At 40.3% G+C, this 72,089-nt stretch overlaps 1 protein-coding gene across 2 annotated transcripts; it reads left to right on the top strand.

Annotated features, from left to right (window-relative positions):
- Positions 1-18,537: 18,537 nt before the first annotated feature.
- Positions 18,538-55,137, top strand: LOC104217595 (calpain-type cysteine protease DEK1). Of its 2 annotated transcripts, XR_708792.2 has the most exons (32): positions 18,538-18,842; positions 19,009-19,164; positions 20,849-21,099; positions 27,042-27,224; positions 27,456-27,591; positions 33,026-33,156; positions 33,267-33,381; positions 33,500-34,478; positions 34,605-34,715; positions 36,061-36,119; positions 36,514-36,676; positions 37,129-37,402; positions 37,554-37,704; positions 37,806-37,917; positions 38,005-38,170; positions 38,272-38,342; positions 38,899-38,990; positions 39,197-39,359; positions 39,561-39,632; positions 42,587-42,961; positions 43,042-43,157; positions 43,246-43,543; positions 46,022-46,338; positions 46,613-46,964; positions 47,254-47,574; positions 47,674-47,778; positions 47,929-48,057; positions 49,636-50,016; positions 50,098-50,235; positions 53,775-54,011; positions 54,103-54,543; positions 54,691-55,137. XR_708792.2 is itself a non-coding variant. In XM_009767882.2 (31 exons), the coding sequence occupies exons 2-31, from the start codon at positions 19,040-19,042 to the stop codon at positions 54,406-54,408; spliced, it is 6,429 nt and encodes a 2,142-aa protein (XP_009766184.1). In that variant the 5' UTR covers positions 18,538-18,842; positions 19,009-19,039; the 3' UTR covers positions 54,409-54,544. The 2 variants fall into 2 exon arrangements, 1 of the variants encoding a protein (XP_009766184.1); XM_009767882.2 differs by lacking the exon at positions 54,691-55,137 and having other exon boundaries at positions 54,103-54,544.
- Positions 55,138-72,089: the final 16,952 nt, after the last annotated feature.

Below are 72,089 nucleotides of genomic sequence, written 5' to 3'. Positions count from 1 at the left end.
CTTGAGTTTTCATGTGTCGTGTGTGGTGAGACTTATTGTGAAGTTTTTTTTGCATCATTTGTAGTATAGAACTTGCCCGGTTGGTTTTTCAATACTAATGTTAATTGTGTTTGGTTGGAGGTATGACCTTAGGCATTCTTTGTAATCTTTAAAAAAAGAAGCTTTTTTAGCCTTTCAAGCCTACCATTGCATAAATATAATCACTAGTTTCCCCCATTTGAGTCTTTAACCTTTTTTTGGCCACCTCATTACAAACCTTTACCCTTTTGTGAAATAATTTCCTCTTTTGCACCCGTCCCTCCTTGAATATTAAGAATGAGGCTAAAAGCCTAAGTTTGGGGGTGTTGGTATCAAGTCGGAAAATGGTAAGGTTGTACATTGAGCGGAGAAACATATACCTCAAAGTGTCCTTATGAAATTACTCAAGCTCCAAAAGAAAATAGCTATACAAAAAAATATGTAGATATATAAATATAGAATCTTGAGAAAATAAGAGAGGTACTTTAAAGTGGCTCTATGTTGATAACTAGATGCCAATAAGGGCTATGTGATTTTAAAAAAAAAAAGTAAAGTGCAAAAAGAAAGACAAATGTGAGTAGTGTTCAAGGAGGGTGTAGTCACTTGTATCCTAAATGCTCCAATCCTTCCCTAAACCTACATTACAAACTCAAAAAGTTCTTATGGGACCTCCAACCGAATGTTCTTAAATAGGCAGCGAACTAAAATAAGGGCAAGCCTATGGCATCACTTTTGTGCATTTGAATATCTTTGTGAGAGTGAGAGCTTATTCTTTCCACTTGATATCCCATTTATGTTTTGAATTGCAAATTATGATTGTGGGATTCTTTCTTAAGTGTGAGGGCACATGAGATTTGAGTTGTGAATTTAATCCCATTTCCAATTGAGAGGAATGAACGAGAGAAGATAATTGTGATATAGAGGCAAATTTTGAAGCTTTAGTATCACGACTTGATTTGCTACTTTGATTTGCATAGTGTTGGAGCACTTGAAATGTAATGAAGTTCATGAAAAGTGTTCGGCAATTCATATGCTTTGGATGAATTGTTGGTACCAATCGAAGTCATGTGTTTGTGCTTATAGTAGACCTTTTTGGCTTGGCATGGTATGGATGCACTATTGAGATAAATACTTGGGATGAGATTTTGTCGCTTTCATTGCTTGAGGACAAGCAATATTTTAAGTTTGGGGGTTTGATAAGTTGGTAAAATACCAACTTATCTTGTCTTTAAGCCTATATTTTTTCTATGTTTGAGTGATAAAATCATGTGTTTAATGTTATTTACTTCTATATTACAGGTTCTATGTGATTTAGAAGTGATCTTGAAGAAACCAAGTGAAACGAGTCAAAAAGAAGCTAAAAAAAGAAAATTTGGAAAGGGGCCTCAGTTGTCGCAAATGCGACACAATCCTGGGAAATGCAAAGAAAGCAGAGTTGGGAATTGCGAGTAATCCATCGCAATTGTGAATCAAGACTATTCAAGTTGTGCTTGCAAATGCAAAGAAGACTTCGCAAATGCGAAGAAGACTTCGCAAATGCGAAGTCAAACAGGCAGTCAACCTTCACAAATGTGAAGTCTTGATCGCAATTGCGATGGTCAACAGTATGGTCATAGTTCGCAATTGCGAACTTTTGTTCGCAAATGCGAAATCGTGCTTCAGTTATGGGCAATTATGTCATTGCACATTTTTTTGGCCCCAAACCCTTTAATACCCAAATCACCTCATTTGTAAAATATCTTTTGGCTTATTTTCAGTCTAAAACACTAGAGAAAACAAGGTTGGAAGCTAGGGTTTTCACACACACTTTGGTCTTGAAGATTTGGAGCTTTTAATTGAGAATTTCTTACCCATTTATGTTCATTTCTTCATTTCCTTGCTTTGTATTGAATATCTAAGCGTGTAGTATTTTATTCAACACTTGAATCTTATTTATGGAAATAATCATATTTAAAGTGTGGATTAAATACCTTGTTGTGCTTATGTATTGAATGATTTTTATCTTTTTATGAAGTGAGTTATTGTTTCTTTAATTATTCTTGTTCTTTAATGTTTCCAAAGGGATTATCTAACCCTAGGACTCGCCCATTAACTTCAAATTAATTTTGGAAAAATTATTTGGGGTTGGGAAAGATTAATTAAGAAGAACTTGAGGCTTTAACCCTCATTTTATAGATTTTACCTAGGGATAGGATTGAACTAGTTGTAGCCATATCCGGGTGTGCTTAATCTCTTAATTTATTTAGGGATAATTCAATTGGAAAGTCTTGTTAGTCTTTGGAAGAAGCTAATATAGAATTATTACCCGTGGCTAATTAATATAAACTCGCTCATATTTGTAAAATCTTGAAATACATTGGATCGTTACTTGAGCATCTTCGCTTTATAAACCACACAACTGGGATCACCACCAAAATATATCGTGCTCTTTATACATATATGCATAGACGTCACACCTTATCATTCATGAAATTAGGTCAGTTGTTCATGGTAATACCAGTGATAGCTTACATTCTTAGGTGTAGGGGTTGGGATATACCGATCTTAGCTGATCTAATCATAGATTATTTGAAACAACTTGAAATTATAGATAGTATTAAACCACCTGAGTTTATAGAGAAATTGCTTGAATGGTCAAAAAAAGAAGTGAATAATTCTGATGGTATAGAAGTAAGGGTTGAAAAAGAAGAGGTTAAAGCTGATGTTTCAGGGGTTGAAGAGGAAAAAGATAATTATGGTACACTATTTTTGGTCGTTATTTGTAATGTTTATTTGATAGGATATTTTTGTCTATGTAGGATAAAAGTACAATTTCTCCTGAATGACCTTGTGCTGCAACTTGGATTAAATCAATGTAGTTGAATTCCATGAAGAGATCAGTGTAGTCTACCATCCTTGTTTCTATAAAGCATAGAATGGAAGGATTATTCCATGTAAGCAGGAATCTAAGGTTCCAGCAAAATTCTTGATTGTGAGCTCCCCGGCAATTCCAGATCATTATCTTTATTAATTCTTTATAAGGTGGGGTGCTCCTTTCCGGTACTAGTGAGAGTTCCAAATGTATTAATAGGTGTGGAGGATTGTAAAGAGCAGCTGGTAGTAGATTTTCTTGGAGTGTTGGGATCATACGAATCACATACTTTTCTTCTAATGATAGGGGATCTAGACGTATATTCAAGGAAGTTTTCTGGGGGTTTGGGGGGATAGAAATGAGGTATTTTTTCTATATTTTCTAACATGGAGATCATCAGGAAGTCGTTCAAAATCATTGATTTTATAAAGGTCTCCGGCAGGTCGTTGCTTTCTTCTGCTTGATGTTGATTCTCCTGCAGTGGAGAAGCAGGTAGAGAGTTGGTGATATGATTGTCGATCACTTGGTGTTGCATTTGTGTTGACATTGGTGGTTGAGCAGTTGCTACTAGATGTTGATGAAGTGACCATGGCGAGGAGTTGATATGTGAGTGTGTATTCAAGAAGATGGGATGATGGAATGCCTGTGCTTGCCATTGTTGGTAATGATTGATGATCTCCTGCATTTGCCAAAGGGTATTACCTTGTTGCCGAATCAAGTTCAAGACTTGGTTTTGCTGTGCTTGGTTTGAAACTCTTTCTTGCACTGTGAAGGCCATCTCTTTTGGTGTTTCCAAAAGGAGTGTGATATGATTTTGTCGTAATTGCAGGTCTATTGGTAGAAATTGGTATAGTGGTGGTATTTGTTGTAGAGGAATAATTGGATGGTGGTGTATAAGAGGGAGTCTGGGGTGTAGTAATAGCCTCTGTTGTGCATGGTTTGGTTGGTGTTGGATGAATAAATGAGGTGGGGGAGGGGGTGAAGGAGAGTGGAGGAGGAGGTGGCGGTGGTGATTTATTTGGACGTTGTTGATGTATCTCCGGTGCTGGTATTGGTGGTGGTGATTCTTGTGGTTGTTCTTTAAACGATGCATGGTGGTTATTGGTAATGCAATGAGTATTGGGAGATGGTTCTGAATTGTGGTAGTGGCTTGGAATGTTGGGAGGTATTTGAAGAAGACTTTGGGGTTGAAGTGGGTATATTTTCAAAGATTGGTTGTGGGTAGAGGCCATTGTAATTGGTTGAGGTAATTGGCAAATTTGCATGCAAAGGTTAGCTGTGTGTTTGTGGAGTTGAGGGTGTAGGAGTACTGTTGGATGGGGTTTCTTTGGGTTGCAATAATGGTAAGGTAGATGAGTGTGAAGGTTGAGATGATGATTGAGGTATAGTTTGAGTAATTTGGGTTTTAGGTGTTGTAGTAGGTGATATGGATTTTTGTAGAGATGTAGTAGTATTTATGTTTTCTTTAGCCTTTTGTGTGTCGTGTTCATGCAAGTAGGGGTCCATATAATTGGATGTCCTAGATTATTTTTTGTTGGTAATATGTTTTGTAAGTAAGTGTTTGGACATTGCTTTACGGATTAAAGGATGAAGGGGGGGTGATCTAAAAAGATGATTTTCTTCTCTTAGATTTACTATAGGTATGGGTATAGGGAATTGGGGGGGGGGATGATGGTGATGGTTTGGACTTGTTAGGGGTAAGGTTAATTGATTGTGTTGCAGGTAGTATAGGGTTATCTTGTGTGGTATTGTTTTTTATATTGGGTGGGTCCGGTGTAGCAATAGGAATTGGTAGTTCAAATTGGTTTTGTAGTGTGGTGGTATTAGTTGGTTTTGCAGGGTCGTGTGGGGTCAGTGGGTCCATAGGTTTTTTGTTAGGAAGGTTTAGTTGTTGAGGGTGATTTTAGTTATGGAAGGTGGTTTGGGTAAATTGATTGTCTTTAGGGTTAGTAGGTTTTTTGTTCTTTGTATAGTTAACAGTTTTCCATTGGCTATTTTGGCTATCTTCACTGGGGGATGCATGTGGGTTTTTTTCTGGTTGATTATTCAAAGTGGAGAGGGTTGAAAATTTTGGACAATAGTGAAGGTTATGCCCTAAGCATCCGTATTTGGTACAAATTATGGTAGAGTCTTCATAGTAAATTGGTTGAGTGTGTGTACCAAGGAGTATTTCGGATGGGAGCATTTTACCTAGTGGAGCTAAGATACAAAGTCTGGCATAACGGCCTCTAGATGTGTTAATTGTGCATGTGTCAATTTTTATGAGTGTTCCTATAAAAGCAGCTATTTTTTGAGGATTTGAATATCGTAGTATTCAGTGGGTAGTTCCTGTAGTCGGATCCACACAGTGGCATAGTTCGTATGAGTTAGGGCTCGACTAAATTTGAGTTCCCATTGACGTACAATGAGATATTGGGATCCTATGAACCAAGGTCGATTTTGGAGTATTTTATTGAAGTTTTCGATGTTCTGTAATTTGATTAGATAGTATCCATAGCCTAAGTCTATTAATTGAAGGGTTTCATGTAATTGTCGTAGTGTATTTAGCTTGAGTTTGAGATTTGTGTAGGAAACCTTTTTTTCCTAAGAGTTTGATAATAGCTTGATGCCATGGGTTGTAAAGTCTTAGCTTTTCATTTGAGGAAATTGGGATAAAAAAAGGATGATTCTAGGCTGGCGTTGATTGGAGGAGGAGTGGGCGGGAATAGTGTGTCACGAAAGCTTATCTTGCTTTTGAGTGTGTTGAGAGGTTGAGTGTTGTTTTCTTTATCTTCGTCCTTAGCTTCCTTAGGTTTGTCGATGCTACGATTTAGCTTTCCTCGTAGAGGTGGCTTTTCAAAGTTTCATTTTGTAAGTTTCTTTATTTTCTTCTTTCAACCATTATAATTGCTACATTTCTAGTTCCAAACAAATTACAATGTGAAAAATTACTTTAGTTCCTACTTTTATTTAAATAGGTAAAATTATTTTTCTTATTTTTTTTTTCTTAACGGAGAAACCGTTGTCAGCACTAACTTCACTCTGAAGTAATTTTCTTTTGTTGATAAAATGATAGAACTTGAAATTTCAATATAATAGTAGATGTTATTTTTTAATTTCACTTACTTGAGCTAAAAATTACTAACTTTATCTGCTTTACAATTATATGTTGTTTAATTTTGTTACATCTACCTATTTTATATTTGTCACGGCCCTAAACCGACCCGGTCGTGATGGCGCCTATCGTAAACCTAGGCCAGCCGACACAACTCCCGAATTAATCATTTAATCAATAACAATCATTTTTAAGCCCTTAATTAATCATATATCTCATAATGTAAATCTAAATAAACAGTGCGGAATAAATACACAAGCCCGACATCGGGGTGTCACAAGTCACGAGCATCTACTAAGATCTGAATACAATAAAAAGTCTAAAAATATACTAAATACAGTCTAAGGAAGACAAGAGGGAGAAAAGTAGTACTACGAACGTCGGGAAGCTACCTCGCTAACTCCGATGACTCTGCCACTGAGTAATCAACACCCACTACCGGATTCAAAAATGCCTAAATCTGTACACAATGTGCAGGGAGTAATGTGAGTACGCCAACTCAGTAAGTAATAAAAGTAAATGAAAGCCGAGCAGTAAGAAAATACGTAAGCCACGTCATGACACTACAACAAATGTAGATCATTTCCAAAGCAATACACAATTCATTTATTTCGTAAATCAAGCTCAGTTTCAGTAAAATCTTTTAAAACAACCTTCAATAGTTTCAAATGAATGATAAAATAGTGAGCATAAATGATAGAAAATGTAGATAGCCCCTCGGGCAAAACATGTATCATAAACCGCCCCTCGGGCATAATATCAACAGAACCAGCCCCTCGGGCTACCTCAAAATCACTCGTAATCGACCCCTCGGGCATAATATAAATCAAGAACCGCCCTTCGAGAAAAAATGGATCAACAATAGCCCCTCAAGCAACAATAAGAATCAACCACAGCCCCTTCAGCTACATCACATCACTCACGCTGGGTACCCGCGCTCACTAGGGGGTGTACAGAATCCAGGAGGGACCCCTTACGGCCCAAGCGCAATAACAAGCCATCTCATGGCATAATCAAACCGGCTCTCGGCCTCATATCAAACCACCTCGTGGCATAACAAATCAGGCCCTCGGCCTCATAATCATAAATCAGTACCACACTGCTGTGGCGCGCAGCCCGATCCCATAATATCCTCACAACACAGGCTCTCAGCCTCACTCAGTCAGAAATCACTCATGCCACTCGGGCAATAGTAAAATATGATGCTCATCCCAAAATATCATTTAAAATATCAAAGCGGAGTAAATATGGCTGAGTTATGAAAACGGTACAATACAGCATGGCTGAGTACCAATATAAAGTCAAAATAGTGACGAATAGTAAAAAAAAATCCCCTAAGGGTCCAAAATAGTTGGCATTCAGCCCAAATATGGCATTCAGCCCCAACACATGGTAATAATTTCCAAAACACAAAGATATCAAATAGTTTTCAATCAAATACGCGACTTAACAGTCATACGGGACGGACTAAGTTACAATCCCCAACAGTGCACGACCCCACGCTCGTCATCTAGCGTGTGCGTCGCCTCACAGTAACACCACGATGTGGGATAAACATTTACAATCATTACTTACCTCTATCCGGTCCAAACTCTAATCTGCGATGCCCTTGCCTCTCACCTCGGCCTCAACTCGCGTCGAATCTATCCAAAATCAGAATCACGACGTCAAAATATGCTAAGGGGACGAAGCCCATGCAAAAATAATCAAATTACAACCCAAATCCCAAAATTGACCAAACCCGACCCCTAGTCCCAAGTCTCGGAATTTGAGATAAATCACATCAATAGAATCCTTATTCCGTCACGAGTTCATTCATACAAAAAGTACCAAAATCGGACCTCAAATGGCCCCCAAATCACCACTCAAAGCTCTCCAATTAACCAAGCCCTAACCCTCAATTCACTACTGATTTTCCCTTAAATTTTCATGCTAACAACGATAAAAATCACCATAATAACGAGCTTAGGAACCAAGGACCTTACCTCAATGAATTCCTCTGAAAATCTCCCTTGAAATTGCTCCCAAAAGCTTCTTCCCGAATGAAATATTGAGAAAAATGGCCAAAAATCGCGAAGGGTGGAATTTATAGTTTCTGACCCAGCAAAACCGCACATGCGGTTAAATGGTCGCACCTACGGACCCGCACCTTTGTACCCAAGTGCGCACCTACGAAATTCACTTAAAACTCCAAGGCCGCATCTGCGCAAAGAAATCCACACCTGCCGCAATCGCAGGTGCGACCAGGACCTCGCTTCAGTGGTCCCATCCTGCCCCTCTCTTGGCCGTTTCTGCGGCTCCAAAATCCTCTTCTGCGAGTCCGCACCTACGGTCCCCTAGCCGCAGGTGCGTTTATGACAACAACAGAATACTTCAGCTGCCCAACCCAACTCAAAATCACCCGTTAACCACCCGAAATCACCCCGAGGCCCCTAGGACGTCAACCAAAAGTATGAACAAGTCATATGCCACTATCCAAACCTATACCAACCTTCGAAACACCTAAAACATCATCGAATCAACAAAATGACATCGGATTCAAGCCTAAAATTTCAAAAAACTTCCAAATTCCGCTCTTGATCAAAAAATCTATCAAACCTCGTCCGAATGACATGAAATTTTGCACACACGTCCCAAATGACACAATGGACCTACTCAAATTTACGGAATTCCATTCCGGCCCCTATATCAAATCTCCGATATCAACCGAAAAACATAAAAATTCCAATTTCGCCAATTCAAGCCTAAATCTACTCCGGACCTCCAAAACACATTCTGATCATGCTCCTAAGTCCCAAATCACCTCCTGAAGCTATCCGAATCATAAAACCAAATTCCGAGATCGAATGCTCACAAGTCAACTTCTGGTTGACTTTCCAACTCAAAAGCTAACTTTAGAGACTAAGTATCTCAAACCTTACCAAAACCATTCCGGATTCGAACTGGCTAACCCGATACCATATAATACAACTGAACAAGACAATAAGAAGTAGAAATGGGGAAACCGGTGCTCAAACTCTCGGAACGACTGATCAGGTCGTTACATTCTCCCCCACTTAAACATACGTTCGTCCTCGAACGTGCCAAAAGTTGTTCCAAAAGCCAACAAATTGATGCATAACCTTACCATTCTCATACTCGGGGGTGATCCCGCGTCACCCTATCCCATATAAGTACGATAACACAACATAACTGAAATTTCACAATTCAACCTTGCCCATTAACCTTGGAAGGAAATTTCCACTTCCAAAATTATCCATAAGATCAGAATCTCCCATCTATACTCTGAATAAGTTCGAACAAGCTGTAATAAACCATACCTGCAACCTTAGATGCAATTTCATGATATACCATATAACTCAAACACACGTAGCGATAACTTCTAATCACAGCAGTTGCTCAACACATTTGAATTTCGATAATAAGCCTCTTATCAAATAAAGCCTCATTCCAACACTTCCGTATACTGACAGTGATAAAAGAAACACGTAGAATGTCATAACCACTCCTCAGATCAACCATTCGTGAAGCCACTTCTCTTTTGGCAAGGACCATGGCAATTTCTAAGCCGAACATCGATATTATCCTTCCAACATGCTGAAATCGAATCCGTTTGTATTCATTATAGATCCCAACGATCTCATCTAATCCAACACAACTACTCTGGTGACATGACACATCAACCAAACTAAAGCCACAACTTGTGCAATCCGCACACCAATAAGCAACAATCTGAACATACTCAAATCATGAAAATGACTCAAATGAGAGAGTTGTACCGCAAGCTCACCAGTACCACCACAACATAATGCTGGGAACCCGTCACACATCGTAGAAATAGAATACACGAATCTAACCCGATTTGTCATACCTCCACATAATTTCGCTGCAATACGCGACCCTATCCAAACACTGGTCCACATAAAACACCTCAAGTCACTATGCTCAAAATCGACAAAAGGCGCAATTTGATATCTAGAACCAAAGCAAATCATCATAAACACGGCAAAGCAATTGACATAACATTACACAAACCCAAAAGGACATAACCAATACGCCATCCACCGAGCAATACCCAATACTCTTCTCACTCGAATTACACAATAGAACCGCACCATATGTGCCTATAACCAACAAATCATACGCCTCACAAGACGGGAAAAACAACTTCTAGATCACTTCAGAACACTAATAGCTCAATAACAACTGAATCAACACATCCCTCAACAATAGCAACTCGAAGCCAACAAGGTCGTTTTAATGCAGAACACACATCCATATATGTCTACCAATGAATCCCCTCATCAGGGAGTTTCTGAAGTTTCCCCTTCGACTCTTTTAACTCTGCCGGTGCCACACGATACGGTGCCCGGCACCAAATCAATACCGAAGTCAATAACCCCGTCCGGCGGCATGCCCGGCGGCAGAAAACACATCCAGAAAAGTCCCTCACCACCGGAATCAAATCAATGGTAGGAGTCTCTATATCGACATCCCTCACGAAGGCCAAATAAGAAAGACAACCCTTCCCAACCATCCGTTGGGTCTTCAACAATGAAATCACCCTACAGGGAACATAATCCGACGAATCTCGCCACTCAATCTGTGGCATCCCCGGCATAGACAACGTCGCCATCTTAGCGCAACAGTCCAGAATAACATGACACAGAGATAACCGGTCCATACCTAGCATCACACCACAATCTAACATACTAAGCAACAAAGGACCCACTCGGGTCTCCAAACCCCGATAGTCACCACACAAGGCCGATATACGCGACCCACCACCACAACATAACCTGTTTATGAGAACTCCCAGTCTCCAGACCCACATAGCACACAAATCACCATATCTGATCCCGACTCCGTCGTGCAAATATATATAATACACTTCTATTACTCAATCATCCCATGAAGGGTACTCCTACAATTCTTCTGTGCTACCTAACAAACTTGAATATCAGCAGTCGATCCAACAAGAGAGAGACACAATACCAATGATGTATTATTAACTTAATCACATTGCCCTTTCTAAAACGTATGCCTTCATCAGGCCACACCAATTAGCAATATTATTTACCTAATCATCTGAAACTGCCCATGCTGCCTAAGAAGTTGTGACCTTCCTTTCAAAACGGAACCGTGACCTTACACATATAAATCTCAATCCTACACAACACATCCCTATACCATACCATCCTAGGATAAATATGAGAACTTCATATCCCTTCTGAGCCACAAGCAACTACGTTTTCACTAGCCAAGAACTTTCTATTGATCCCATCTAGAAGAAAATCACTACACATCCCACGCTCCTCAAGCTCGTAGAAATATACATCTCTAATCGTGGTAGAGACCATCAAAAACTCTCCAAATTCCATTTGCACAAAACTAAACCGTCAGGACTGAATCCTTCTAACTCAACCAAGCTACGCAAGCCACTAAAACCTAAGAGAATTGCCGCGAAACACCTGTAGAAACTCATTACCTCGTAAGAACCCAAAGAACTAGTCATATCCTTATTATGCCGATCCGGCCTGCTACCCAGCTATCCCATCTATCCAAGTTCCTTCTGATTTACCTTCAACTTGATACTTCTTCTTGTTATAACACCACAATTCCTCAACCGAGACTCACCACACGAGACCCAAGCATAAAATCACACTGTCTAAGGCTCATAAGCCGTCGTATACTCTCTTAAATAATCCCAAATACACTACATTCAAAATACTAACCCTGAAGTGACTCTCTGCGAACCCCAAAGTCATTACCTTTACCTCCTTGATGCTGATATATAGAATCTCATAATAATATAGAAATACCACGAGTCTTGACTCCCTTCAATGCAAACATTAGTTTCTAGCCAATTATACAACTTGAAAATCTCCAATTATTACATGTAAAATCTTGAACCCATTAGAACCATTCTCGAGAGTCATCCACTTTACTCAGACCGCAATTAGACCGATCAAATGGATCGGACGACCTGTGCTCCAATAGCACTCTAACACCGCAGAGTGTAACCTCACCTTAATGCAACCAAGCAACTTCTTATTCTATACACCGTACATCCTTTACCAATAACAACTCAAGTCATTCCGTGATTCTCATACACCCATAAAGCATAGCACAACCTTTATTGAAATTTCCTTTACTCGAGCCATCCTCGGTCTCAACATCTGTAAGCCATAACTGATTCACCTGTATGCTACAAACTAGAACCAACATAGCACATAACCGTGCAATCAACTAATCAATAGCAGACTCCCCCACTTGAATCAAAGCCATAGATCTAAACACACAATAACTCATAATGCATATACTCTATTACTGCCATAATACCATAGTGAGATTAAACTCAATCCTTCATAAGCTCGTGAAACACAGACCATCAAGAACTTTAAATCCTCTGCAAATCTCGCATTCACCCTCGTAACAGTCAAGCACACTCTCTTAGGTAACCCAAATTCAAATTGCAAAGCATATATTTCACTAGTAACAGAGATCTTCCCATAACGACATAAAGGATCACACAAACTTCAGAACACTCCGCAGGAGATAACCTACCCGCTTCGCCTCAAACTAACATCTTTTTATACCCTTCCACCGTCATAAACATTACGCAGTCACTTAATCTTCATAAGTCTGAAGGCATATCACAATATGAAATCTACTTCACTTCCCAACTAGGAAACATGAAAAGGTCCTTCAACACGCCCACAACTCGGGCTATATATCAAATCACAATGGGAATCAAGCACTGGATAGTTCTTACTACCCTCAAGCAAACCCTTCTTATCTCGTTCGAATCATATGCACACATCTCGCAGTCACATCATACTCATCACATAGCCATCCAGTCATCACTCCCACTAATAGGGACACTATCAGAAATACAAATCCAAAAGCACATGCTCACACAATCAATGCCTCAGTGCTCAAGCTATAGGAAAAACCCGGCCTCAAGTCCTCCAGACTGGCCCAACATTAACACACAGAGACCATACCTTGGCCCTCGATCAGCGAATCACATGCCATCGATGCATATCTGATACTAAGCGCTCATGTGCGCATACGAATGGGTGGAAGGAATTCAAAGAGTTATATTTCAAGCTGAATCAAGGAAGCACGATAAGAATTCAAGAATGTGAAATTTTTCCTAAAGGTTTTGCAGCCTCCCGAGGATAAGTATAGACGTCTCTGTACCGATCCGTAAGACTACTAAACCTATTCATGACTCGTGAAACCTATGTAACCTAGGCTCTGATACCAACTTGTCACGACCCTAAACTGATCCGGTCGTGATTGCGCCTATAGTGAAACTAGGCCAGCTGACACAACTCCCAAATTAACCATTTGATGAATAACAATCATTTTAAGCCTTTAATTAATTAGATATCTCATAATATAAGTCTAAATGAACAGTGTGGAATAAATACACAAGCCCGACATCAGGGTGTCACAAGTCACGAGCATCTACTAAAGTCTGAATAGTCTAAAAATGTATTAAATACAGTCTAAGGAAGACATGAGGGAGAAAAGTACTATTGTGAACGTCGGGCAGCTACCTCGCCAACTCCAATGACTCTGCCACTAAGCAATCAACACCCACTATCGGGTTCAGAAATACCTAAATCTGCACACAAAGTGAAGAGAGTAATGTGAGTACGCCAACTCGGTAAGTAATAAAAGTAAATGAAAGCTGAGCAGTAAGAAAACACGTAAGCCACGTCCGGACACTACAACAAATGTAGATCATTTCCAAAGCAGTACACAATTCATTTACTTCGTAAATTAAGCTCAGTTTCAGTAAAAATCTTTTAAAACAACCTTCAATAGTTTTAAACGAGTGATAAAACAGTGAGCATAAATGATAGAAAATGTAAACAACCCCTCGGGCAAAACATGTATCATAAACAGCCCCTCGGGCATAATATCAACAGAACCAGCCCCTCGGGCTACCTCACAATCACTCGTAATCGGCCCTTCGGGCATAACATGAATCAAGAACCGCCCCTCGGGCAAACATGGATCAACAATAGCCCCTCAGGCAACAATAAGAATCAACCACAGCCCTTCCAGCTACATCACATCACTCACATTGGGTACCCGCACTCACTGAGGGGTGTATAGACTCTAGGAGGGGCCCCTTACGGCCCAAGCGCAATAACAAGTCATCTCGTAGAATAATCAAACAGGCTCTCAGCCTCATATCAAGCCACCTCGTGGTGTAACAAATCAGGCCCTCAGCCTCATAATCATAAATCAGTACCACACTGCTGCTGCGCGCAGCCCGATCCCATAATATCCTCACAATATAGGCCCTCATCCTCACTTAGTCAGAAATCTCTCATGCCACTCGAATAATAGTAAAATATGATGCTCAGCCCAAAATATCACTTAAAATATCAAAACGGAGTAAATATGATTGAGTTATAAAAATAGTACAATACAGCATGGCTGAGTACCAATATGAAGTCAAAACAGTAAGGAATAGTAGTAAAAATCCCCTAAGGGTCCAAATAGTCGGCACGAAGCCCAAATATGGCATTCAGCCCCAAAACAAGGTAATAATTTCCAAAACACAAGGATATCAAACAGTTTTCAATAAAATACGTGACTTAACAGTTATACGGGACAGACTAAGTCATAATCCCCAATGGTACACGACCCCACACTCGTCATCTAGCGTGTGCGTCGCCTCAAGTAGCACCACGATGTGAAATCCTGGGTTTCATACCTTAGGACAAACATTTAAAATCATTACCTACCTATATCCGGTCCAAACTCTAGCATGCAATGCCCTTGCCTCTTGCCTCAGACTCAACTCGCGTCGAATCTATCCAAAATCAAAATCATGACGTCAAAATATGCTAAGGGGACGAAGCCCATGCAAAAATAATCAAATTACAACCCAAATCCCGGAATTGACCAAACTCGACCCCCGGTACCACGTCTCGAAATCCGATAAAAATCACATCAATAGAATCCTTATTCCGCCACGAGTTCATTCATATAAAAAGTACCAAAATAGGACCTCAAATGGCTCCTCAAATCACCACTCAAAGCTCTCCATTTGACCAAGCCCTAACCCTCAATTCACCACTGATTTTCCCTTAAATCTTCATACTAACAATGATAAAAATTACCATAATAACGAGCTTAGGAACCAAGGCCCTTACCTCAATGAATCCCTCTGAAAATCTCCCTTGAAATTGCTCCCAAAAGCTTCTTCCCAAATGAAATATTGAGAAAAATGACCAAAAATCGTGAAGGGTGGAATTTATAGTTTTTGACCCAGCAAAACTGCACTTGTGTTTAAATGGTCACACCTGCGGTTCCAGGTGCGCACCTACGAAATTCATTTAAAACTCCAAGGTCGCATCTGCGCAAAGAAATTCGCACCTACGCAATCGTAAGTGCGACCAGGACCTCGCTTCTGCGGTCCCAGCCTGCCCCTCTCTTAGCCGCTTCTGCGACTCCAAATTCCTCTTCTGCGAGTCCGCACCTGTGGTTCCCTAGCCACAGGTGCGGTTATGACACCAACAGAAAACTTCAGCTGCCCAACCCAACTCAAAATCACCCGTTAACCACCCAAAATCACCCCGAGGCTCCCGAGACCTCAACCAAAAGTACGAACAAGTCATATACCACTATCCAAACCTATACCAACCTTCGAAGCACCTAAAACATCATCGAATCAACAAAATGACATCGGATTCAAGCCTAAGATTTCAAAAAGCTTCCAAATTTCGCTCTTGATAAAAAAGTCTATCAAACCTCATCTGAATGACCTGAAATTTTACACACACATCCCAAATGACACAACAGACCTACTCCAATTTACGAAATTCCATTCCGAACCCTATATCAAAATCTCCGGTATCAACCGGAAAACACCAAAATTCCAATTTCGCCAATTCAAGCCTAAATCTACTCCGGACCTCCAAAACACATTCCGATCACGCTCCTAAGTCCCAAATCACCTCCCGAAGTTATTCAAATCATAAAACCAAATTCCGAGATCGAATGCTCACAAGTCAACCTCTGGTTGACTTTCCAACTTGAAGGCTAACTTTAGAGACTAAGTGTCTCAAACCTTACCAAAACTATTCCGGATTATAACCGGCTAACTCGATACCATATAATACAACTCAACAAGACAATAAGAAGCAAAAATGGGAAAATCGGGGCTCAAACTTTCGGAACGACCGATCAGGTTGTTACAATATCACAAATTAAATTTTTACCAATTATGTAGTTGAGAGAGACAGAGGAAATAATATAGTTAATAGTGATATTGATTGGTGTTATCTTTTATTCAATTCATTATATGTGTGATTGACATATTTCTATACTATTATTTGACAGAGTACAACTTAAATTTTACATACGACAAAAATTGATCATGTTTTTTTTCCTTTAAAAAATCGGACTAGTATTTTTCTTAGATTTGACGCAACTGCATACAATAACATAAATCATTATCATCCTCAAGAAATATTTGATTTGCAAAGAAGATTGAATTAAATCAAAAAAAATGTATTGAAGAATGTGTTATCTCAATAATATGGAGGAAAAATTAGGGGTGTTCAAAATCGAATCGAAACCCAAAACCAAACCGAAACCGAAGCTCAATGGCTTACTGGTATCGGGCTAACGATTTAACGAACGGGGAATGGATTGAAATTTTTTTTATTAACGGCTTATCGGTTGGCAGATTATTCAATTTTCTTAACGGATAATCCGTTAACCCGTTAAGAGAATATATATATATAAGGGGGTTGGCTAATAGGTAAAGTCTTAAAAATGGTAGTCTCTGTCTTTAATAGGGTTAAAATCTTCTTCTTAGATAGTATAGATGATATGATTGATGGTATGATAATATTAACAATATCAGATGCAGTTGTTTTCTATATATATCTGAACAGATACTACTATTGTGTTGCAGGTATAGAAAATGTACGGCCAAATCTACTATCGAATAAAATTCGATTTCTATGTCTAACATAAATTCTTCTAAACTTTGGGTAAGGCTCCCTGCAAAGCTTTCTGGATGGGTATAATTATTATGATTATTAGACATTAACAATAAAATTATTTTTTGCGATTAAACTCTTATGTTGTGAAAGTCTTACTCGGTACTCTCTCTTTATCTACCATTAAGGAGGTCACTTCCAGAGGCAGATCTAGGATTTTTAATACATGAGTGCATTACTAAAAAAAGAGGAAAAAGTATATCTAGTGGGATTTGATCCATATACCTCTTCAACCAAGTGCACCATTTCAACCTTTTAGGAGCATGAGTGCCAATAGTTAATATTATACAAATTTTAGAAAATATGTGCATAAAATATTTAATTTTACAGAGAGACCATGGGTTCACATGCCCCATGATTAAGCCTATAAATCCGCCCCGAGTCACTTGGTTGGAAAATAAGTTATCACGGGATTAGTTATTTCAATTGTTATCCCACTCTTCTGTAGAGATAAAAATAACACTATAATTATATCGTATTTTTATCCCAACTAAACGAAAATAAACTCATTTTAAATTTTAATCCCAAAATTACTTATCCCTTATTCCTTATACCAAACCACCCTAACTCTTAGGGGTCGTTTGGTAGGGTGCATAAGAATAATGCTGAATAGGGTGTATTAGTAATGTTGGTGTTAGTTATGCTTGTGTTAGTTATGCTGACATATTTCTTATCCATTGTTTGGTTTGACGTATTGAAGCATTGCACAATTTCTAAAAGAATTGTTTGTTTACAAAAATGCCCTCAAAACCAATCCATCACTCTAACTTTTTAAAAGAAAGATATGTTGAGAAATATTTTTATATGAAAAAGTTTTAAAAAAATTATTTGATTTGTCTACCTATATTGTAATATAGAACCAAATATTTATTTATAAAAAAGGAAATATGCTAAGTATTTATTTATTTACTAGAGATATAATTTTATTTCTCACTATTTGGATTATTTTATACTTGCATTAATATATTAACTAGCATATTTTAATCAAACATAAATTTTGAAGGTCAATTTTGTCTTTAACTAAGCTAATGCATGCATTAAAACCCATTGCATTGCTAATACCATTGTTTTCTATGCATTAATTATGCATATGATAATACCAAATAGGACGTATAACTAATGCCCGCATAACTAATGCATAAGTTCAAAATATCTACTAAATAAAGTATTATTAATACACAAATCTAATGCTTGCATTATTTTATCTAATGTATTCTGCCAAACGAGCCCTTAATAATATGATTAACATCTATACTAATTCTTACTAACAAAGCATGTCATTTTATCGTGAAACAAGTTAGAGAATAATCCTACACTCCTGTCTGAAAAATCATTTCTCTCCTACTCTCGAAACAAACTAAGTGACTCCACGCGCACCAAAATTCTTGGAGAAGAAAATGAAGACTCGAATTCTGATTGGTAGTGGATATCACGCTCCATTAGAAGCGGTCAGGAAATATTCTTGTAAGACAAAAACCGAGCTGTTATTTTATTATTTACAACCACTGACGTTTCAGAATTTTATATCCACACTCACTTGTAACTTTACTCTCTCTCTCTCTCCCTCTCTCTCTCTCTACAAAACTCCTTAGGGTTTTGATTTTTCTTCAACAATTTTCACAGGTCTTGACCAAATAACAAGATAGATTGGTGGGGTTTTTTGATTGTACCACTGTTGGGAGTCTAATTTTTGAGCACAGGGAAGAAATGGAATAAAAATCCTAGCTTTCCCCTGACTATGGTTTGGCAAATTGCTGCAAAAACCCTAGTTCTTGGAAGATGAGTTCTGAGTGGGAATGCCACAGTTTCCTCCTTCTTAGTTTGAGAGGCTTCTGCTGAGGTCCGTAAAGCCTTCAACTTTGTTTCTTGATTTTAGCTGAATAGAGAATGCATGAACTGGCTTATTTGACATTTGTTGGTGCTCTTTTTTTTGTGTGGAAAACATCAGATTTTTTAGTGGATTATTTGATTTTTTACTTGTTTTATTGTGAATTTGTTGGATGCAGTTGACAGAGCAAGGGCGGGTAAAGGAGGAAAATGGAAGGAAATGAGCATGAATTGATACTGGCATGTGTGATTTCAGGGACCCTTTTCTCTGTGCTGGGTTCTGCTTCTTTTGCTATACTTTGGGCAGTTAATTGGCGGCCATGGCGGATTTATAGGTAACTTATTTTCCAAAATTTGCAATTGTCATATTTTTTTCTTGTTTCTTTTTTCATATGTTATATAGTAAGCATCAATTATCTTGATGCTGTATCCTGGTGCTCGTGGAATTTTTCTTCTTGCTTGTTTTAAATGTGGCTCAAATGTGAATAATGAAGGTCACCGGGGAAATTTATCCATACGGGCCCTTTTTTGAGAATTTATCCATATGGTTCTTAGTGCCGCAGAAAATTATATTTCTAATTTTAATGGGTGCTTTACAGCTGAAATTGCAGCACCTGGAGAGGACCTGTGAGGAGGAATAATAATGCTTACAACCTAAAAGAACAGGGAAAAATAATTAGAGCACACATACAATATTTTTGTGAACAGACGAAAGTAGGTAACAAAAGAGTGTGTACTTGGAAAGGGAGTGATCTTGCTAAGTGGAAGATGCATTTTATAGTTTCTTGTTTCTAGATGTCAGATAAAGAATATTTATTTTATAACTGTTGTTTCTGGAGTAGCTTGCAAGCATCTTGATTAATTCACGGGGCAGTCCATCTTGTCCATAATACAGGTTATTAAGGCAATTCTGCACATCTAGGATAGAATTTGGAACCTGAAGTCTCCAAGTTTTTACTCCCGTTTCTCAGGCATTAGGCAATCCCTCTGGGATAATAATATAGTGATTTGAGATGAATAAATGACTTGTATCTGCTGCCTTTTGAACCTTGGCATTTGTTCAACATGCCGCCCTACAATTTTTTCGATGTAGTAGACACTTTCTATATCTCCCTTTTTGTTTTGTTTCTAAATCTATCTCTTGTCAGTCTTAAAGTCCCTAATATGCATCCATTTGTGCACTGGAAAAGTTGAAGTTCAGGCTACTTCAACTTTATATTATACTCTACATTAGCAGTGTACTATCAAAATAGGCTTCCCATGCTGTCCCCTAATTATTTTGAGAAATGCCAAACCACAAGATCGTTTCATCTCATGCGACACTTGTTGGGTTTGCAACCTCATAGGTTAGTATGAGTTATGTATGCTGAGTGATTTAGGTTAATTAGTGATCATTGCAAAATAACTTTGTTGTAAGGTAGCAGTCCGTTGTCTGAATGTAAGTGTCAAATGTATTGCTAGAAAAACTCTAAAAGACGTTCCACATAGGTAGATAATCCATTCAATTCAGAGTAAAATCCTTCTAATTTATGGTCTTATATTTTAACTGGTTAACGAAATTAGCCTGGGGTCTTACCCGTCAAAAGGAATATATGTATACATTTGCTGTATGTATAGTTCTGTAGGACGTCTGTGGCCATTAACTTTTTTGGTTTAGTATCTCTGTCATTTTTATACTCTGGTTTACATGGGATGTGACCTCCAATGATGCTGTCTAATAACAGTACTACATATTAAAGGCTTCAAAAGAGAGATATGCTGGTTTAACTGCAGCAATTGGCGTTTTTTTTATTGGTCTTTGGTACCTTATCTATGAGTAATGATAATGTGTATTCACCCCATTATGCTGTCCAACCGTATTTGTTTATTTATTGTTTGATTTGATATATCTTTCTAGCTACATGTTTACCATACAATATAGTTTATGTATTTATTCAGATATATCAATGTTTTGCTTTTTGTGGATGGAAAAGTGTTCTCCTTTGTGGTTAATCTCTTCTTGTTTTTTGCCTTTTTCAGCTGGATCTTTGCCCGAAAATGGCCGGGATTCTTACAAGGACCCCAGCTTGGAATCTTATGCAGTTTCTTATCGCTGTCTGCATGGATAATTGTGATCTCTCCGGTTGTGGTGCTTGTTACATGGGGATGCTGGTTAATGTTGATATTGGGGCGAGATATAGTTGGTCTAGCTGTAATAATGGCTGGAACTTCTCTGCTTCTGGCATTCTACTCAATAATGCTTTGGTGGAGAACACAATGGCAAAGTTCAAGTATGTATTACTTCTTCTCCTATACATGCGTGGAGAATAACCTATTTGTCTGTGAGGAGGAAATATGAATGCACTCAATCGTGTTGGTTAAATGCACACACTTTCATACGCACACTCTGACACACATACATTTACATAATATTTTAGTATTATTATCATCCTATGTTTAAGCTGAAGAAATGTTGATGTTCATTGGCTGTGAGAAATAAATGCATGGGTAATATTGTTGAGATGCGTTATTACAACTGCCTTACAGTGAGTGCTATTTATACCTATACTTAACACAATATATAAAATGCATTTGCCAATGTGGGATACTGAGTAGCTATATACATGAACTAACACTCCCCTCAATCCTATGCATATAAGTCAAATGTGCGAGCTTGTTACAATATAACTAATATGAGGACCAGTGAGGGAGTTGATGAAAATATTTGCAAGTTAATCATTTGACTTCACAAAATTTGTAACAATATTTCTTGAGTGTTTTTTTCCTCTGACGAAGTGATAGTTAATCTCAATATGTTTAGTCCTCTTATGAAACACCAGAATCCAAATTTGATTCAATGTGAAGGGCCACTTCATTATCGCGCACAAGTTCCATCGGACTAATTTGTCCTATTTTTTCCCAACTGTTAGTTAAATTTTTTACCTTATAAAAAAGTTCCATTCAACTAATTTGTCCAAATTTCAATTCTCGGAGCAATTGTTTGATCCAAATTGGCTCACAAGTTGCTATGGCCATTGCTCAATATTCTGCTTCTATAGTAGATCGAGCAACCATGCTCTATTTCTTGCTCTTCCAAGATGCTAGATTACCTCCTACTAAAACGTAATATCCAGAGGTAGAACACGTCTTTTTATGTCTTTCAGGAAGGTGATCCTGCCAAATAAATATTCTTGCCCAATAAATATTGGTGTATCCAACAATTTGCTCATGGCTTATATCCTCGAGCTGTAGTCCTTTACTTTTGGCAAACTTTATATATCAAAGAATGCATACAAATACATCCCAATGACTATCATAGGGGTGTCCACAAACAGACTTAGATAGGATATAAAATTGTCTTCAAGATTGCTAAGAGGCTCCCTTTGTCATGGCAAATGTTTAGCATTCGGATCCATACAAGTGTCAATGGGTCTGCAAACCGTCATTCCTGTCTCTTCAAGAATGTCTAAGGCATACTTTTGTTGTGAAATAATAATACTTGATCTAGACTAGGCGATCTCGATACTTAGAAAATACTTCTATCTTCCTAGATCCTTAGATTGGAAGTGTTGAAAAACATGTTGCTTCAAATTAGTGATACAATTGCGATCATTACCTGTGATGGTGATATCGTCCACTTAAATCACCAAATAAATAGATTTGAAGTAGAATGTCGATAAAATACAGAGTAATCAACTACACTATGATGCATTCCAAACTCCTGCGTATTGTGTGAACTTAACAAATCACGTTCCAGGAGATCAACGAAACAAGAGAAACAATAAAAAAATGATCTAGATGCAATGCACATGACTTGAAACATGGTGTTCTGAATTTCCTGGAAAAAGGATGGGTAGGTTGAAATCACAAGACGAGCCACAAGAACTAAGAATTTGCTTTGGAAGTCGCCAGAACTTTCTTCACGTGCGCGGGGTGTGGGCTTACGCGCCATCTGAGGTCTGATTGGTACCGACGTGTGGGAGCGCATGGGAGATCACTTGCTGGAGGGGTTTACTATGTTTTGCTCGACGAGGGTGGGGGACACCTATGGTGGTGTTGGTTTACGCGTGACACTAAGGGATACATAGTGATGCAAAATAGAAAGTTGTCAGATTGAGTTTACTTTCCCGTATGTTCTCATGAATGTTGTAATACCATGTGAGAGATAAAGGTACGGGAAAAAATATTATTGAGATGCATTGCTACTGTTATCTTACATTGTTGAAGATAGTTATTTTTGTTTTTAGCTATTTAGTGAGAAGTTAACATAAATTAGTTAACATTGGGGAATATGCAACTGATTTTAGTCTGTAGGTCAATTTCATTGTCTGCGATCTTGTACACTTAAATATACTCAAATTTGAGCAGATCAGTGATATCAAGATTCATCCGCACATTACCAAGACTTATTGAGGTTTGGTTGCTACATAATGAAATAATTGAAATTGGTACAATATCGTCTTGGTGGAAAGAGCATTCTATTGATAAGTTGACATTGGGCGTTAGTCGGAAGAACATTCTCTATAGATTCTCTACTTTTTGATATAATATACTACTTGTGTAGGGGAATTTCCAGTCATAATAAAACTTACCTTATAAAAGACTATGATATTGGACCTTCGACCCAATTTAATTAGAGGTTGAGCCATGATTTGAAGCTTATATGTTCGGGATTCTAGGCCTTTAAATAAGTGGGGTACTAAATTGACAATTTGTACATAGTCAATTGATTTTTTAAGACTAATACATAGTTTGAAACAAAGTTACGGGGTTCAGCTGAACTTGTAACTCAAAGGCTAGCTCCGCTCCTGAATTTAATTTAAGCTGATAACTTGATGTATAGAGTTTTTTTAATAAATCATACTGCACGTGCCAGCCATCATTGAGGTCGTTTAGTTTTGACCGCTATGGTTGATAATATTATGTACAATTTGATCACCAAGGGTGTGGCGTAGTGGTTGATAGTTGATGATGTTGGAACGAACACCATGAAAGATCAGGATTCGAATCCAAATTATTATTTTTAAAGGCAAAAAGCGCAAAAAAGCTCTAAAGTCTATTGGAGCCTTAAGTGCAAAGCGTAAAAAAACGTGGGCTTTTATATGAAAAGGCGCTAATAGAGAAAAACTACAAATATATATATGTGTAGTCCAAGATTAACATCTATAAGCATGAATACCAAATATATGGATAAAGAAATTAAAGAAAATTTACGATAAAGTGAAATATCATTGTTTAGTGTCACCTCTTCAAGATTACGCTCAATGGCAAGGAAAAGTATGCCGTAGAGTCTTGATGACAATACTGAAGCGCCGGCTAAGCGAGGAGAAGTGCACGACATGTTTTGAGCCTCGTTTCAGGGTTTAAGCGCGCCTTTGATAACACTGATCAAAATATAGGCAAAAAGATAGGTCAGACTCTTAGGCCTATCTAAGCCTTGGTGGACAGAGTTATTGGATAGCTACATTGGTGAGAGAAGGACGCATGTAACAATGGAAAGTCAAGGAGTGCACAAACTCGGACACCATCATTATAAAAAGAAAGATTAGTGCAATTTGAATTTATGAGACAATCTAAATTATGTATGGGAAATGTTGTATTAGTTAAAAAGTCTTTTTAGCTGCAGTCTTTTTAGCTGCTATCTGGTAGCTACGTCAGTTCTCTCCACCCAAAAATGTATTTCAAACTCCAGATCCCTCCAATCAATTGCTACAAATGTTGGAATCATCTTCGAAGGACCTTTAACTCGTGTTCGACCCATCTAAGGTGGTTTCTCAGTTTGGTTTCTTCCTCAGTCTCCGACCAGTCCCCACACATATTGTCAATTTTAAAGATTTTTTCAGACCAGAGGTGTAAAGTGACACCCGAAACACTTTATCGAGTATGCCCACCTATTACTTGTCCCTGTTGCAAGCTCCTATGAGCATCACAGAAAAACTGGAGTGGCTTCAAAGGAATTTTCTTTGGGATGTAGCGGATGGAACTAGAAAGTATCATCTAGTGAATTGGCAGACAGTCACTTCCCCAAAGAAGGGGGGTGGACTTGGAGTAAAAGATCTTAGGGTATTTAACAGAGCTTTGTTGGGGAAATGGTTGTGGAGATTCGGAGTAGAAGGGCATGCTCTATGGAGGGAGGTCATAGTAGAAAAGTACGATTCCACGGGAGGGGGTTGGAGGACCAAGGCAATCACAACACCTTTTGGGTGTGGCATGTGGAGGAGCATCATGAAGAATTGGGAATCCTTCAGTGGCAGCATCTCTTCTTACAGGGTGGGAGATGGAAGGAGAATCAGCTTTTGGAATCATAGGTGGTGTGAAGAGGATACTCTGAAGGTCTCCTTCCCTCACGTCTTCAGAGTTTCAAACCAGAAGGAATTGATGGTCCAACAGATTCGTAAGGAACATGTAGGGGGAGGGGTAGTATGAGACCTCTCATTTAGAAGGAACATGAAAGATTGAGAGATTGCGGAGCTCCAAGATTTATTGACACTGCTATATGGGCAAGACAGGCCTCAACCATCTTGTGATTCTTGGAGATGGGGTTTGCGTGGCGATGATCTGTTCACCGTAAAGTCCTTTTACCAGAGTATGTTGGTTAGAGAGGAGGCCTCTTTTCCATACTCCTCGATCTGGATTCCTAAGGCGCCCACGGAGGTGTGCTTTTTTGCATGGCTAGCGGCGAGGGGAGTGATTTTGACTGCTGAGAATCTGCGAAAGAGGGGAATTACACTTGTTAGTTGGTGCTATATGTGTAAAAGCTCAGGGGAAGAAGTTGATCATCTTTTGTTGCATTGCCCTGTGTCCTTGGCTTTGTGGAGGGCGATGCTGAACCTTTTTGGTGCTCAATGGGTGATGCCAAGCATTGTAAAGGAAATGCTATATAGCTGGGCCGGCTTTCGTAGAAGAAGAAAGCAAAAGGCGTGGAAGTTCGCCTCGTTAGCTCTCATGTGGATAGTTTGGAGGGAGAGAAATAGGAGAGCTTTTGAGGGGATTGAGTCTCCTTTTTCACATCTTAAGAATAGTCTTTTATCTTTGATCGCTTTTTGGTGCACTCATATAGCCCCTATTTGTATAGAAGATTGGGCGTCTTTTGTAGAGAATCATGTTCTGATGTAAATTCTCTACTTTTTGGTATACTTCTTGTATACGGGAGTTCTCCCCCTTTTGATTAATACAATTTACCTTATTAAAAAAAAGCCTGATCCGAATTCACTTGGGGACAATATACTCTGCTGATGGAGTCCCCCATTCTAGCCTGATATTCAGACTTCTCTATCTCTACGTTCTTATTGGATCCTTAGACCTTCTGATTTTGATGATTGTTCGAATTTAAATTGTAAACCACTCATTTCATAGACTTTTGAACCCCGCCTGTAACTTTCCAATGGTTTTGTACCCATCTTCTCAAATTAGGGCATGCAATATCTCACTAAAGCCCCTTCAAATCTGCCAGCCAAACAATTCTGGGCATGGTCTCCCTTTCTCTTCTGATATTGCTATCCACGTCCACCTTTCTAGCCCCCGTAGTTAAAACATCTAGAGAAACTTCATCATCCCACGGTTCCAATCTCTTTATCCTGACTGCATCTAAATAGCTCTCCTGATTAAAACCATTTGAACCTGTGCCTTTTAAGCAAATCTTCATATTCTCTTAGCAATGTCTTCCCATACCGCGTCATATTTGAACTCAGGAACAATTACACTGCTGTCTGGTCCCCTTGTTTCAGAGAGATGGCAGCAAACCTTCCATGGATGTTGAAGTCTTGTGTCACCGAGTACTCGTACAGCCGATGTGTCTGATTCCATTTCTTGTACTTGTTACCTGTGCTTTCTGAAGCTGCTAACACATTTGATATGCCCTCAGTAGCATTCTTCTGTGCTCTAGTTTCGTGTGGCTGGTGTTATTGTTGGATTCAAGTATGACTTGAATATATGCATTTAAATTTGGTCTCTGTGCTTGATAAATGATTTTAATGTCTTTATGGTTTTACGATCTTTTTAACTTTACCTTTAAAGCCTGATAGCGGAGAATTTCTTGTTAAAGGATGATAGTTTTAGCAATTAAATTGAATGCTATGGTCATTATTATTGTATGGAAGGGCTAAGGTCCTTATGTATGGATCTATAGCTGACCAGGCGAAAAAGGAGGCCTATTTACATCTCTTTTTCTTACTTATCTTGAAGTTCTTTTACTCCCTTCACTTCACAAATTATCGTGTGATGCGTTTTACAGGGGCTGTAGCTGTTCTTCTCCTACTAGCTGTTGGATTGCTTTGTGCATATGAACTTTGTGCTGTTTATGTCACAACCGGTGTTAGAGCATCTGAAAGATACTCACCTTCAGGGTTCTTCTTTGGTGTGTCGGCAATCTCCCTGGCAATCAATATGCTATTTATTTGCAGGATGGTCTTCAATGGTATGTTATGATATGTTTTTTTGTCATAATGTTTATATGTGTTTTGAAGGTTGATCAGCAACTTGTGGGGAGCATCTTTGCTTTCTTTCCTGGCTCAAAGTAGGAGGATTATTTAGAGAATTTTTGTTGGTTATTATTGCCTTTTTAGTTGGACCATTGAAATTTTTACGGAATTCTTGTTCTCCTTTTGTCTTCCCCCTTTCTGAATTTTCTTTCTACCAATCTTGGCAGGGAATGGCTTAGATGTTGATGAGTATGTACGGAGGGCGTATAAATTTGCTTATTCTGATTGTATTGAAGTGGGTCCTGTTGCTTGCTTACAAGAGCCACCTGATCCCAATGAGTTATATCCTCGACAATCTAGAAGGTAAGCTATATATTGCTTGCTATAGAGTGACTCTGCTGTAGTGCATCTACGTTTTATGTATTATGGTTCTTTCGCTTCTGGGAGCTCGTAAATCTTATGCTTAACCTTTTTTTTGCGCATAAGTGAGGATGAATTTATTCATTTCCAGCAACAAAAGAATGCTGCTAGGTATTTACAGCAAAAATAAAGCAACATTACATGCCATGTAATTTGTACGAAAAATCAACCATGGCCTCTATATCATTATTTTAGCCATGTTGCACTAACAAATTAACAAAGCAATACATTTGTACGACAACAATAAATCCAGTGTAATCCCACAAGTGGGGTTTGGGGAGGGTAATGTGTACGCAGACCTTACCCCTAATTTGTGAAGGTAGAGAGGCTAATTTCAATAGACCCTCGACTCAAGCAATACATTTGTATTTATCATTAATTACAGATTCTTTTTTCTTCTCAAAAGTTACTTGGGTTTCTTTCCCTCCATATGGACCACCAAATCGCCGCTGTGATGGAGTTCCACACCTTAACTTGTTGTTTCCTCAGGCCCTTCCTCTGCCAATATTGTAGTAAGTTCATTGTTGATTGTGAAATTGACCAGCTTACCTCGAATGTTCAAGAGAAAGCGGAGCTGCAATGCAAAAAAAAGAAGATGATTTGACATCTTCACAGTAGTCTTCACAAAGAACACATCTACTACATACGATGAGGCCTCTTTTGGAGATTTTTATGTGTTGAAACAACTTTTTTCACCTACTGAATTAAAAAAAGCAGATTCCATCACCACCGTCCAAGTGAAAGACTATGCCTTAACTAAGTGGAGCTTTGTTATACCAAATACATTTCCATGTCCAGTTATTACAGTTGATGGAGGGTGTGGCATTACAGTTGACGGAGGGTGTGACAGTGTTGTGCTATCATGCTTTTTGACAGTGAGTTTAACATTTGAGGATCCATTTTGCATTATGTGTCATTTCTATGCTAGGGTAGCACAATTATTGAGCAACAGCTATCTGCTAGTCTTTCGCAAGAAGAATTCAATTAATCAAAGTTTAAGGACCAACACACACACACAAAAAAGGGTAAAATTTAAGGTGTTAGAGAGACGACATGTTAATTTATTAGTTTTAGGTTTGCAATACTCCCCCCCCCCCTATGTGTCGGCTAATTAACTATTTTTCTTGGGCCAAACATAGGAAATTATTTTTGATAAGAATTGAACTCAGGATCTCCTTTTTCTCTAGTACAAGTTCAACCCTTAAAAAGGGGATCTGCAATTGAAAAAGCAATATCATTTAGATCCTTGAATTGTGTGACTATCTCATCTAAAAGCTTGAGTTAGAGAGAGCACACTTTTATTTACTTGATTATGTCTATTATAATATGTGCATTGTGTATGTAATACGCTCCCTCACGGCCAAGCACGTGAAAATTCTTTCTTAAAATGATGAGTGGTGAGACTCGAACCTAGGACCTCTACGTGCTCTAATGCCACATTAAATTGTGTGATCATTTCATCTAAATTGTTATGCTGTGAGAGAGCTCAATTTTATTTACTTAATTAATTATGTCTAACATGAGACATATATTTATTTGCTTAAAAGTAACAAATAGAAGAAAAGAAAAGAATAATTTACCTATGAAGTATGATTATTACTTCCATGGACCACCACAAACATATTCGACCATCAAAAAGGTTTCAAACACCAAACCATCGTGATTGAGAGATTGAGACCTCCTTACTCCTGGAGATGCTCCATGCAGACCAAAATTAGTAAGGCGGTCTCTCTCAATCTCTTCAAAGGGAATCATGACTACTATGCGTTGAACGAAGAGTAGAAGTAAAGGCTCTATATAAAAGGATAAGGCTGACTAATATGCACTTCTCCCTTTTTCTTTTATTTTTGGAGAACTGTTATTAAAAGAGACAGAATAGAGGGGCCAAGATGTCCTCAACTAACATGACCTAAAAATAAGTAGCCAAAGAAACTCTAAAACAATGGGTGCAACTCAAATCTCTCGAATAAAAGGAATACTAACTAGGAGAATCCAATGATTGAGAGAGTAGAGAAGCGCTTGGCAAGATGGTAAAAGAAGTATCTATCGAAACTAGGGAAGGAAGTGTTAATAAAAAGCACTTTGTCTAGCATCCCTACATATTTCATGTCACTTCTGCACGTTCATGGTATAGTGACAGGCAAGTTGGACAGACTTCAGAAGAACTTTCTAACTTTCTATTGGATACAACAGAGGATTTTAAAAATTTTCATCTGGTGAAATGGAGAGTTGTCACACCTCCGAAGGAGTGGGGAAGATTGAGAGTGAAAGATCTTAAGGTCTTCAACAGAGCTTTGCTAGGGAAGTGGATATGGAGGTTTGGATGGAGGAGAATACATTTTGGAGGGGGGTGGTAGCGGAGAAATATGGTATTATGGAAGGGGGTGAAGGACTACAAACATTACATTTCCATTTGGGTGCGGCTTATGGAGGGGTATTACAAAGGGGTGGGGAGAGTTCAGGGGAAATGTCTCTTTCAGGGATGGGGAGGGAACTAGGGTTAGTTTTTTGGGAGCATAAGTGGTGTGGGGAGAACAAGTTGAGGGAAGTTGTTCCCAATATTTATAGTCTCGTGCCAAAGAGAGATAATTCAACAAATTCGTATGCTTCATGAATGGGTAGTTCACTAGAACTTGAGATTTATAGCCTGTTTGGCCAAGCTGGAGAAATCAGCTTATTTTGAGAAGTGCTTTTTTCAAAAGTGCTTTTGAAAAAAGTACTTTTGGAGAGAATCAGTTTGTGTTTGGCTAATCAGTCTGAAAAGCACTTTTGAGAAATAATTTGTGTTTGGCCAAGCTTTTTAGAAAGTGCTTTTAAGTGTCAAATTACGAATAAGGACATGAATAGATTTACTTAATAATTAATATTATAAGTAAATAAATAATATCAAAATTTTGTTATTACATGCAATAATTAAAAAAATTCATTTTATTTAAGTAAAATATGAAAATAAAATTAAAAAGTACTTAATTCTTTTAATATAAGTTAAATATATTAAAATTCCTTCAACAAATATAAAAGCATTCACCCCTAAAGTCACTATATATTAGAAAGTTTTCCTAAAAATAAGAAGAAATATTTATAAATTAATATCCTAAGTATTAGGTTTAAGGGTTATTTTGGTATATACTATATTTTGTTAAGGGTATTTTAGGTAAGAAGAAAAGCCAAAACTGCTTTTGCTTTTGGAAAGAAGCTACTTTTTTTTGCTTCTCTGAAACTGCTTCTGCTTCTTCCCTAAAGCACTTTTTTTTCCCAAATAAGCTTGGCCAAACACCTCAAATTAGGATAAAAAAGTGCTTTTGGGAAAAAAAGCACTTTTTTTCTGTTGAGAAGCTTGGCCAAACAAGCTATTAGGAGGAACCTACAAGACTGGGAGTTGGGAGAATTTAATACCTTGGTTGAGTTTTTGTACAGGCAGAGCATATCACATACTGTTCCCGACACATGGAGATGGCAATAGAGTAGAGAAGGTGTTTTTTTTTGATAAGTAATTAAAGATATTATAAATTTATGCACTAAGCCAGTGCATCAGGCATAATTACAGGTTGTGCAAACCCTCTATTGTATCTAGCATTCCATCTACATCATGTTCAATTACCAGATTGCACCAAAAAGCTAACAAAAAAATACATCTCTGTTTAAGGCTGTGAATATTGCTCGATGTGCCTTCAAAAATTCTATTGTTTCTTTCAAGCCAGACAGTCCACCAGATGGCTTGAGGTATGGTATTCCAAGTTCTTACTAATCCCCTCTCTGCTCCAACCTTGCAAGAGCTCAACAATTGATTTTGGCATGGCCCAACTCATGCCCAAAATTACCAGAAACATATTCCACAGCTGCCTAGTGACCCTACAATGCAAGAAGAGATGGCCAACTTCTTCCGGATGCTCTTTACACAATGGACATCTACTGCACAGTTGAAACCCCCTCTTTTGGAGGTTTGATTGTGTAAGACAATCCTCCCGAGCAACAATCCAAGAGAAACAAGCAACCTTTAAAGGAGCCTTGCTTCTCCAAACCTTTTCCCAAGGACATAATACCCCGTCGCTGCTAGAATCCAGCATGTGGTAACAACTTTTGACTGAAAAGAGACCCTGTTGATCGCTTTTCCAACCTATGGAGTCTGTTCTGTTGTGATCCAAGGTTATGTTGTTTAACCTCTGAAGCAGAATACATAGTCTTACTACTTCCCAATCATTAAAATCCCTTCTTGGGAAAAGATTCCACCCTTGTGTTGAAAAGAATACTGCAATTTCTCCCTTTTGTTGAGAAGATAAGCTGAAAACGTCCGTGAATTGGTCTTTTAGTGGGGTGTGACCCAACCATGCATCTTCCCAAAATCTGATTTTCCTCCCATCACCAAGAATAAAGCTTATGTTTGACTTGAATTTGTTCCAATAACCTCTGATATTGGAAGATGTGTTTGCTCTCAAATCGTATTATGAGAGGTTACTAAGGAGAGAGGAACACATTTTTCCATAACGTTCTATTTGGGTTCCAAGGGTGCCTAGGAAGGCGTGTTTCTTTGTGTGGTTGGCAAAGTGATTTTGACAGCGGACAATTTGAGGAAAAGGAAGATCACCCATGTTAGTTGGTGCTTTATGTGCAAAGGATCAGACGAAGATGCCGATCATCTCTTGTTACATTGTCAAGTGGCTTCCGCTTCACGACCATGGATGGTGGGGCTTAATGCCATGAAATGGAAAGGTGATGCCAAGTACGGTGAAGGAGGTGTTGCACAATTGGTCATACAAGTAGGGGAAGAAAAGTCCAAGGGCTTGGAAGGTTGCTCCTGTAGCCATTTTGTGGTTTATATGGAAAAGAGATAAATAGGAGAGCTTTTGAAGGGATTGAGCTAGACTTTGTAAAGCTACAAAATAATCTTTTGTCTCTAGTTTCCTTTTGGTGTACCTATGAGGTACCTATTTGTATAGATGATTTAGTTTCTGTTGTTCAGAACCATATTTTGCTGTAGGTTCTCTTTTTTGGCACTACTTGTATACGGGGTCTCTCCCCTTTTTAATGAAATTCTTTACCTTATCAAAATAAAAAAAATAAAATAAAAAAAATACTAACTCGGAGATAGTAAAGGACGGTCTCCAGTAAATGTGAAGGACGGTCTCCAGTAAATGTGGTGATATAAAAATTATCACTGCTAAACCAAATCAATTGGAAGGCTACTGTGGATTAGAACATTACCGTATTATTTCATAATTCTTTTAAAAAAAAAAACATTACCCAATTATTTCCTGTGTTCTGCAGGCTCTCATTTATGCTGCTCATCACATTCCAGCATTTTCTTTTCAACATTTTCTCTGTAGTCTAGAATTCTTACAGTTTCTTGCTTCTTCAAATATGAAATTGCGCTCTGCAGGGCTCTGCATCTTGGGCTTCTCTATGTTGGTTCACTTGTAGTACTTCTTGTGTATTCTATCCTGTATGGTCTGACAGCAAAGGAATCAAACTGGCTTGGGGCTACAACATCAGCTGCCGTGATAATCCTTGGTAGTTCATTTCCTGCATATATCTATCTCCTTTTCTGACTCCATATTGGGAAATATTTTCTAATTTCCTTATGGTAAGTTATGAATTCACTAACTTTCCATTTTAATCAGATTGGAACTTGGGAGCATGCTTATATGGCTTTAAGCTTCTGAAAAGTCGAGTCGTTGTACTTTTTGTTGCTGGTGCATCTCGGGTGTTCCTGATCTGCTTTGGAGTTCATTACTGGTTTGTTGTTAACCCATGCTAATTAATTTCCTCCCATAATTCAGTCTTCTTATACTTGCATGACTTTTTGTATCGTGAAAGACTCTTTTAATCCTTTACTGCAACAATTTCATTTCAGGTACTTTGGACATTGTATTAGTTATGCAGTTGTAGCATCTGTCCTGTTGGGCGCTGCTGTTTCACGGCATTTATCAGTTACAGACCCATTAGCAGCTAGAAGAGATGCCTTACAGAGTACAGTTATCCGCCTTAGAGAAGGTTTTCGCAGAAAAGACCAGAATAGCTCTGGAAGCTCTTCCGAGGGTTGTGGCTCAAGTGTGAAACGCAGTAGTAGTGCTGATGCTGGTCATCTTGGTAATGCAACTGTGCCTTGCACTGGTGATGGCAGTACCTGGAATAACATTGAGGGGATTAATAGTGATAAGAGCATAGACAGTGGAAGGCCAAGTTTAGCTCTACGTAGTAGTTCCTGTCGTTCTGTAGTTCAAGAGCCTGAAGTAGGATCATCTTATGTTGACAGGAATTTAGAGCATAACAGTTCATTGGTTGTTTGTTCTAGTAGTGGCCTTGAAAGCCAAGGTGGTGATTCTAGTACATCAACTTCTGCAAATCAACAGTTACTGGACTTGAATTTGGCACTTGCATTTCAAGAAAAGTTGATAGATCCCAGGATTACATCTATGTTAAAGAGGAAGGGAAGACATAGAGATCGTGAATTAGCCCATTTATTGCAAGATAAAGGGCTTGATCCTAATTTTGCTGTGATGCTAAAGGAGAATGGATTGGACCCAATGATTCTAGCCTTGTTGCAGAGAAGTAGCTTGGATGCTGATAGAGAACATTGTGACAATAACCCTCCTGCCACTGATTCAAACGGTGTCGACGATGTGTTACCTAATCAAATTTCATTCTCGGAAGAACTTAGACTCCAAGGATTGGGAAGGTGGCTTCAACATTGTAGAGCAATGTTGCATCATATAGCAGGAACTCCAGAGCGCGCATGGCTTCTTTTCAGTTTAGTCTTCATTCTCGAAACCGTCATTGTGGCTATTTTCCGACCAAAGACAATAAAACTCTTAAATGCTACACACCAACAGGTAAGAAATGCATTGCTACTTTAAAAAGCTTAGTTTACAGGGTATATGGAGTACGGTGCAGCTAAAATACACTTCAATATATTTCTGTTTCCATTGTCTAACAAAATTTTGGTGAACTGTCTATAGTTTGAATTTGGCATTGCGGTGCTCCTTTTGTCTCCTGTTGTCTGTTCTATTTTGGCCTTCCTTCGATCACTGCAAGCTGAAGATTTGTCCATGACTTCAAAGCCTAGGAAGGTATTTATATTTTTTGTTCTTTACCTACAATTTTTTTTATTTTATATATATATATATATATTTTTTTTTTTCCTTTCTTTTTCCACTTAAGTATCTTGTTGCAGTTTGAGGTTTTGGTTGTGATAGTTTTACGCCATTGTTACTGTTGATACTTTGTCATTTTATCACCCCTTTGCCTGGAGATCTTGTCGTCAAGTATATTATTGTCTCCCTGTAGTGTTCTAATGTTACTTTCAATACTCTCGTATAGTTTGCTGCTGTCCACGTTGGTTTCTAAGGTATTAAATTAGTGGCTCAGCTTCTTTTCTTTTGCAAGATTGAATGTCTTTAGATACAGGGGTTTTAGATACAGGGGTTTCAACACTGGTCAGGGGTCCCCTCTCTCTCTCTCTCTCTCTCTCTCTCTCTCTCTCTCTTTCTGAATATTCATCATAATTCTTTGTGTTCGCCTGTTTATGTCAGAGCCAATGTTTTGTTCTATGGTTTTCATGGCACAAAAATGATTAGGCTGCTAGAACCTCAGAACAAGGTTTTTGTACCAGCCAATTTTTTGAATCCAGTTAAGAGAGTACATTCTTCTTGTTCAGCTGGTGGACCTGTTAAGCAATTGAATTATGGATATAACAATAGCTGTTCAAGGCCAGCTAATGTTATTCCTAAAAGAGGTCAGGTGATGCAAGCAGGCTTTCATGCATAGAGGAAGCTACTTAAAATCTTTACTAGGATTGTTATCTTAAAAGCTATTATACCATGAGTGAAATAAGAGAAGATGCTTTGATAATTTGACGATTACTCACGTTTATAGGTATTAAACATAGGAGGACACATGATATTTGTCGAATATGGGACAATATCTAACTTAAGAACTTAGCACTTCAAATATTGTAACATCTAACCTAACAAGTAACACCTAAGAGACCTTTATCTCTGAGCACATAAATCTCCTCTCTAGTATAGCTGTCTGACTAGTGGACATCAACTTTTGACTTAACGAGGCTTTACCAGTGTAGTGCTATAAAAATTTAGATGCACTTTGGCATAGTACATTCAGGAGGCAGTCTGGCTGTCATCTTATGTGATGCGGGTTTAATCAAGTATCAAGTGTGGGCATGCACTCTTATTACAATAGCTGCATCCTAAACCACAACTGCTAATTCTTCGAATTTTGCTTTGAGATTTTGGAGTCCATGAAATGATAGTCACATACATAAGTAATGTAATTTCCTTCTTTAAGAGTTGTCAAATACTATTAGGTTGTGACCTTTTTACTGCAATGTGGAGTTTCTGTCCACTCCGTGCATTAGGTCACTATTAATTTTGCATAAAATCTGCTACGTCTTTGCAGTATGGCGTAATCGCTTGGATGCTGAGCACTTGTGTTGGTCTGCTGCTTTCGTTCCTAAGGTAAACCCTTCTTGTATATAACCTTTAAGTCCCAATCTCGGTTAAGTTACAGAAGCAACTGATATATTCTATTAAAGGGAACTCATTGCACAGATTTACAAGACAAAGCTTCCTTACGGCACACCATGTCCAGTTTGTGATCTATTCGTCGTATACGTTTATCTCTTATTAGTCTATTACATTACAACATGCATATATTCTACTGGTTACTGTGTCTTGAATGCTTGATCATACCTTGTTTAGTTGGCTAAATCCTGGGCACTAGGCAACATGATATGCTCATGGCTAGATTTCGGTTCTTTTACATCTTTACTTATTTAATATGTTCTTTCTTTAAGAACTTTTTGGTTGAACTTCTGTTGCTGTAATATCATTTTACATATTGGATATGCAGCAAATCATCAGTTCTTCTGGGATTATCATTGACAGTACCCTTAATGGTAGCATGCCTGTCTATTGCAATTCCTATATGGATTCGTAACGGGTACCAGTTTTGGTCTTCAAGAGCTGAGGATACAGGCCGTGCAGGAAGCCATCTAACACTGGGGATGAAAGAGGTTAGTAGTTCTGTAATTTTCTCCTATTTGTATATTGCTAATATCGCTGTGGTCCTTCGCACTTTCATTAATTGTTTGAATTAGGTTTCCTAATTTTTCTTAAGCATTACCGTTACCAATCATTTATTTTTGACTAGCAAACTCTAATCACAGCTTGTTTGAATTGAGGCGTTTGATAAGTTGAGCTATACACTTCTAAGTTTGAGGAAACGTCGTCTTTTATCATTCAAGTCAATTCCATAACTTTCTCATCACATCACTGGTTGTTGATCTAAGAACCAAACGGCTCTTGTATCCATAGGCATTGTAGTTGATAGGATTTTTTTGTGGCATCCTATTTCTCTCTAAAACCTCATCTATATGAGCAATATGACATTACTTGCAAAAGATTCACGCTTGTACATTCTTCTACGACTTGCTATAAGAATCATAATAGCCAATTCTGTTTACAGGGTGCTGTTCTTTTCATCTCCATCTCTTTATTTGCTGGGTCGGTTTTAGCGCTTGGAGCAATAGTGTCTGCAAAGCCTTTGGATGATTTAGATTATAAGGGATGGACTGGTAGTCGGAATGGTGTTACATCTCCTTATGCATCATCTGTTTACCTTGGATGGGCAATGGCTTCTGGAATTGCTTTGGTAGTTACTGGCGTGCTGCCAATTATATCCTGGTTCGCAACTTATCGGTTTTCTTTGTCATCTGCTATTTGTATTGGTATATTTGCAGGTAATCCTTTCACTTTAATCTCTCCTGTTCCCTTTTTGATTCTTAGAACTACAAAATAATGTCATAGTCTCTCTGTTTTTCAACCTCTTTTGGTAGTTCATTCTCTATGACAATCCTTTTACTAATAATTTCTTCTCTTTCATGTCCGAAGCTGTTATTGTGGCCTTTTGTAGCGTATCCTATTTTGAAGTTGTTGGCTCTAGAACCGACCAGATTCCAACAAAAGCTGATTTCCTCGCTTCTTTACTTCCACTGATATGCATTCCAGCAGTATTGTCTCTTGGTGCTGGTTTGTTCAAGTGGTATGTGATATTCATTTAGAAACTTCTTATGCATTTTTAGTTATGCTGTTTTAAAGATGATGAGAGGATTTTTTCAGTCATAATATATAGAACATTTTCAGGAAAGACGATAATTGGAAGCTTTCTCGAGGTGCTTATATGTTCATAATCATTGGTCTTCTTCTTTTGCTTGGAGCCATTTCAGCTATTATAGTGACAATAAAACCCTGGGCAGTAAGTGATCATCCCTTGTGATGTTGTTTCCACCTTTAAAACAGTTATTTGACATTGTTTCTATGTTTTTTCTTCCTGTTTCAACAGATAGGGGCGGCATTCCTTCTGGTGCTTCTCCTCCTTGTTCTAGCTATTGGTGTTATTCACTATTGGGCGTCAAATAATTTTTATTTGACAAGGGTTCAAATGTTACTTGTTTGTTTTCTTGCATTCCTTTTGGCTCTTGCAGCATTTCTTGTTGGATGGTTTCGGGGTAAATACTCTTCTCCCATCTTAAGATGCTCAGATGGTTTAATCTAACGTATCGCGTCGTGGTACTTGATAATTGATGTCAAATGCATGTTTCTATTTCAGACAAGGCTTTTGTTGGTGCGTCTGTTGGTTACTTCTCATTTCTTTTCCTCGTAGCTGGAAGGGCGTTGACAGTAAGTTATACTTAATAAAGACAAATAAAGAATTTAAGTGTTAGAGAAATTTGTGCTTTTAGTTCCAAAAATATTGACGAATTCTGATTTTGGTCCTTGTGTTATCTGGTTAAGCACATTTACCATTCAGTGAATTGAAATGTGCACTTTTGATCCTTCTGCTCGTGAGTCGTCACTTATTTTAACAAAGTATCAACTGTTAAACTATTTAATTTCTTATGTATTATGTTAAATTTGTATTATAATTCCTTATTTGAGGGTAATATAGTTCTATAATTAGTCTTATTATAACTCCAAAAATGATAATCTAAATGTAAAATATTTCCTATATAAAAGGGACCAAAAACACACATTTCAATTAATTATTTCAAGGTTAGATATGCTTACTGAAATATCTCAAGGACCACAATCAGAATTAACTAATAACTGAAGGATCATAAGTGCAACTACCCCAAGCATGTTATTTATGCCTATCTTTGCTGATTAGAGTTGTATTTGCCTTGTGCTCTTGCTTACTTGTATTCATCTTCTGTTCCCAAAAACCCTTCTCTTTCAGGTCCTTCTTTCACCTCCTATAGTAGTCTATTCCCCAAGGGTGTTGCCTGTTTATGTTTATGATGCTCACGCGGACTGTGGGAAAAATGTCAGGTTTGTCAATTTCCTCCACTTGTTTAAGATTTACTGTGTGTATAGAAGTATGAAATGCAGAGTCAAAGTTAATTGTGAACTCTTGCTTATAGAGGACACCAATTATTTAAATATGTATTTTTATTTGCAAGTATTTCACCAATCAATTTACTATCTGATATTGCATGACTTGACAGCTAATTCTACCTGGAATCATTTTTTGACAGTGCTGCATTTCTTGTGCTCTATGGCATCGCATTGGCTATTGAGGGCTGGGGTGTGGTTGCCAGTTTGAAAATTTATCCACCATTTGCTGGGGCTGCTGTATCAGCAATTACACTCGTTGTGGCCTTTGGCTTTGCTGTCTCTCGTCCATGTTTGACACTTGAGGTTTGCTTGTATATCTTGGAATAGCTGTTCTAATTGAGCTATGTAGACTTTCTTTTTTGTGTTTTTGGTGTCTTTATCATAAACTCTGTACACTGCAGTCAAGTTGGTAACTTTGAAGATGAGTTTTCATCAACAGTTCTTCTGCTTCAACTACTTCTTTTAATATCCTGCTTTACTTTCTGACATATTCTGTAAAATTAGATGGTGGAAGATGCTGTTCATTTTCTTAGCAAGGAAACCATGGTCCAGGCAATTGCTCGATCTGCCACGAAGGTACAATCATTTTTATTAACAGCTGGCAACTCATTTAATTTTTCCATTATATGTTTTTGCTCTTAGGCTATTACTTCTAGTGTTTTTGTTTCTATAGTCCTTTATGGTCAAAGGGGCTTCTTACTTCCCAAATAGATCCTCCTACATCTATATATAAACGCTGGTTTATCAAGAATACGCAAGAAAATCACTTCGAATTGTTGATTAATCGTCAGAGATGGCTTAGAACCAATACTCTATCAGAGAGTTATCAGTATTTATCAAATCTGTTCCTATCTAACGGAACGCTATTGGATCAAATGACAAAGACATTGTTGAGAAAAAAATGGCTTTTCCCGGATGAAATGGAAATTGGATTCATGTAACAGGAGAAAGATTTCCCATTCCTTAGCCGGAAAGATGTGGCCATGAAAGAGGGATTACGTGGAACAGAAATGACTGGGTGGTCGAGTCGTGGAAACGCTTGTTTCTTCCATATTTTGGACCTTAGCTCCATGGAAGAATATGTTACTTTTGAAACATGGAAGAATTGAATAACGGAACATCAGCTCCAAACTGTGCTTGTAGTATTTCGTGATATAGTGGTTGATAATTAATATTAACATCATGATAGACGTGTCATCTACGTGAGTGAAGTCATCAATATGAGTAGGAGTACTAGAACCAGCATTACCCTTAGTCAATTTTTAAAACACGTTTTTTTACTAGTTTAGGAGCCATTTCTAATAATAAATAATTAAATAAAAACAAATAGCAACACAAAGTATAACAAAAATAAATAAAAAAATCAATAAGAGTTAGAACGAATGTACCAAACGCCGACGTATAATTGATGTTGATGGAAGAAAATTGCTCCAACTAGTAGTGTAGTGCCAAGAAAAAAATGTGCCACTGAATACTTGATGTTGATGCTTGAAAAATTTTACCAAAATAATTGAGTGCTACAACATTATTGCAATAAGAGATAAAGAATTAGAGAGATACGAAAGTTTTGTGTGAAAAATGAAAGAATGAAATGTGGTATTTATAGTTTTAAAATAGGGCCAAAGTGTAGTTTCAAAAATGCCCCTGAACTATTGAAAAGGGTCTAAAAATATCCTTCATCCACCTATTGGGCTAAAAATACCCTTCCATTCACCTTTTTGGTTCACTTATGCCCTTTGACCGTTAGGTCAATGCTGAATTTAAAAAATAATTATTTAAATTTCAAGTGGCAATTTTTATTGGTCGAAATAAAAATATCTAGCCTATTATAAAGATTCACCCATATCTACTTGTTTTTCGGATTAACCCGCCCCAAACACTAACCCTACCCGAATAAAAAGTTCAAATAAAAAGAAGAAGCCCCACTTCCATCTAACCCATGGATTTACATGCGTTCATTTTCTTGATTAATCTCATGTATAACATTATCATCGAATAAAGGTTCATGAACAAATTACACAAACAAGAAAACCCTAGCATGAATGAGCCAATGATTTTCTTAACAATACTATGGGACGAAAACTAGGGGTAGTCCAACGGTTTGTGATATCTTCCAAACAATCACTTTCAGATCTTTCCGTTATGTGAAAATGATTAAACTCATCTTGAATATAATGCAATTTGTGTCTATCATGTAAATTGAACTGGATGATATAACAAGAAAAAGAAAATCATGTAGACGTAGTAAATTTGCGTCTATATGTTCGCTGCAACTTTCATGGAGCTTTTGTTCCATGGAGTTTGATAGAAGTGGGGCCTCTTATTTTTTGTTGAACTTTTTGTTCAGGTTGCGTTAGTGTTTGAAGCGGGTTAGTACGAAAAACTGGTAGACGTGAGTGGGTCCTACTAATGGGTTAGATGTTTTAATTTGGCCAATAAGAAGTCGCCACGTGGAATTTAAATAGTTATTATTTTTAATTCAGCATTAACCTAATAGTCAAAGGATAAGTTAACCAAAAAGGTGGATGGATGGGTATTTTAAGCCCAATAGGTGGATGAAAGGGTAATTTTAAACCTTTTCCAATAGTTTAGGGGCATTTTAAACCCTTTTCCGAAACATAAATTAGGGGGTAGGAGGGGTGTTAGGGGGCTAGGGAGGCAAAAATGGCCTTTCCCAACAGCTAAAAAATAGCCGTTGGCTAACGGTACAAAAAATGGCCACATTGAAAAAAAAAAAAACTTAAGGGTACCGGTTCGGTACCGGACCGGTACCTTAAGGGTACCAACCGGACCGGTACTACCGGTACTTTTTCCAGTACCCTCCTAGTCCCCTTACCCTTTACTCAAATCCCCCACCCCTACCCCCAATCCGGACCGGTACGGTGCTGTACGGGTATTACCCTCCCCTTAGAAGCCCTAGGAAAAACCCCTAAGCTGGGTTAAAAAAAATACGGTGCTGTTAGATTGATGTACTGTCTCAACCTAGATGTTAGAAATATGAGGGATTTCTATTTTATCTTGTTCATGATTTTAAGAACTCTAAATCTCTAATTTGCAAGTCCCTTTTGTACCGTTATTGATGTCATCGGCGTGCTATGTATTTCAGTTTGATGTGCGTTCTGGCATTGTTCTCTCTTGTCTTGCTTGAATGTGTCATGCACTGCAGGTTTCTCATTTTTTTTCATTAATTATTTGTTGTTAAGATTTTCTGTATCTTTTGGTATCAATTATAAATGTCAAATGGTCACAATATATAGCGTGACAAAGAGGTCTGCATATATAGAGAGAGACATGAATATCGTCTACACACTGCTTGGGCTTCACTGTGCTTGATGCTATATAAGCATTAAGACAGGGTTCACTTGTTCTGGTGTTACTTTTAATTGGTCTTGAGAGTAATAACGATATAAATCACGAGACTTTCATGGTGATAGGTGTCTTCTGATTCTTGTATCTATAAACTCAAGATAAACTTCTTGTTAATAAATTGATTTTCTTGTCGAATCTCAATTCTGTTAATGGTTGCTCAGACCAGAAATGCTTTATCCGGAACATACTCTGCCCCCCAGAGGTCGGCCAGCTCAGCTGCTCTATTGGTTGGTGATCCAACAATGATGAGGGATAGGGGAGGCAATTTTGTGCTTCCACGAGCAGATGTCATGAAATTAAGAGATCGTCTCAGAAATGAAGAACTGGCTGCTGGGTCAATTTTCTGCAGGTTAAGGAATAGGACACTGAGGCGTGAAGCAACTAGTGATGTAGGTCACCGAAGAGAAATGTGTGCCCATGCTCGAATTCTGGCTTTAGAGGAAGCAATTGACACTGAATGGGTATACATGTGGGATAAGTTTGGTGGTTACTTACTTCTTTTACTTGGTTTGACTGCTAAAGCTGAGAGGGTACAGGTAAACTATATGTGTTGCAAATTACTTGTATGCGCTTAATCTTTTTTTCCCCTATTGCTGAACTTAGCATGCTTTGCCAGGATGAGGTTCGTCTGCGACTTTTCCTTGACAGCATAGGGTTTTCAGATCTTAGTGCCAAAGACATAAAAAAATGGCTCCCAGAAGACCGTAGGCGATTTGAAATCATACAGGAGAGGTAAATGTATTCTTAGAACTATTCTGGTAATTCTGCTGCACTTAGGAGAGTCAGAGTTCTTCTAAATTTGTTTAATTGGTTCTTGCAGTTATATGAGGGAGAAGGAGATGGAAGAGGAAATCTTGATGCAGAGACGTGAAGAGGAAGGAAGGGGTAAAGAAAGGAGGAAAGCTCTCCTTGAGAAGGAGGAACGCAAATGGAAGGAAATTGAGGCGTCACTTATATCATCTATTCCTAATGCTGGGAATAGAGAGGCAGCAGCGATGGCAGCTGCAGTGCGTGCAGTAGGAGGAGATTCTGTTCTTGATGATTCTTTTGCACGGGAAAGAGTCTCAAGCATTGCACGTCGTATTCGTGCTGCTCAGCTATCTCGTCGAGCACTTCAGGTCATACCTACCCTCTACTTAAAGTGCAACTAAGATCTTGAAGTATGATGCTGAATTCTACCTAATGCCTTTCACCAAATTTGTCACGACCCAAACTAGGGGCCGTGACTGGCACATGCCGAGCGAATTCTTAACTATGTCGTAATAACCATCAATAAAACATGCATTGGGTCCCAGCCGGCCCTTTGCCATCAATCAATGCTTTAATTTAAAAAAGGATATCTGTATGAAGGCCCAAAGGTTTAACATGTATACAGTAAGTATCAACGTGAGGTATCATTCAATTAAATTCCGAAGCTGTATATACCTACCCACAGCGAGCCCAGTGAGTATCAACGTAAGGCATCATTTGTTTTCCTCGATTAGGTGATAAATTTTATTGATATTGGGGAAATACCCGTATACAAGAGGTATACCAAAACATAAAGAATCTACATTAAAACATGATTCTCTACAAAAAGACACCCAATCATCTATATAAATAGGAATCTCATGGGTGCACCAAAAAGCAAGTAAAGTCAATAGGCTATTCCTCAAATTTACAAAATCATGTTTAATCCCCTCAAATGCCCTCCTATTCCTCTCCCTCCATACAACCGATATAAGAGCTCGCGAGGTTACCTCCCATGCCATTTGTCTTCTTTTCCTTCTTCTACCGGCCCAACTGTGCAACAGATCTCTAACAGTGTGCCTGGCATCACCCATTGTACTCCAAAGTAGTCCAAAACCACCCTCCACAGCCCTGATGCCACTGGCAATGCACCAAAAGATGATCAACTTCTTCACCCGAGCATTTGCATATATAGCACCAACTCATAGAAGTAATATTTCTCTTCCTCAAGTTTTCCGCTGTCAAAATTGCTCCCCTTTCCTGGGCGCCCTTGGGATCCACACCAAAAGGTTCGGAAAAACGTATTTCCTCTCTCACCACCAACCTCCATGAATCCTGATTGCAAGGTAATAAAATCTGCTTATACAGTAACTCTATCAACCTTTGGAACTCCCCTATCTCCCAGTCTTGTAAATTCCTCCTAAACGTGATATCCCAAAGAACCTCCCTCTCATGTACGCTTCGGATTTGATGAGCTGTTAACTCTCTCTGGTTCGGTACTCCAAATAAGTTAGGGAAGGAGACCCTTAATGTATCCCCCCCACACCATTTATGATTCCAAAAACTATTTCTTCACCCAACCCTAAATGTTACATGGCCACTGAAGTCTTGCCATACCTGCTTGATACTCCTCCACGTACTGCTCCCAAGCAGAGCTGTAACAGATCTACTCCTCCACCCTCCTAACACAGTGCCGTACTTTTCCGCTACCACTTCCCTCCATTGAGCGTGTATCTCTACACCAAATCTCCATATTCATTCCCTAGCAAAGCTCTATTAAACACCCTCAGATCTTTTAACCCTAACTCACCCCATTTGTTCGGTGTAGACTGTAGTGTCAGCCTCTCATCTAAATGAATCTTTTTGGTACCATCTGCTTCATTTCATAGGAAATTTCTTTGGAGCCTTTCTAACTTCTCTGTAACTCTCACCGGTGCCTACAGCAAAGACATATAATATGTAGGGATGCTCGAAAAAGTATCTTGATGAGAACTTCCTTTCCTCCTTTTGATAAGTACCTCTTTTGCCATCCTGCTAGTCTCCTTAGTCCTTTCATCTCTTTCAATAACAGTGTTCCACACAACTGGATCTTTATGTGAGGTACCCAAGGGCAAACCTAAGCACGTAGAAGGTAAAGCACCCACCTTGCAATTGAATACTTGTGCTAGGCATAAGATATTTTCTACCTCTCCCACCAGAATAATCTCACATTTGCTAAGGTTGATCTTGAGCCCTGACACAATTTGAAACCACGCCAAAACCTGCTTCAAATATGTCAACTGAGCCACATCTGCATCACAAAAGACCACCGTGTCATCTGCAAACAGTAAGTATGAAACCCTAACAGTCCTATGCTCCCCGAACGACACTGTAAAACCCCTTGAGAGTCCTCCACTCACTGCCCTGTCCATCATCTTGCTAAGTGCTTCCATCACTAAGTTAAATAGCATAGGGGATAATAGGCTCCCCTGCCGAAATCCCCTCGATCTACCAAAAAAATCACATGGACTACCATTTACCAAAACAGAGAATCTGATAGAAGAAATGCAAGCCCTAATCCAACTCCTCCACCTCTCTGCAAACCCCATCTTCATCAGAAATGGGACATAGACCGACATGTGATAATAACGGAAGAATGACAAGTGAAACCCCCACAACTCTGTGTGAGGCTCACTGCTGAAAGTACTGAACCCCTCTTTAGTATTTGTTAGAATAGGTCTGAAACCGAATTTATCTTTTTCCTGTTACTCTTTTTATGATGATCCATCAAACAATCACAAGCTTAACCCCAAATCTTTTTTGGTAGGTACTTAACCCAAATTCCTGTATGTTGATTTTCCTGCTGTTTAAAATCTTTTCTGTTGCAGACAGGACTTGCTGGCGCTGTGTGTATACTTGATGATGAACCCACAACTAGTGGTAGACAGTGTGGTCAGATTGATCCTAGTGTATGTCAAAGTCAAAAAGTTAGCTGCTCGCTTGCTGTAATGGTCCAGCCCGAATCTGGACCTCTTTGTTTGTTCGGCACTGAATTCCAGAAGAATATTTGCTGGGAATTTCTTGTGGCTGGCTCTGAGCAAGGCATTGAAGCTGGACAAGTTGGGCTTAGATTAATTACTAAAACTGATAAGCAAACTACTGTAAAGGAGTGGAGTATAAGTGCCACCAGTATAGCAGATGGAAGGTTTGCAAACTTTTCCTCTTTTTTTCTGTGTGAATTGCTGTGTAAAGGTGGTCTCTGTGGTTGCTTAGGACTTCTGTCTTGTTCTTCTTTTCTGATAAATCAATGTATATTTTATTAGTACCCACTAAGGTGGTGTTAACTATACAAGAAATAGTACAGAAACTCCTTAAAATAAAATAGAGGCCTTTGTCTTGTTTCTTGTTTAGTCCACTTCATTTTTGAGTGTTAAGTGGACTCAGATGGCCATCTGACATGTACATACATTATTTTGCAGGTGGCATATCATAACAATGACTATTGATGCTGAATTGGGTGAAGCAACTTGCTACCTAGATGGAAATTTTGATGGCTACCAGACCGGGCTACCACTGAGAGTGGCTAGCTGCATATGGGAGCTGGGAACAGATGTCTGGGTGGGCATAAGACCGCCTATTGATGTTGATTCATTTGGAAGATCAGATAGTGAAGGAGCCGAATCAAAGGTGCACATAATGGATGTATTTCTTTGGGGAAGGTGCTTGACAGAAGATGAGATTGCAGCTCTTCCCGCAGCTATGGGTTCTGCTGAATACAACATGATTGATCTGCCGGATGATAATTGGCAATGGGCAGATTCTCCAACTAGGGTCTGTGTTTTTCCGTTCGAATGATTTGTTTCCAGTAATGCATCTTATGGTTGTCAATTGTAGATAAAATGGTCCTTAGGTTTTTCTCCCTTTAATTGTAGATGCTCTTGTTTTAGATATTTGAAGGAAAAAAATTTACTACCAAAAACTTTAAGAAACCTGATTGGTGGAGTTGATTGATTGATAATTTGCTTCAGCTAATTTCGTAATATCAGGGAAACATAAAAGAAATAGTTGCTTGTCATTTGGAATTTGTCTCATGGTTGTTACTTGGGTTCATCTTGCTTAGGTTGATGGGTGGGACAGTGATCCTGCAGATGTAGATCTTTATGACAGAGATGATGTAGATTGGGATGGGCAATATTCAAGTGGGAGGAAGAGAAGGTCAGAACGTGATGGGGTTGTGTTGGACGTGGATTCTTTTACTCGAAGGTTGAGGAAGCCTCGAGTAGAGACGCAGAAGGAAATCAATCAACACATGCTTTCATTGGAAATGGCTGTGAAGGAGGCTCTCTTAGCAAGAGGAGAATCACATTTTACTGATCAAGAGTTTCCTCCCAGTGACCGCTCATTATTTATGGATCCACACAATCCTCCATCTAAATTGCAGGTAAGTCCACCGGCAACGCATTGCTCAGTTTTATGGTCTTCTGGTTTTCCAGGTTCAATTACGATGTTTAGTACCTTAGCTGATATCAACTCATTCCAGGTTGTTTCTGAATGGATGAGGCCTACTGATATAGTGAAAGAGAAGCATCTGGATTGTCACCCATGCTTATTCTCTGGAGTAGCAAATTCTTCAGATGTTTGCCAGGTTGTGCTACTCTTCTTCATACTGTTTGCTCAAAGTATCACCTCCTGCCTCCTCTTTCCTTTTGCTTGTTTTGGAGGCAGATCAAAAGTTAGTTGTTAGAATTGTCTTTGAAGATCAAGTTGCTCATTGTGATGCTGTACTTTTTAATAGGGACGACTGGGTGATTGTTGGTTTCTAAGTGCTGTTGCTGTGCTAACTGAGGTTTCACGAATATCAGAAGTCATAATTACACCAGAATACAATCAGGAAGGAATATATACAGTTCGCTTCTGCATTCAGGTTAGACTGTTTATTTGTACAGTTACTCGTGCTGGTTTTTGCGCGAGTTTGCTTCTTTTGCAAAACCAATTTTAAATCTTGCTTAGATGGCCTTCTTCCAATTCCAGATTTAACCCTTCTTACCTTTAGATGGCCTTCCAATTCCAGATTTAACCCTTCTTACCTTTAGATTTAGCCATTTGAACTGTGTTATGGATGGGAGGAAGTGCTCGAGTTTTTGGCTCCTTCTATTATGCATATGAATTATAGAGTATTCTTCTGCAGCATGTAAGATCCTAAGAGATTTCTTTAGCAGTATGCTGCCCTGGCTTTATGGTGATACTAACAAGTGCAATGTGTTCGTCAGAAAGGGCATAGAATCACCTTAGCACTCACCAGACATGAAGTGGCTGGATGTTTGCAGTTTTGATGAAAATAGAAGTTATCGTGTCTTTGAACTCTGAATGGAAAGGGATATTAAATCAACACCTTGGAACTTGGAAGTAATACATCTCATGAGTTCATAATTTCGGATCTATTGAATTCACAGAGATGTTATTAACCACTAGCAACTATTGAATATAGTCGATTATGGACCACTAGAAACTATTGATTGTAGTTGATTATGGAGGTTTAAATCATCTGAAGAAAAAGAAAGAGAACATTTGGAATTGAACAGTCAGAGAGCTTGGACTTTTTCATTATATTGCTGATCTCTCTTGTAGATCATGAAACATTCCAAGATCACTAGACATCTGCACCAAATAGTGTAGCGTATGCTGGCATTTTACTCTGATTTAATCTAGATTTTACCAAATTGTCTTTGGATATAAGTTATGGACTTATGGTCCTTTTGGATGCAGTTTCTGCCACAATATGCGACGTAGCAAATGAACCAAGACTGCTCATTTTCATGCTTCCCCTTTGAGTTGATTTATGTCATATATGTTTAGATATTAATCAGTATTGGTGTTTTGGAAGCTTAGCCTCTTCCTTTCCTTTTTTGAGTTGAAAAAAGAAAAACTTTGTCAGTCAAGTAGTATGACGAGGACTAGATTTTGTTTGTGTTCTTTTCCTGGATTTGAAGCGATCCTTCTTGAGCATAAGTGCGGATATGGGGCTCATTCTAGTCATTGCCCTAGTTTTCTTTTTCCCTTGCTTTCACACATTGTGCACCTAAGTGAAACAAAAAACATTTTTCCCTCTTTAGAGTTGCAAGTATGTATCTAAATAGTGTCACTAAATTCAGCAATACTGCATTTTTATTTGTTACTGCTGTTGGGCTTGGTAAAAGCATAACTATATCCAGAGTTACCATTTTTCCCATCAATTATGCAATGAAGTTATGAAGCCATCCACTGTCTGTACCTTTCACTGAATTTTATACTTGACTTGCTGACATCAACGTTATGCTCTATTAGACTTCCAGATTAGATAATGTTGTCTTTCAATGTTAATCTCATTGAAGTTGCGTTCTAAACTGATGAGAGGATCTCAGTCAATTTATGTACTGGTTCTGGTGAGAAACAAAAAAATATAATTGCCTTTTCTGGAATAGTTCATTGCATCAAGTTAATGCTGTGGCTCTATTTATTATAGGGGGAATGGGTCCCTGTTGTTGTTGATGATTGGATTCCATGCGAGTCACCTGGTAAACCAGCATTTGCCACCAGTAGGAAGGGTAATGAAATGTGGGTCTCCTTGTTAGAAAAAGCTTATGCAAAGCTTCATGGCTCATATGAGGCATTAGAGGGTGGACTTGTGCAAGATGCTCTTGTAGACCTCACTGGAGGTGCTGGTGAGGAGATTGACATGAGAAGTGCTGAAGCACAAATTGATCTTGCAAGTGGCAGACTGTGGTCTCAACTGTTGCGCTTCAAACAAGAGGGTTTCCTATTAGGTGCTGGTAGCCCTTCAGGTTCAGATGTGCATATCTCTTCTAGTGGTATTGTCCAAGGTCATGCCTACTCAATATTACAGGTATAGAAAACAGATCCTTCTATCTTATGACTTATCAACATTTCAGTCATGCGATCATCATTTGCATGAGTTACTGCTCAGGTACGAGAAGTTGATGGCCACAAGCTTGTTCAGATCCGGAATCCATGGGCGAATGAAGTCGAATGGAATGGCCCTTGGTCCGATTCATCACCTGAATGGACCGACAGGATGAAACACAAGCTTAAGCTTGTCCCACAGGTTGCTTGCCCCCCCCCCCCCTCTCCAAGTTCTGTTTTCTGGCTTTTGGCTTTGATTGTACCTAATGAATTCTATGGTTACGGGCTAGAGTTTAGGGTCAGGATACCATTTATCCTGGCTAGAGTTTAGGGTCAGGATACCATTTATCCTGTCTAATTCCTCCTTTGGAATAACTCCATATTGGATAGATCCTGATAATTTATCTAGAATTCCCATCTTATTTGGGCAGGGGAGGTGGAGTTTTCATTTCCCAATTGTTTTTCCTCCAACTGTACTCGCTTTTTGTTGGTAGCACACCTTCCCTAATCTCTTCCCTTTGCATGCTCTGCATAATCCCCCTTCCCCAGTGTGAGCTAGCTATCCCCGTCTCCTTACCTAGCAAGCCTGCCATTACTCTTCTCCCTTCCCATTGCAATCTCCTCTCTTCCCCCTTCCCAGTCCCATTGCAAGCCCCATATTCTCTTGCTCCTGTGTCATTGCAAGAATCCACCACCTCTCTGCGTCATATGTCTTCCTCTGCAGAAGAATGATGCTGCAAAATGTGACCCTCTATGGGTGTGTTTTGTATGAAGGAAAATATTTTCCGGAAAATGTTTTTCAATTTTTCCATGTTTGGTTGGCTTAAATGCTTTGGAAAACATTTTCCTCGTGAACTCATTTTCCTCCAATTGGAGGAAAATATTTTCCCTATCAAGAGAAGGGAAAACATTTTCCAAAACTCTTCTTCAACCTTTCCCACACCCCACCCTCTCCACCAACCTCACCCACCCCTACCCCCACCCACACCCACCCACCCTCCCCAACCCCCGTCTCACCCCTACCCCGCTCCCACCCTAAATAGAAATATTATTAAGAGTACTTTTTTTTAATGTTGTAGATAAAGTACTTTCTTTTTCATTTCAACAAAATGAGTTTTTTTCCTCATGATGTAAAAAAAGTATTTTCTTTCATTTAAACAAAAAAAGTACTTTCTCTTCATGATGTAGACGAAATATTCATTTTTCATTTCAACAAAATGATGTATTCAAAAGTATTTTCTTTCCTTTTAACAAAATGAGTACTTTTTTCATGTTGTAGAAAGTATTTTTTTTTTCAACAAAGAAAGAGTATTTCCTTTTAAGTTAAGGAGCACAAATTTCAATGTTGTTTTTGCGTAAAAAAGTAAAGTAGCACATTAGTCCCTTTGGGTTTGTGTAAATTTTTAAAAGATTAAGTAAATTCTTGAAGAAAATAGAATCTTAAAAACGTTGGGTGGGGGAGCAGAGGAAACATGGGGATTTGGGGAGGGGAGGTGAGGAGAGTAGCATAAAAAATTATTTTCTTAAAAAATATTTTTTATTCTCTAAACAAACATTAGAAAATATTTTTCGGAAAAAGTTTTTCACTCACCAACCAAACATCACCAACCAAACAAGGAAAAATAAGTGATAAAACTACTCATTTTCTTTCATACCAAACACACCCTATGTCTCCTTCTAGTTTCCCTTCTCTCTCCGCGAGCACTCAGTCAAGCAATCGACTATGCCTTGTTCTCAAATCTTTGGGGTGCCAACTTGAATCCTCTACTGTACTCATTCCATTTTATTCAGATCCATTTCCTTCCAGTATTATAACATTTGCCTTTTAAGGCAAATAATTGGCTTCCTAAGTCTCTCACTTTTCCTACATGGGTGACTAGTTTAATCTCAAACGAGTTGGTATTACCTATATGGATCCTTTGCTTACATTATGTTTGTACAGTACAAATTTATTTTCCCTGATTTTACTTGGATTTATGACAAACCGCTAGTTTAGTCGAGAAATACAGCTGGAAATTCCCTTTAAGGTGCTGATCTCTTGCAAACTTAGCAGTTCTTGAAGAAGGGCAAAAGGCGAAGAGAATTTAGATGATTACAAATTTATAGCTAACACTACCTATATTGAAAAATATTTATGAACTCTAACCCACAACGAAAGTAAGATTCTTACATGTCAATTATTTGCTATTTAAGAGGAAATAAAATTATATAGGGTTAAGTGTCTTTTACCTCTTTGTATTTTAGTAAGTTGCAGATTACCCTTATGATTGAAATAGACTCATATCCTCCTGTGGTCTCAAATTTTTTATGTATTACCCCCTTTTTAGTTCATGTCTGACATAACTAGTTTCCCTCTTTAAAAGAAGGACAAAAATATGAATTTTCCCTTATAAAGGAGTGATAAAATGTATATTACCCCACTTGGAGTTTCAAAAACTTATCAATTAAGTCATAGGATAATGAAGCCGTCTTATCACTCTCTGATGGGACATTATGGATTGACCTTACCAGAAAAATCATTTATTTTCATTTGCCTGCCTTATAAAAGATGTACATTTTTCTCGTCAAATTTCTAATGAAATTACATGATAAGTTTTCTCAAGAAGTTTTGGTAAAGAATTTATTTTATGATAAGTTTATAAATATTTGTAATGATGGGAAGTTACTACTTACATTTTTATATTTTCTTTTCCTTTTGAAGAATCATACCAGCATAGACCCGTTGTTTCATATTTGTAAAATACACATATTTTGGTACAACCCTAATATGAGGACTTGGGAAATTGAGAAGTCGGCTATTAAATCAAGCAATTTTTTTATTTATCATTATTATTATTCTTGTTGTCATTATTATTGTTATTATTTTCATTTGTGAAATAATAATGACCAAAAGAGACTTAATTGAGTTTCACTATGACAGGGTTGATTAGAAAATTTTCTGTAGGCCACGTATATTAATATTACTACTCTTTCACAAGAAAGAAAACATGCCTTGATGGCAATGAGGTAGTTTACATGATTTGTGGGACCAATGTGAGGCTAAAGTCTATTTTCTTTTCACGAAGGTAAGCTATTTGTTTGTAAATTAAATGGTGACAATATACATTTATTGATTTGTTATTTCAGGTCACTTTAGAACTCCCCATTTATATTATTGAGTTAATTGATAATCTACAGTTAGATCAATAATTATTAAGCCAGTTATATAAATAGTCCTAAAAGTGACCTAAAGTAACTAATAATCTAATTAATGATACCACTAAAGGATTTATACTGCTTAGTAAACAGCAAAACTGCTGTTACACTGTTCTGTGAACTTTAATTTCTTTGCCCCTCCATTATAGTAGACAATACCCAAAGATATTGGGGGACTAAAAATCTGAATAGTGGCTTACCAAACGCTAGACAGGGTTGAATGGGATCAATGATGGGTATTGTGGACCATGCCTTAACAGTGAAGGATGTTCTTTTCGTCTGGGCCTTTAGAAGATGGAAGAGAAGAAACGGAGCATTGGATTTTGCTCCATTTACTGTTATGTGGGTAGTTTGGAGAAAGAGAAATAGGAGAGTTTTTGAAGGAAACAAACTTGGTTTGTACATTTGAAGAATAGCCAATCTTTGATTTCTTTTTGTGTTGACCGCATTCTGGTTCTTCTGTTCTTCAAGGAAAGGAATGAAGGTTTATGCTTATACAGATTTTTACAGGTTGACTCTTTTTTCCTGTTGTTTTGTTGTAAACAGGCAAACGATGGAATTTTCTGGATGTCTTGGCAAGATTTCCAGATACATTTTAGGTCTATATATGTTTGTCGTGTCTACCCACCAGAAATGCGCTACTCAATCCATGGTCAATGGAGAGGTTATAGTGCTGGAGGCTGCCAGGATTATGACACATGGCATCAGAACCCCCAATATCGACTAAGAGCGAGTGGTCCTGATGCTTCCTTGCCCATTCACGTTTTTATCACCTTAACTCAGGTGCACTGTTGTGATTAAGTTGGAACAGAGTCGTTACATATTGGCATTTATCTTTTGTTGATCAAATAGACTAATCAGAATGCTATTTTAGGGTGTGAGCTTCTCAAGGACAACAGCTGGTTTCAGGAATTATCAGTCAAGCCATGATTCAATGATGTTCTACATTGGGATGAGGATATTGAAAACTCGTGGTAGACGTGCTGCATATAACATCTATTTGCATGAGTCTGTTGGTGGGACAGACTATGTAAATTCACGAGAAATATCGTGTGAGATGGTTCTGGATCCTGATCCAAAGGGTTACACGATAGTGCCTACTACAATACATCCTGGTGAAGAGGCGCCTTTTGTTCTCTCTGTTTTTACCAAAGCCGCCATAAGTCTTGAAGCTTTATAATTTTGCATTGATGGCCCATTTGGTTTGGGTATGATTGTACTTGTGGGCCCCGAGCATCTTTCTGAAGAGATTCTGCTTGGACCATTCATCTGTCTAAGAGCTGGGTGAATGGTAAATTAGCAGTAGAAATGCTCGGTAAGTTTCTTCATCTAACTTCTTACACTATCCTTTTGCGCTGGACAAGAAATTAGCTGATGCATTTCATTATCTGAAATTCTGCCTAATCTTGTTACGTTTGGCTTTGATAAGTATACTTGTCTTTTTTCTGTCTACTTTTATCAGGCATAAAAAGAGAAGAAAGGATGTTCTGTCCTTTGCAACGGATGAAGCATGCTCTGCCTTATTCTGGGGAAGTCTATGGTCGCTAAATCTCATTCATGTATGGGGACTGGAAGTCTTGATCCAATAGAAAGAAGATGGTCCATTGATTCTAGTCTTCAGCCTCTGAACGTGGTCTCGAAGCGGGTTCTCGGGGATTAGACAGTGTACATGAGTAGATGTTGTAAGAAAATAGGATTTAGTAATGTAAATGAGGGTTAACAAAAAAAGAATAGGTGAAAAGAATAGAGATAGGTGTTAGGAATGCCCTGTTGGATGGGTTAAAGCGTGTTGGAGTCTATATGGCTGAAAATTATTTGAAGTTTCAGCACCAGTTTTGAAGTACTGGTAGACAGCATTAATTGTAAAGAAGGAACATTTTTCATTAATAGAATCAACTATTTTTTTCTACATCTACCGCGTTTGTGTTAGTATTTGGAAGTACATTACCATCCTTTGACGAGGTCAAATACGAATGGAAATGATTTGAGAAATGGAGAAAAGCAGGAAGATCAATTGGGCAAGAGAAATTTGGACGAAGGTCCAACGAACATATTTTTGGTAAAAATTAGCTGCACTTTTTGAGCCAACTACTAAAGTTTAGCCATATTTTGAATTGTAATATAAAGTAGCCACTATTCAATTAAACTGATGTTTTCGCCTCCCAACTAAAACACGAAACACAAATCTAGCAATCTGGTTGTCCGGATGTATGCAGATGGCGTAGGTTATAACACACGAAAATTTGAGAATCGGACAAAATTTTAGTTTTATGGTTCTAAAATGCAAAAAACGAGAAATGGTCATGACGAAGCGATGACTAATGTTCCTTAGGTCGTTTTTTATGGGTCAGCAAAATTTTATGCGATTCGCGTCCGGTCGCCTAGATGCATGCAGATAGTGTATGCTTATAACAAACGAAAATCTTGGAATCAGACGAAATTCCAGCTTTATGGTCCCAAAATGCCAAAAAATAAGGAACGGTCATGGCGAAGCGATGACTATTGTTCCTTAGGTCATTTTAGATGAGCCGACATAATTTTAAGCTATTCGGGTCCCATTGTTCGGATGCATGCAGATGGCGTGGGATATAACACACAAAAATAGGGGAATCAGGCGAAATTTCAGTTTCATGGCCTTTAAATTGCCAAAAAATAAGGGACAGACTTGACAAAGCGATGACTATTATTCCTTAGGTCGTTTTTGACTGGCCGACAAAATTTTAGACGATTCGATTCCGGTCGCCTGGTCTTTTGCAGAAGGCGTAGGCTATATATCACGAAAATCTGGAAATCGCGCGGAATTTCTTTTTTTATGGCCCTAAAATACCAAAAAACAAGGAACGATAATGGCGAAGCGATGACTATGGTACCTTAGGTCGTTTTTGATGGGCCAGTAAAATTTTAGGCTATTCGGGTCCGGTCGCCTGGATGCATGCATATGACATAGGTTATAGCATACGAAAATTTGGGAATTGTGCGTAATTCCTGTTTTATAGGCCTTAAAGGCCAAAAAACGAGGAAAGATCATGGAGAAACGACAACTATTATTCCTAAGGATAATTTTGATGGCCGAGAAAATTTTAGGCGATTCGAGTCAAGTCGCCTGGATGCATGCAAATGGCGTGGGCTATAGCACACGAAAATTTGGGAATAGTGTATAATTCCTGATTTACGGCCCTAAAATACCAAAAAATGAGGAACGATCATGGCGAAGCAATGGTTATTTTTCCTTAGGTCGTTTTTTATGTACCGGCAAAAATTAACGATTCGGGTCCGATCGCCCTGACCCACACAGATGGTATGGGTGATAACACAAGAAAATCTAGGCGATTTGGGCAGTTTCAATTTTATGGCGCTTTACTTTTATGGCCATAAAACGGCAAAAAATGAGGAATGGTCATGGCGAGACAATAACTTGTTAGGTCCTTTTGATGGGCCGTAAAATTTATAGGCGATTCGGGTTCGATCTCCGGGACCCATGCATATAGCGAAGGCTATAGCACACAAAAATCTGAGATTCTGGGGGAATTCCACTTTTATGGCCCTAAAAAGCCTAAAAATGAGGAACGGTCATGGCGAGATGATGATTATTATTCCTTGGGTCGTTTTTGATCGGCCGACAAAATATTAGGCGTTTGGGGTCCAGTCGCCGGGACCCATGCATAAGAATGGTCATGGAGGGGCGGTGACTATAGTTCCTTAAGTCGTATTTGACGTCCCGAAATTTTTTTGGTGATCCAGCTCTAGGTGCTCGGGCCCACGACGAAAGGCATGAGCTATAGCACACGAAAATATGGAAATCGGGCAGAATTTCAGTTTTATGGCCGTAAAATACAAAAAATGAGGAACGGTCATGGCCGGGACATCCAAATTTTTTCCTTAGGTCGTATTTAATATCCCGAATTTTTTTTAGGCGATCCGGGTCTGGGGCCCGGGTCCACGGCGGAAGGAGTAGGCTAACGAAAATATGGGATTTGGGTGGAATACCAGTTTTATGACCGCAAAACGCCAAAAAACTAGGAACAATCATGCAGGGCGGTCAAAATTTGTTCCATAGGTCGCTTTTGACGTCCCAGAAAAATTTAAGGTGATCTTGGTCTAGGGGCCCGGTCCACGGGGGAAGGCGCGGGCTATAGCACACGAAAATATGGGAATCGGGCGGAATTTTAGTTTTATGACCGTAAAATGCCAAAAAACGAGAAATGATCGTGACGAGGCGATCAAAATTTGTTACTTAAGTCGTATTTGACATCTCGAAATTTTTTTTGGCGATCTAGGTCTGGGGGCCCGGGCCCACGGCGGAAGGAAGGCGTGGACCATAACACATGAAATATGGGAATCAGGCGGAATTATAGTTTTATGGCCGTAAAATGTCAAAAAGCGAGGAACGTTCATGGCGGGGCGGTCAAAATTTGTTCCTTAGGGTCATCTTTGACGTCCCAGAAAATTTTTAGGCGATCCAGGTCCGGGGGACCGGGCCCACGGTAACACACGAAAATATGGGAATCCGACGGAATTCAAGTTTTATTGCCGTAAAATGCCGAAAATCGAGGAACAATCATAACGGGGCGATCAAAATTTGTTCATTAGGTCGTATTTAATGTCATGAAATTTTTTAACTGATCCAGGTCTGGGGGCTACCGTGGGCTATAGCAAACAAAAATATGGGAATCAGGCGAGATTCCAATTTTATGGCAGTAAAATTCCAAAAAACGAGTAACGGTCATGGCAGGGAGGTCAAAATTTGTTCCTTAGGTCGTTTTTTACGTCCCAGAAAATTTTTAGGTGATCCAGGCCCGGGGGCTCGGGCCTACGACACAAAGCGTGAGCTATAGCACATGAAAAAATTGGAATTGGGAGGAATTCTAGTTTTATGGTCGTAAAATGCCAAAAAACGAGGAGCGTTCATGGCAGGGCAGTGACTATGGTTACTTAGGTCATATTTGATATCCCAATAAAATTTTAGGCGATCCGGGTAGGGGGCCCAGGCCCACGACGGAAGGCGTGGACTATAGCACACGAAAATATGAGAATCGGGCAAAATTCCTATTTTATGGCCGTAAAGCAGCAAAAAATATAATTTGGTCATAGCGGGGCGGTGACTATGGTTCCTTAGGTCCTATACGATGTACCGAAATTTTTTTAGGCGATTCAGGTATAGGGGACCAGGCCCACAACAGAAGGCGTGGGCTATAGCACACGAAAATATGGGAATCAGGCGGAATTCCAGTTTTATGGCCGTAAAACGCCAAAAATATAATTTGGTCATGACGGGGCGGTGACTATGGTTCCTTAGGTCGTATTTGATATCTCGGAATAATTTTAGGTGATCCGGGTCCGGGCCTAGGCCCACGATGGAAGGCTTGGGCTAAGCACACGAAAATATGGGAATCGGGGGAATTCCAATTTTATGGCGGCAAAAGGCCTAAAAGCAAGGAACGGTCATGACGGGTGTCGTGCCCCCTTTTTTCTTGCGGAGTTCGGGTTCGACATTTGGGACAACTCGTTTCCTTTTGGAATTGGATATGAGATTTGAAGAGTCGCCACCTAACGGATTAAGGTGCGTTAGGGCACCTAGAATAATTAACTTGTGAAACCAGTTTACATTATCAGAGATTGGGTAAGGGCTCGAACTTACCTTGAGGGGAAGGTGTTAGGCACCCGTCGAGATCCACAACGATGGGTCCCGACCAAATTCAATTTAAGGGAATTCGTCTTTAAGGTAATAAAACAGTTTAAACAAATGGAGATTATTTTAAAACGGGAATTAAAGGGTTCCTAAGTTTATTAGCCTATAGGATCACTTCCATGCAATACTCGGTAACCTTTCTCAAATTGAGGTGTGACGCGTAGCATTAGCGCATAGGTCATCATCTCCTTTACTAACGAATTACCCTTCCCTTTTCAATTATTACCTAAACGTTATAATAATATCAAGTACGTACCTTATGCGTGCACTACCCGTCCCTTACCTCTGGCCTTGGAGGTGTTTAAGACCTGTATTTAAGGTGGTTCTAGACCCACCTATGTTGTTTAAAAGGAAAAAACTAAGCGACAAACAAAAGTCAAGTAGGACTGTCACATAAGGAGCAATTAAGTGAGCTCATGCTAACCTCCACAAATAGACAAACAGATGCAACAAATTTAAATGATTTTAGGATCCTATAGGCAGGATATCTAAATGAGCACAAAACAGAATATACAACAGTCTTAAAGCGAGCAGACGAGTACCTATCAGTTTGCTTACTGATTTGGTTAATACTCTGAATCCGGGCATATGCCAAACAAGCAATCACAGTTTTTAGACCCAGAATTTTAATTATCCTACAAGCTTGCCTAAGTGATAGTCGAGCAGAACCCGATAGACATGGTATCTAAGCTGTAAATCAGTTATTGATTTTAACAAGCAAATTTCATCTTTAGATCCAATAGGCATGCTTTCTAAGTGCTGAAACTGATTATAAGTATTAATTCTTATAGAAATGATATCTAAACACAGAAATTGATTTTTTTACACTTACTTCCTATAGGCATAATATCTAAGCGCGAAACTGATGTTTCCTATAGGCATGATAACTATATGTAGAGTTGATTATTTTATTTCCTATATGCATGGGATCTAGGTGATTTTTAGTTCCTATAGGTAGGATCTCTATTAATCATGTGTAGGCAGAATTCTTTAAGCACATTGCCAGGAAAATTGTTATTCAAACAGACAAGATCCTGTAGACATGGTTACTAATGCATAAAATGTGCATGGATCCCGTGGACATGATTTCTAATGCAAAGAATCTATGAACATAATTTCTAGCATGCGAGTGAAGTACAGAACAAAACAATTAGAAAGCCCTATAAACATGATCTCTAAACAAGTATAACGCTCACATAATCATCAATAATCCTATAGGCAGGATTCCTACCCGAGTTTCAAGCAAAGATATAGAATTAAGCCCCCAGCTTTTACTAATAACCCCATATCTGCTTTTTGCAAGGATTATTATATTATTACAGACCAATATGAATAAATTACACAATGAAAAAAAAATTATTATACTATAGGGAGCCTTAGCAAGCCCAATGTCAACCTAGAAGCCAGGCCTTCAAGCAAGACTGATGTCCACAGGTAGTCTACAATACACAAAATGGACTTCTGGTGTGTCAAAGTTTCCAAGCGCCTTAGGACCCCGGGCAATGCTCACACCAGAACCTTTTCAAATATATAGTTTTGCAAAGAGTTTGGAAGGCCAGCCCCAGTGTGTCAGAGTTTATTTGACGTCCAGGAATTTTTTTAGGCAATTCGGATCCAGGGTCCCGGGCCAACGGCGGAAGGCGTGTGCTATAGCATACAAAAATTTGGGGCTCGCACGGATTTCCAATTTAATGGTCGTAAAATGCCAAAAAATGTAATTTGGTCATGGCGGGGCAGTGACTATGGTTACTTAGGCCGTATTCGATGTCCAGGAAAAATTTTAGGCGATCCAGGTCCGGGGTTCCGAGCCCACGGCGGAAGGCATGGGCTATAAAACACGAAAATATGGGAATCGTGCGGAATTCCAGTTTTATGGCCGTAAAATGCCAAAAAATTTAATTTGGTCATGGAGGGGCAGTGATTATGGTTTCTTAGGCCGTATTCGACATCCCGAAAATTTTTTAGGCGATCCATACTCGGGGTTCTGGGCCCACGGCGGAAGGCGTGGGCTATAGCACACGAAACTTTGGAACTCGCGCGGAATTCCAGTTTTATGGACGTAAAATGCCAAAAAACATAATTTGGTCATGGCGAAGCGGTGACTATGGTTCCTTAGGCCGTATTCGATGTCTCGTAAAAATTTTAGGCGATCCGGATACGGGGTCCCGGGCCCACGACGGAAGGCGTGGGCTATAGCACACGAAAATTTGGGACACGCGCGGAATTCCATGTTTATGGCCGTAAAATGCCAAAAAACATAATTTGATCATGGCGGGGCGGTGGATATGTTTCCTTAGACCGTATTCGACGTCCCGGAAAATTTTTAGGCAATTCGGGTCCGGGGTCCCGGGCCCACGGCGGAAGGCGTGGGCTATAGCACACAAACATTTGGGACTCGCGCGGAATTCCAGTTTTATGGCCGCAAAATGCCAAAAAATGTAATTTGGTCATGGCGGAGCGGTGACTATGGTTCCTTAGGCCGTATTCGACGTCTCGGAAAATTTTTTTAGGCGATCCGGGTACGGGGTCCCGGGCCCACGGCGGAAGGCGTGGGCTATAGCACACGAAACTTTGGGACTCACGCGGAATTCCAGTTTTATGGCCGTAAAATGCCAAAAAATGTAATTTGGTCATGGCGGGACGGTGAATATGGTTCCTTAGGCCGTATTTGACATCCCAGAAAAAGTTTAGGCGATCCAGATCCGGGGTCCCGGGCCCACGGCGAAAGGCGTGGGCTATAGCACACGAAAATTTGGGACTCGCGCGGAATTCCAATTTTATGGCCGTAAAATGCCAAAAAACATAATTTGATCATGGCGGGGCAGTGAATATGTTTCCTTAGACTGTATTCGACGTCCCGGAAATTTTTTAGACAATTCAGGTCTGGGGTCCCGGGCCCACGGCGGAAGGCGTGGGCTATAGCACACAAACATTTGGGACTCGCGCGGAATTCCAGATTTATGGCCGTAAAATGCCAAAAAATGTAATTTGGTCATGACGGGGCGGTGAATATGGTTCCTTAGGCCGTATTCGACGTCCTAAAATTTTTTTAGGTGATCCAGATCCTGGGTCCCGGGCCCACGGCCGAAGGCGTGGGATATAGAACACGAAAATATGGGACTCGCGCGGATTTCTAGTTTTATGGACGTAAAATGCCAAAAAACATAATTTGGTCATGGCGAAGCGGTGACTATGGTTCCTTAGGCCGTATTCGATGTCTCGTAAAAATTTTAGGCGATCCGGATACGGGGTCCCGGGCCCACGGCGGAAGGCGTGGGCTATAGAACACGAAAATATGGGAATCATGTGGAATTCCAGTTTTATGACCGTAAAATGCCAAAAAATGTAATTTGGTCATGGAGAGGAAGTGATTATGGTTTCTTAGGACGTATTCGACATCCCGGAAAATTTTTTGGCGATCCGGATCCGGGGTCCCGGGCCCACGGCGGAAGGCGTGAGCAATTTGGGACTCATGCGGATTTCCAGTTTTATGGCCGTAAAATGCCAAAAAATGTAATTTGGTCATGGAAGGGTGGTGAATATGGTTGCTAAGGCCGTATTTGACATCTCGAAAAAATTTTAGGCGATCCGGGTCCGAGGTCCCGGGCCCACGGCAGAAGGCGTGGGATATAGAACACGAAAATATGAGAATCGTGCGGAATTCTAGTTTTATCGCCGTAAAATGCCATAAAACGTAATTTGGTCACGGCGGGGCAGTGAAGATGGTTCCTTAGGGCATATTCAACGTCCCGGAAAAATTTTAGGCGATCCGGATTTGGGGTCCTGGGTCGACGGCGGAAGGCGTGGGTTATAGCACACGAAAATTTGGAACTCGCGTGGATTTCCAACTTAATGGCCGTAAATTGCCAAAACATACTTTGGTCATGGCGGGGCGGTGAATATGGTTCCTTAAGCCGTATTCGATGTCCCGGAAAAATTTTAGGCGATCCGGGTCCGGGGTCCCGGGCCATGGCGTAAGGCGTGGGATATAGAACACGAAAATATGGGACTCGCGCGGAATTCCAGTTTTATGGCCGTAAAATGCCATAAAACGTAATTTGGTCATGGCAGGGCGGTGACTATGGTTTTTTAGGCCGTATTAGACTTCCTGTAAAAAGTTTAGGCGATCCGGATCCGGGGTCCCGGGCCCACGACCGAAGGCGTGGGATATAGAACACGAAAATATGAGACTCGCGCGGATTTCCAGTTTTATAGCTGTAAAATGCCATAAAACATAATTTGGTCATGGAAGAGTGATGACTATGGTTCCTTAGGCCGTATTCGACGTTCTGGAAAAATTTTAGGCGATCCGGGTCCGGGGTTCCAGGCCCACGACGGAAGGCGTGGGCTATAGAACACGAAAATATGGGAATCGTGTGGAATTCCAGTTTTATGGCCGTAAAATGCAAAAAAATGTAATTTGGTCATGGAGGGGCAGTGATTATGGTTTCTGAGGCCGTATTCAACATCCTGGAAAATTTTTAGGCGATCCGGATCCGGGGTCCCGTACCCACGGCAGAAGGCGTGGGCGATAGTACACAAAGATTTGGGACTCGCGCAGATTTCCAGTTTTATGGCCGTAAAATACCAAAAAATGTAATTTGTTCATGGCGGGGCGGTGAATATGGTTCCTTAAGCCGTATTCGATTTCCCGAAGAAATTTTAGGCGATCCGAGTCTGGGGTACCAGGCCCACGGCGGAAGGCGTGGGATATAGAACATGAAAATATGAGAATCGTGCAGAATTCTAGTTTTATGGCTGTAAAATGCCATAAAATGTAATTTGATCATGGCGGGGTGGTGACTATGGTTGCTTAGGCCAAATTCAACATCACGTAAAAATTTTAGGCAATCCGGATTCGGAGTCCCGGGCCGACGGCGGAAGGCGTGGGCTATAGCACACGAAAATATGGAACTTGCGTGGATTTTCAATTTAATGGCCGTAAAATGCCAAAAAACATACTTTGGTCATGGCTGGGCGGTGAATATTGTTCCTTAAGCCATATTCGATGTCCCGGAAAAATTTTAGGCGATCCGGGTCTTGGGTCCCGGGCCCACGGCGAAAGGCGTGGGATATAGAACACGAAAATATGGGACTCGCGCGGAATTCCAGGTTTATGGCCGTAAAATGCCATAAAACGTAATTTGGTCACGGCAGGGCAGTGACTATGGTTTCTTAGGCCGTATTTAACGCCCTAGAAAAATTTTAGGCGATCCAGATCCGGGGTCCCGGGCCCACGGCTGAAGGCGTGGGCTATAGAACACGAAAATATGGGAATCGTGTGGAATTCCAGTTTTATGGCCGTAAAATGCCAAAAAATATAATTTGGTCATGGCGGGACGGTGAATATGGTTCCTAAGGCCGTACTTGACATCCCGGAAAAATTTTAGGCGATCCGGATCTGGGGTCCCGGGCCCACGACGGAAGGCGTGGGCTATATAGCACACGAAAATTTGGGACTCGCGCGGAATACCAATTTTATGGCCGTAAAATGCCAAAAAACATAATTTGATCATGGCGGGGCGGTGAATATGTTTCCTTAGACCGTATTCGACGTCCTGGAAATTTTTTAGATAATTCAGGTCTGGGGTCCCGGGCCCACGGCGGAAGGCGTGGGCTATAGCACACAAAAATTTGGGACTCGCGCGGAATTCCAGTTTTATGGCCGTAAAATGTCAAAAAATGTAATTTGGTCATGTCGGGGTGGTGAATATGGTTCCTTAGGCCGTATTCGACGTCCCAAAATATTTTTAAGAAATTCGGGTGCGGGGTCCCGGGCCCACGGCGGAAGGCGTGGGCTATAGCACACGAAACTTTGGAACTCGCACGGAATTCCAGTTTTATGGACGTAAAATGCCAAAAAACATAATTTGGTCATGGCGAAGCGGAGACTATGGTTCCTTAGGCCGTATTCGACGTCTCGTAAAAATTTTAGGCGATCCGGGTTCGGGGACCCGGGCCCACGGCGGAAGGCGTGGGCAATAGCACACGAAAATTTGGGACTCGCGCGAAATTCCATGTTTATGGCCGTAAAATGCCAAAAAATATAATTTGATCATGGCGGGGCGGTGAATATGTTTCCTTAGACCGTATTCGACGTCCCGGAAAATTTTTAGGCAATTCGGGTCCGGGGTCCCGGGCCCACGGCGGAAGGCGTGGGCTATAGTACACGAAAATTTGGGACTCGCGCGGTATTTCAATTTTATGGCCGCAAAATGCCAAAAAACATAATTTGTTCATGGCGGGGCGGTGAATATGTTTCCTTAGACCGTATTCGACGTACCGGAAAATTTTTAGACAATTCAGGTCCGGGGTCCCGGGCCCACGGCGGAAGGCGTGGGCTATAGCACACAAACATTTGGGACTCGCGCGGAATACCAGTTTTATGGCCGCAAAATGCCAAAAAATGTAATTTGGTCATGGAGGAGCGGTGACTATGGTTCCTTAGGCCGTATTCGACGTCTCGGAAAAATTTTAGGCGATCCGGGTCCGGGGTCCCGGGCCCACAGCGGAAGGCGTGGGCTATAGCACACGAAAATTTGGGACTCGCGCGGAATTCCAAGTTTATGGCCGTAAAATGCCAAAAAACATAATTTGATCATGGCGGGGCGGTGAATATGTTTCCTTAGACCGTATTCGACGTCCCAGAAAATTTTTAGGAAATTCGGGTCCGGGGTCCCGATCCCACGGCGGAAGGCGTGGGCTATAGCACACGAAAATTTGGGTCTCGCGCGGAATTCCAATTTTATGGCCGTAAAATGCCAAAAAACATAATTTGATCATGGCGGGGCGGTGAATATGTTTCCTTAGACCGTATTAGACGTCCCGGAAAATTTTTAGACAATTCAGGTCCGGGGTCCCGGGCCCACGGCGGAAGGCGTGGGCTATAGCACACAAACATTTGGGACTCGCGCGGAATACCAGTTTTATGGCCGTAAAATGCCAAAAAATGTAATTTGGTCATGGCGGGGAGGTGAATATGGTTTCATAAGCCGTATTCGACGTACCAAAAACATTTTAGGCAATCCGGGTGCGGGGTCCCGGGCCCACGGCGGAAGGCGTGGGCTATAGCACACGAAACTTTGGAACTCGCGCGGAATTCCATTTTTATGGACGTAAAATGCCAAAAAACATAATTTGGTCATTGCGAAGGGGTGAATATGGTTCCTTAAGCCGTATTCGACGTACCAAAAACATTTTAGGCAATCCGGGTCCGGGGTCCCGGGCCCACGGCGGAAGGCGTGGGCTATAGCACACGAAAATTTGGGACTCGCGCGGAATTCCATGTTTATGGCCGTAAAATGCCAACAAACATAATTTGATCATGGCGGGGCGGTGAATATGTTTCCTTAGACCGTATTCGATGTCCCGGAAAATTTTTAGGCAATTCGGGTCCGGGGTCCTGGGCCCACGGCGGAAGGCGTGGGCTATAGCACACAAACATTTGGGACTCGCGCGGAATTCCAGTTTTATGGCCGCAAAATGCCAAAAAATGCAATTTGGTCATGGCAGAGCGGTGACTATGGTTCCTTAGGGCGTATTCGACGTCTCGGAAAATTTTTTAGGCGATCCGGGTGCAGGGTCCCGGGCCCACGGCGGAAGGCGTGGGCTATAGCACACGAAACTATGGGACTGGCGCGGAATTCCAGTTTTATGGCCGTAAAATGCCAAAAAACATAATTTGGTCATAGAGGAGCGGTGACTATGGTTACTTAGGCCGTATTCGACGTCTCGGAAAAATTTTAGGTGATCCGGGTCCGGGGTCCCGGGCCCACAGCGGAAGGCGTGGGCTATAGCACACGAAAATTTGGGACTCGCGCGGAATTCCAAGTTTATGGCCGTAAAATGCCAAAAAACATAATTTGATCATGGCAGGACGGTGAATATGTTTCCTTAGACCGTATTCGACATCCCAGAAATGTTTTAGGAAATTCGGGTCCGGGGTCCCGGGCCCACGGCGGAAGGCGTGGGCTATAGCACACGAAAATTTGGGACTCGCGCGGAATTCCAATTTAATGGCCGTAAAATGCCAAAAAACATAATTTGATCATGGCGGGGCGGTGAATATGTTTCCTTAGACCGTATTAGACGTCCCGGAAAAATTTTAGACAATTCAGGTCCGGGGTCCCGGGCCCACGGCGGAAGGCGTGGGCTATAGCACACAAACATTTGGGACTCGCGCGGAATTCCAGTTTTATGGCTGTAAAATGCCAAAAAATGTAATTTTGTCATGGTGGGAGGTGAATATGGTTCCATAGGCCGTATTCGATGTACCGAAAACTTTTTAGGCAATCCGGGTGCGGGGTCCCGGGCCCACGGCGGAAGGCGTGGGCTATAGCACACGAAACTTTGGAACTCGCGCGGAATTCCAGTTTTATGGATGTAAAATGCCAAAAAACATAATTTGGTCATTGTGAAGGGGTGACTATGGTTCCTTAGGCCGTATTCGACGTCTCGTAAAAATTTTAGGCGATCCGGGTCCGAGGTCCCACGGCGGAAGGCGTGGGCTATAGCACACAAACATTTGGGACTCGCGCGGAATTCCAGTTTTATGGCCGTAAAATGCCAAAAAATGTAATTTGGTCATGGCGGGGCAGTGATTATGGTTCCTTAGGCCGTATTCGACGTCCCGAAAACTTTTTAAGAAATCCGGGTGCGGGGTCCCGATCCCATAGCGGAAGGCGTGGGCTATAGCACACGAAACTTTGGAACTCGCGCGGAATTCCAGTTTTATGGACGTAAAATGCCAAAAAACATAATTTGGTAATGGGGAAGCGGTGACTTTGGTTCCTTAGGTCGTATTCGACGTCTCGTAAAAATTTTAGGCGATCCGGGTGCGGGGTCCCGGGCCCACGGCGGAAGGCGTGGGCTATAGCACACGAAACTTTAGGACTCGCGCGGAATTCCAGTTTTATGGCCGTAAAATGCCAAAAAACATAATTTGGTCATGGAGGAGCGGTGACTATGGTTCCTTAGGCCGTATTTGATGTCCCGAAATTTTTTTAGGCAAGTCAGGTCCGGGGTCCCGGGCCCACGGCGGAAGGCGTGAACTATAGCACACAAACATTTGGGACTCGCGCGGAATTCCAGTTTTATGGCCATAAAATGCCAAAAAATTTAATTTGGTCATGGCGGGGCAGTGAATATGGTTTCTTAGGTCGTATTCGACGTCCAGAAAACTTTTTAGGCGATCCGGGTGCGGGGTCCCGGGCCCACGGCGGAAGGCATGGGCTATAGCACACGAAACTTTGGGACTGGCGCGGAATTCCAGTTTTATGGCCGTAAAATGCCAAAAAACATAATTTGGTCATGGAGGAGCGGTGACTATGGTTCCTTAGGCCGTATTCGACGTGTCGGAAAAATTTTAGGCGATCCGGGTTCGGGGTCCCGGGCCCACAGCGGAAGGCGTGGGCTATTGCACACGAAAATTTGGGACTCGCGCGGATTTCCAATTTAATGGCCGTAAAATGCAAAAAACGTAATTTGATCATGGCTGGGCGATGAATATGGTTCCTTAAGCCGTGTTCGATGTCAAGGAAAATTTTCAGGTGATCCGGGTCCGGGGTCCCGGGCCCACGGCGGAAGGCGTGGGATATAGAACACGAAAATATGGGACTCGCGCGGATTTCCAATTTTATGGCCGTAAAATGCCATAAAACATAATTTGGTCATGGCAGGGCGGTGACTATGGTTTCTTAGGCCGTATTCGACGTCCTGAAAATTTTTTAGGTGATCCAGATCCTGGGTCCCGGGCCCACGGCCGAAGGCGTGGGATATAGAACACGAAAATATGGGACTCGCGCGGATTTCTAGTTTTATAGCCGTAAAATTCCATAAAACATAATTTTGTCACGGCAGAGCGGTGACTATGGTTCCTTAGGCCGTATTCGACGTCCTGGAAAAATTTTAGGCGAACCGGGTCCGGGGTCCCAGGCCCACGACAGAAGGCGTGGGCTATATAACACGAAAATATTGGAATCATGTGGAATTCCAGTTTTATGGCCGTAAAATGCCAAAAAATGTAATTTGGTCATGGCGAGGAAGTGATTATGGTTTCTTAGGCCGTATTCGACATCCAGGATAATTTTTTGGCGATACGGATCCGGGGTCCCGGGCCCACGGCGGAAGGCGTGAGCAATTTGGGACTCGCGCGGATTTCCAGTTTTATGGCCGTAAAATGCCATAAAACGTAATTTGGTCATGGCAGGGCAGTGACTATGGTTTCTTAGGCCGTATTTAACGCCCTAGAAAAATTTTAGGCGATCCAGATCCGGGGTCCCGGGCCCACGGCTGAAGGCGTGGGCTATAGAACACGAAAATATGGGAATCGTGTGGAATTCCAGTTTTATGGCCGTAAAATGCCAAAAAATATAATTTGGTCATGGCGGGACGGTGAATATGGTTCCTAAGGCCGTACTTGACATCCCGGAAAAATTTTAGGCGATCCGGATCTGGGGTCCCGGGCCCACGACGGAAGGCGTGGGCTATATAGCACACGAAAATTTGGGACTCGCGCGGAATACCAATTTTATGGCCGTAAAATGCCAAAAAACATAATTTGATCATGGCGGGGCGGTGAATATGTTTCCTTAGACCGTATTCGACGTCCTGGAAATTTTTTAGATAATTCAGGTCTGGGGTCCCGGGCCCACGGCGGAAGGCGTGGGCTATAGCACACAAAAATTTGGGACTCGCGCGGAATTCCAGTTTTATGGCCGTAAAATGTCAAAAAATGTAATTTGGTCATGTCGGGGTGGTGAATATGGTTCCTTAGGCCGTATTCGACGTCCCAAAATATTTTTAAGAAATTCGGGTGCGGGGTCCCGGGCCCACGGCGGAAGGCGTGGGCTATAGCACACGAAACTTTGGAACTCGCACGGAATTCCAGTTTTATGGACGTAAAATGCCAAAAAACATAATTTGGTCATGGCGAAGCGGAGACTATGGTTCCTTAGGCCGTATTCGACGTCTCGTAAAAATTTTAGGCGATCCGGGTTCGGGGACCCGGGCCCACGGCGGAAGGCGTGGGCAATAGCACACGAAAATTTGGGACTCGCGCGAAATTCCATGTTTATGGCCGTAAAATGCCAAAAAATATAATTTGATCATGGCGGGGCGGTGAATATGTTTCCTTAGACCGTATTCGACGTCCCGGAAAAATTTTAGGCAATTCGGGTCCGGGGTCCCGGGCCCACGGCGGAAGGCGTGGGCTATAGCACACGAAAATTTGGGACTCGCGCGGAATTCCAATTTTATGGCCGTAAAATGCCAAAAAACATAATTTGATCATGTCGGGGCGGTTAATATGTTTCCTTAGACCGTATTCGACGTCCCGGAAAAATTTTAGGCAATTCGGGTCCGGGGTCCCGGGCCCACGGCGGAAGGCGTGGGCTATAGCACACAAAAATTTGGGACTCGCGCGGAATTCCAATTTTATGGCCGTAAAATGCCAAAAAACATAATTTGATCATGTCGGGGCGGTTAATATGTTTCCTTAGACCGTATTCGACGTCCCGGAAAAATTTTAGGCAATTCGGGTCCGGGGTCCCGGGCCCACGGCGGAAGGCGTGGGCTATAGCACACAAAAATTTGGGACTCGCGCGGAATTCCAATTTTATGGCCGTAAAATGCCAAAAAACATAATTTGATCATGTCGGGGCGGTTAATATGTTTCCTTAGACCGTATTCGACGTCCCGGAAAAATTTTAGGCAATTCGGGTCCGGGGTCCCGGGCCCACGGCGGAAGGCGTGGGCTATAGCACACAAAAATTTGGGACTCGCGCGGAATTCCAATTTTATGGCCGTAAAATGCCAAAAAACATAATTTGATCATGTCGGGGCGGTTAATATGTTTCCTTAGACCGTATTCGACGTCCCGGAAAAATTTTAGGCAATTCGGGTCCGGGGTCCCGGGCCCACGGCGGAAGGCGTGGGCTATAGCACACAAAAATTTGGGACTCGCGCGGATTTCCAGTTTTATGGCCGTAAAATGCCAAAAAATGTAATTTGGTCATGGAAGGGCGGTGAATATGGTTCCTTAGGCCGTATTTGACATCCCGGAAAAACATTTTAGGCAATCCGGGTGCGGGGTCCCGGGCCCACGGCGGAAGGCGTGGGCTATAGCACACGAAACTTTGGAACTCGCGCGGAATTCCATTTTTATGGACGTAAAATGCCAAAAAACATAATTTGGTCATTGCGAAGGGGTGAATATGGTTCCTTAAGCCGTATTCGACGTACCAAAAACATTTTAGGCAATCCGGGTCCGGGGTCCCGGGCCCACGGCGGAAGGCGTGGGCTATAGCACACGAAAATTTGGGACTCGCGCGGAATTCCATGTTTATGGCCGTAAAATGCCAACAAACATAATTTGATCATGGCGGGGCGGTGAATATGTTTCCTTAGACCGTATTCGATGTCCCGGAAAATTTTTAGGCAATTCGGGTCCGGGGTCCTGGGCCCACGGCGGAAGGCGTGGGCTATAGCACACAAACATTTGGGACTCGCGCGGAATTCCAGTTTTATGGCCGCAAAATGCCAAAAAATGCAATTTGGTCATGGCAGAGCGGTGACTATGGTTCCTTAGGGCGTATTCGACGTCTCGGAAAAATTTTTTAGGCGATCCGGGTGCAGGGTCCCGGGCCCACGGCGGAAGGCGTGGGCTATAGCACACGAAACTATGGGACTGGCGCGGAATTCCAGTTTTATGGCCGTAAAATGCCAAAAAACATAATTTGGTCATAGAGGAGCGGTGACTATGGTTCCTTAGGCCGTATTCGACGTCTCGGAAAAATTTTAGGTGATCCGGGTCCGGGGTCCCGGGCCCACAGCGGAAGGCGTGGGCTATAGCACACGAAAATTTGGGACTCGCGCGGAATTCCAAGTTTATGGCCGTAAAATGCCAAAAAACATAATTTGATCATGGCAGGACGGTGAATATGTTTCCTTAGACCGTATTCGACATCCCAGAAATGTTTTAGGAAATTCGGGTCCGGGGTCCCGGGCCCACGGCGGAAGGCGTGGGCTATAGCACACGAAAATTTGGGACTCGCGCGGAATTCCAATTTAATGGCCGTAAAATGCCAAAAAACATAATTTGATCATGGCGGGGCGGTGAATATGTTTCCTTAGACCGTATTAGACGTCCCGGAAAAATTTTAGACAATTCAGGT

This window comes from Nicotiana sylvestris, chromosome 10 (assembly GCF_000393655.2).
Source record: "Nicotiana sylvestris chromosome 10, ASM39365v2, whole genome shotgun sequence".
NCBI lineage: Eukaryota > Viridiplantae > Streptophyta > Magnoliopsida > Solanales > Solanaceae > Nicotiana > Nicotiana sylvestris.
The sequence above is the reverse complement of the archived record's forward strand: the minus strand, read 5'-3'. Positions and strand labels throughout refer to the sequence as shown.

Bases quoted from the DNA above. Each gene is read 5' to 3' on its own strand.
- LOC104217595 (XM_009767882.2), top strand. From the start codon at position 19,040: ATGGAAGGAAATGAGCATGAATTGATACTGGCATGTGTGATTTCAGGG. The intron at 47,575-47,673 runs GTAAGTCCACCG...AACTCATTCCAG, and splicing joins ATCCTCCATCTAAATTGCAG to GTTGTTTCTGAATGGATGAG. The intron at 54,012-54,102 runs GTGCACTGTTGT...ATGCTATTTTAG, and splicing joins TTTTTATCACCTTAACTCAG to GGTGTGAGCTTCTCAAGGAC.